At 42.1% G+C, this 68,868-nt stretch overlaps 1 protein-coding gene across 3 annotated transcripts; it reads right to left on the bottom strand.

Annotated features, from left to right (window-relative positions):
- Nucleotides 1-8,330: 8,330 nt before the first annotated feature.
- Nucleotides 8,331-63,972, bottom strand: MRAP2 (melanocortin 2 receptor accessory protein 2). 3 transcript variants are annotated; one of them, XM_025925750.2, is made up of 4 exons: nt 63,818-63,972; nt 40,331-40,464; nt 27,249-27,348; nt 8,331-9,869 (listed from the first exon to the last, which is right to left on the bottom strand). In XM_025925750.2, the coding sequence occupies exons 2-4, from the start codon at nt 40,455-40,457 to the stop codon at nt 9,476-9,478; spliced, it is 621 nt and encodes a 206-aa protein (XP_025781535.2). In that variant the 5' UTR covers nt 40,458-40,464; nt 63,818-63,972; the 3' UTR covers nt 8,331-9,475. The 3 variants fall into 3 exon arrangements, with proteins under 3 accessions (XP_025781535.2, XP_086563468.1, XP_086563469.1); XM_086707342.1 differs by lacking the exon at nt 40,331-40,464 and having other exon boundaries at nt 63,818-63,886; XM_086707343.1 differs by lacking the exons at nt 27,249-27,348; nt 63,818-63,972 and having other exon boundaries at nt 40,331-40,425.
- Between the last annotated feature and the right edge of the window lie 4,896 nt (nt 63,973-68,868).

Below are 68,868 nucleotides of genomic sequence, written 5' to 3'. Positions count from 1 at the left end.
TTGTTCCTAATAAGTATGGAACAGTTTAGACTCTGTAAAATCAGACTAAATATATCCCCATACTGCCAGATCACTGAGCTAAATCTCTCCCATAAGAAGGACATGACTATACTCCTAGAAAAAAATCTTCCTGAGAATAATAGTCTTTTAGAAGGTAGGGGCATTACTACAAGTTCCCCCCCAGTTGAGGACTAGAATACAGCTGAAGGGGACCAGTGGAAATTTAGTAGGTCTGAGTCGAGGTATCCCTGCCCTAGTAGACAAAGATATCATTGCTATCTTTAAAGATATGACATTCTCCCAAAAGTTTAATGAAGAGGGACTCTGTGAACAATAGATTGACACAGCTGCATAATTATCAACACAAGTCAATTAGAATATGTTTTGATATTTGGACAATGATTATCCTATTATTCTTTGAAAGTGCAGTATTAGCAACAAGTAATCAGGCCTGACAGAACATGGAGATAACAAACAATAAACCATTCTAAATCTGTTGGACTCCTTGACAATATGCAGGAGATGAGCTAGATATCTTTGCAGATCTCTCTTAATGCAGGGCTCACACCTGCAAAGGCTAAAGCTCTTTTTTCAGCAGAGGGAACAAATCAAGATTCCTGATCCAGTGAAGTTTACTAGATGGCAAGAAGATCAGAAAAGTACACAGAGCCAAGTATGAATAAATGCAGTTAAGTGTCATATGGAGTGTGAATGGAGCACATGAGAAAAAGAAGAAATCCCTTTCACCTGGGACCTGGAAAGCTTCTTTTGGAAAAATGTGGCTTTGGGGATGGATCTTAAGAAATGGGTGGAATTTGGGCAGAACAGGATATAAGGAAATTCCAAAAACTGATTCCAAAATTCAGACAGAAACACAAAGGACCCCAGATAGTCAAAACAATTTCAAACAAGAAGAACAAAGTCGGGGACTTACACTATCTGATTATAAAACTAACTATGAAGCTACAGCAGTCAAGAAGTATGATTTGGCATAATATAGGCAAATAGGACAATGCAACAGAATAGAATATCCAGAAATAAGCCAACACATGTACACACATACTGGAAAACTGATTTTTAGTAAAGGTGCAAAGGCAACTCAGTACGAAAGGTTCTTTTCAACAAATAGTGCTGAAACAATCAGATTCCTAATGCAAAAAATAAACTTTGATCATACATCACAATATATGTAAAGATTAACTCAAAATGGATCATAGACTTTAATATAAAACCTAAAACTATAAAACTTAAAGAAAAAAAGATTAAACATTTATGACCTTGAGTTTGGTGAAGATTTCTTTGACATGACACCAAAAATATGACCTATTTTAAAAAGAATTGATAAATTCAACTTCACCATAATAAGCAACTTCTGCTCTTCGAAGACACTATTAAGCAGACAAAAAGACAAGCTATAGGCTGACAGAAACTATTTGCAGATCATATATCTGATCAAAGATTTACACCTAAAATAAAGAACTCTCAAAAGTCAGTAATAAAACAAACACCCCAAATAAGACAATGAGCCAAAGACATGAAAAGCCACTTTACCAAAGATATCCAGATGCAAAATAAGCTTATGAAGAGATGCTGAATAGCATTGATTATTAGTGAAATGCAGTTGAAAACCATAATGAGATAGGACTAAACACATATATTAGAATGGCTAAATTTTTAAGATATTGATCTTACAAAGTGTTGGTAAGAAAGCAAAACAACCAGAATTTATACACTGTGAGGAATTTAAAACTATATAACCATTTTAGAAAATGTCCAGCAGTTTCTTAAAAAGAAACATCTATCTGCCATATGACCCAGATGTTCCTCTTCTAGGTGCTTAAGAAAATAAAAGCACATGCCAATATAAAGATTTGTAAGCAAATATTCATAGAAGTTTTATCTATAATAGCCAAAATTGTAAATAACCCAAACATCTATCAACAAGTAAATGGATAAAAAAAAATACAACATGGGTGATCTCAAAATAATTATGTAAGAAGCCAGACAAAACAAGAGTAGATACCACATGATTGCATTCATATAAATATCTTGAAAATACAAACCAATGTATAGTGACAGACAGCAGATCAATTGTTTCCCGGGGAAGAGGTGGGGAGGGAGGGATTACAAGTGGGTATGAGAAAACTTCTGTGGGTGATAAACATATTTATTATCTTGGTTGTGGTGATGGTTTCTTGGGTGTCAAAGTGTATTAAAAAGTACACTTTAAATACATAAAAATCATTCTGTCAAGTATACCTCAAAGTTGTTTTTGAAAAAGCAATTGAGCACTGACCTACCTCAATGGCTGACTGGAGCAAGATGATCACCCCAAACTCTACCTGCCTAACAGGAAGTAGGGAAGCTTCTCTCATGGAAGACAACATCATTTGTAGCATCAATCGATTTCATTCACAATGTCTGCCAAATAAGTAAACAATTTCCAGACATGCAAAGTGTCCAGGCTATATGTTTTAATAATACAAGAATAGGAAACATTAGCAAGTGCAAACACAAGTGGTCCAGGTATCAGGGTTAGCAAATGAAGACTTTTAAAATAATCACTTTCAATGTGTTCGATAAATTAGAGGAAATGGTGGACAAAACAGATAAAAGGATAAAGATTTGCACCTACAAAATATACTGAAATGTATTTTTTAAAAGAATCAAACTGAGGGGCGCCTGGGTGGCTCAGTTAAGCAACCAACTTCGGTTCAGGTCATGATCTCACGATTCTCCAAGCCTGAAGCCTGCTTTGGATTCTGTGTCTCCCTCTCTCTCTCTCTCTGCCCCTCCCCTGCTTGCTGGCTGTCTCTCAAAAATTAACATTAAAAAAAAAAAAAATCAAACTGATATTCCAGAACGGAAGCTTTTAGTTCTCAAAATACGGGAAACTGAGTTAATTTGGATCCCTTTACAAAGGAAAACGTTCAGTAATACTGGGTAAAATAAAACAACAAAAATAATATAGAGCTAACCATGAAGAAAAGAATTCTCAGATGACAAAAGTAAACAGGAAACTTTTAAAGCCAGAATGGTAAGCTTGTGAGCTGATGCCACAGCACCCCGGGGACAGGGTTTTAATCTGCATCCTCAAGTGGGTTAAAATACCCACTCAGAAAAAAGGGGTTCATACCAGGCATAGAAACTGTCTTGCTTTCCTGAGACCCTTCAGTGAAAGGGAGGCAAGGAACTCCATACACTGACATAGGTAAGGGATGAGGACATTGGTTGTACCAGGGTTCCTAAGAAAAACAAAACCTCCCTTAAAAAACATCTAAACTCCAAGCTCACGCTTCATGTGGAGGTGGGATCCAAATTTATACTCCTATTTATGAGACAGGAAGCCCCAGGCAAAAGTTTAAAAATAACATAATTCCAGATTGATCACTCAGGGAAATTTTTATTTTTTATTTTTTTTAAATAATTAAAAAAAGTTTAATGTTCATTTATTTTTGAGAGAGAGCAGGGAGAGTTAAAGAGAGAGAGAGAGAGAGACGCACATAGAATCCAAAGCAGGCTTCAGTCTCTGAGCTGTCAGCACAGAGCCCAACACGGGGCTTGAACCCATGAACAGAGAGATCATGACCTGAGCTGAAGTCAGAAACTTAACCAACTAAGCCACGCAGGCACCCCACTTAGAGAAATTTTTATAAAACCAGGATGCGTGAGACAATCATAGAAAAAAATACTGCTCACTGTAAAGAAGCTCATGCAACTACACACAGACACACACACACACACACACACACACCAGTTGGAAACAATTGACTATAAGAAGTAGCAAACCCAAAACCTCCCAAAATGATTAGTATTCCAGAGCCTAAAATTATGAAACAATCGGGGTCCCTGGGTGGCTCAGTCAGTTAAGCGACCCGCTTCGACTCAGGTCATGATCTCAAAGTTGGTGGGTTTGCAGGCTCTGTGCTGCTCAGAGCCTGGAGCCTGGAGCCTGCTTCAGATTCTGTGTCTCTTGCTCTCTTTCTACCACCGCCCTCCCCGCTCGCGCTCTCTCCTCTCTCTCTCTCTCTCAAATAAACATTAACAAGTTTCTTAAACTATGAAACAATAAAAGAGAGCATAACATGACTATGGCTAAATCCTCCTTTAAAAATATAAATCATAGAAAATTTAATGGAAAATATTAGGACCTCATGAGAAAAGAACAGGTGGGTTGTTTTAAGAGCCCAACAGAACTTATGGAAACAAAATATATACAACAATTGGTACATCAAATTCAACAAGTTAAACAACAGACTTGAACTTTCAGTATCCAGTATGTTTATTAAAATTCAAGAATAATCTCTCAAACAGTTGTTTAAAAAATAAATAGTTTAAAAAGAAAATAAAAACTACACTAGAATTAAATTTTAAAAAGAGAGAGAGAATAAAAACAAATGAGCCAAAATGGAGCATGTAGAATAGGTCAATCACTATTTTAAGTGCTTTATATGATTTATCACTTACTGCTCACTAACTTTTAGGTGGATGTTATCCCTTCTTGTTTACGAGGAAACAGTATCTAGGCACCCTGGTGAAGATGGCACAGTTAGCCAGTAATGAAACCCATCTCAAACAGACTATTTCCAGACCACATACTCTTGAGCACGGCTGCATGGTGTAAAGAAAAAGGAGAAAAGCAGAGCGAAGTAAATAGAAATCACAAAATAAGAGGCTAGAAAGCAAACATCATCAGTAATCACAATAGGGAACAAACCTGCAAGTTAAAAGATTTACAGATTGTTTGCCTGAAACAAAGCACAATTAAAATTTAAAACAGATGGAAAGTTACAAAGAATACATAAAGAGGTCAAAAGTTGGAGACAGAAAAAAAAAAATCAAGTAAATACTAACCAACAGCAAGGGACCCATTGAAGCCTTCACCAGGTTCTCCGTTTCTTGGAACCCAGTTTGATGTGCCGCCAGGCAACTCTGCACCTGAGCAACAGACCGAGTCTCCCAGAGCCTTAGTTCTCCCGCCTGTAAAATAAATATAAATACATATATGAAACAGTCCATCCCTCCCTCCAGCCAGTTTTTACCGGCTGCCTCCTGTGTTTCAGGCACCTGTCTGGCCCTGGCAGAGCTTACATTCTAGTAAGAGGGACACGAAGGAAACCGCAGACATCGTAATCATACAAATTGTACAGTATGGTAGGTGATAAGTGCAGTAGAGAAAGAAAAACAGAGTATGATCAGGGAGATAGGGTTCTGGCCAGGAATAAGGGGAAGGCAGTGCCCGGTTTGAAAGAATAGCCAGCGTAAGCCTCACTAAGAACATTGAGGAGGGGGCTGTTGCTACTCGGGATCCAACAAAGCACTAACTACAACGAGGTGATGTCAACGCCAGAGATTTGCTGTCTCTCAATTCTGAGGCTGAAAGTCTGAGATCAACGTGTCAGTCAGCAGGACTGCTTCCTTCTTAAGGCTGTTGAGGGGAAGTCTGCTCCAGGCATCTCTCCTTGGCTTATCTTCTCCAGACTTTTCTTCACGTGGACTTCGTCCTATGCGTGTCTCTGTGTCCAAATATTACCTTTTTATAAGGACACAAGTCATATTGGATGAGGGCCCACCCTCGTGACCTCTGCTCCAATCCTGTTTCCAGATAAGGTCACATTCTCGGCCTTTAGGGGATAGGACTTTAACATGTGATTTTGGCAGGTTGGGAGGGGGCACAATTTGACCCATAACGGGGCATTTGAGGAAAAAGCTAAAAGAGGTGAGAGAGTGGGCCAAGTGGACATCTAGAGGAAAAACATACCAGACAGAGAGACTGGCCACAGCAACAGCCCTTAGACAAATGTCTGATGTTTTCAAGGGATAGCAGGAAGGTCAGTGGGCTGGAGCAGGGTGAGCAGGGTGAGCCGGTGGGAGAACAGATGAGATCAGCTGGGGGACGGAGGGAGGAAAGCCTTGAGGTCAGTATAAGGACTCTAGCTTCTTTGCTGAGTGACACTGGAAGCCATTGCAGAGTTTTGAATGTTTATTTATTTTGAGAGAGAGAGAGAGAGCAAGCACAAGCAAGGAAGGCTCAGAGAGAGAGGAAGAGAGAGAATCCCAAGCAGGCTCCATGCTCAGCATGGAGCCCAACACAGGGCTCAGTCCCACGACCCCGGGATCAAGACCTGAGCCGAAATCAAGAGTCAGACACTTAACTGACTGAGCCACCCACGTGCCCCCATTGCAGCGTTTTGAGGAGAGAGGTAATTGCACTTAACTTATATTTAAAAGGATCATTTAAGCCTCTGTATTGAGAGTTCTCATAGTGGGGTTACAAAAATTAAGTTAGCACAGAGGCTGCTTGGTGCCCAATAAATGTCATCTGTTACTGTTTATAAGGGTGCTGGCGATGTCCCACCCAGATTCCTTTACTAGCCAGTTTGTCATTCCCAGCTTCGGGGGCAGTGTTGGTCCACTAGTTCTCCATTCTCTGGAGAATTGTCATTGATCAAAGCAAAAGCCACCTTCCCCTGACCAGCTTGGAGTTACAAAAGGTCATGCCCCAGCCTCAAGAGGGAATGATTCTGTGGTGCAATTTGTGCCTCTTGTCTAATGGAATGAATACATGTGACACAGTGAGAAGTCTCACAATGTTCTTGAGAATGTGACACCTGGAGAAACACTGCCAAATTGGGCTTTAAGGGACAGAGAGAGGACAAGATGAAAGTAGGCTGTGAGACCCCCCCCCCAAAGTTCTACATGCAGTAAACAGGTTGATAAACTACTCCATTACAAATACATTTAAGAAAAAGAAAGGATGATTGAAAGGGCAGAGCTGCAGGCCCAGAGGGCAAAGCCATGAGCCACAGAGGATTATTTCCAGGACAACTGAATGGAGTTAGCCCAAATGAATTTCAAAACTGCTTAGGACTGGTGAGTCCTTTTTTCCTTCCAGTTTCTCCCTTTTGGAACAGATGTCTATAACTGGTCTGATGTGCTTGTCCCACCATTGTATTTTGGGAACAAATTACTTGTTCTCTAGTTTCACAAGCCACAGATGGAGAATTTTTCCCAAGATGGATTGTACCCAGGGTCTCACCCATACCTGAGTTAGATAATTATGATGATGAAATTGGGACTTTTGAGCTAATAAGATTTAGACTATAAATTGGACTTTGAGTTGATGCTTTATAATTGAGACTTTGGAGGATGTTGGGTTGAGGTGAATATATTTTACATGTGAGGTGCTCATGAATCTTTGGGGCCAAAGGGAAGACTGTAGGCTAACACCCTCCCAAAACATGTCCAAGTCATAATCCTTGAATTTGTGAGTATGTTACCTTACATGACAAAAGGAATTTTGCATATGCAATTAAGAATCTCAAATTGGGAGATTATCATGGGTAATCTAATGCAATTGGATTATAAGGGTCCTAATGGGTCCTTATAGGAGAGAGGCAGGATGGTCAGAGACAGAGGTATAAAGTAGGAGCAGAGGATGGAGTGATACAAAGTCCTAAGCCAAAGAGTGTGAGTAGCCTCTGAAAGCCAGAAAAGGCAAGGAAGTGGATTTTTCTCTAGAGCTTTCAGATGGAATACGGCTCTGATGACACCTTGATTTTAGCCCACTGACACTGATTTTGGACTTCTGTGCTCTAGAACTATAAGAGAATAAACGTGTGTTGCTTTAAGCTAAATTTGTGGTACTTTGCTACAGTAGCAACAGGAAATGAATTTAGGATCCAACATGACCATGAAGAACATGTTGCCTGCTGTGCTGTAAGAAGTTCTTTGTCTCTGAGCCAGGAGTCTCATGTCTTCTGCCAGCATCCACAAAACTGGACCTGGCTTACGTTGATAGCTTGCAGGAGGTGTAAAATCTTATACCCTTCACAGTTTTTGACATTTAGTTAATAAGAATGATGGTATGGTCATAGGTATTTTTCCAACTTCTAGTAACACTCTTCTAATGAATCTATTTCTAAATAAGATACCACTTAAATAGCTTTGAATCTTAAGAAATAGCCTATGGTTTATATTTGGTTGTTTAAGTGATGAATAGTAATATTCATATTAGTAAAAGTTAATAAAACCAGCATTCTTTAATGAAAATAGCAAGTATCTATTTGCAAAAATGTGCTAATTACAAGAAATGTTCCATGCTTTGTTCTACTGTTTAATGTTAGAGTCTTAAAGAATAATATTTTCCTCAAAAGATATTATAGAAAAGGGATTTCTTCTGGTGGGATAACTCCCAAATGAAATCTGGTGCATGACTCAGACCAACTGGGCTCCTAGAGATGACAGAAATTAGGAAGCATTATAAACATGGAATAATTCTTAAAGGAAATGAAAAATTTGGATGTGTGAGAACAAAGAACCAGAGAAAATTCCTGTGCAAATGCATTTATTTTTTAGCTTTAGCAAGACAGGTGGTAAACAAACTCATGATGAAAATGCCACCCAGAGATTAGCAGTTGGCCATGCAAGCAACTGTGTGCACAAAACCAAGTTGTTTCCAATACCAGTGTGCAGACTGGATTCTTTCATGAAATTAACTCCGTGTTGCACCAGGCCACCCTGTATATCTGTTGGTGGGGATTTACAGCCCATTCACCATCTCAGCTCAAAGTCCATACACTAGTCACATGACCATCACCTACACATCTGCCAAGTAAATAGCATGGCAAGTACTCTTCTTGTGACGGACGCACACCAACACAGAGATACAAAAGGCACCTCCTCTCACTGAGCTGACAACCTTCTCTACATTTCTGGGAACAAGAGTGCCATGCGATGTACCATGAATCAGTACTGATTCTGGGAGAAGAGGGGCAGGGCTGGCCCTAGCTTTTAGCATGGGTGGCTGGAGGTTCTCAGAAGAGCAGTTTCAGTACAATCAAAGAAATGTTGGCCATGGTGACTGAGAGATGTGTCTTCTGACCTCCTCATAGATGCTTGGACCTCTGACAAAAGCTGGGCTCAGTTAAGGGCTGAGTGGAAGGTACCGACATAGGGCATCCTACAAGAGATAGGAGGCAGTGCCCTGGTTTATACTGCGTTATGTACATTCCAGCTTCTTCTGGATGCAAAGTCACAAATTCACAAAATATTAGAGCTGGGATGAGTCATCTACTTCAAACTCCTCATGTTACAATGAACAATGTGGTAGCCCAGAGAGGTAAAGCAACTTGCTAAAAATAGAGCGTGGTGGTGGCAGGGCCAGACTAGAATGCAGCATGCTAACCCCCATTCAAGAACACTGACCCTCTGTGCAGCCAAACTTTTCAACAACAAGGAAGATGAGACCATGCAAATACTTTATTCTCAAAAAAGCCTGAACTGTGTTTAAAGGCACAGAAACTCAGCTTCTTCAGCTCTTTTCTGAGGGGGCTCTCTTCTCTGTGTCTTTCTTTCTATCTCTGTCTCCCATGTCTCCCCCCAACACACACAAACAACTTTGGTCAGTGGAGATTTCTTGCTTTACAAAGACAGATCCAACATCTCCAGGAAGACACTTTACAGAGTACATTTCTCAATCCAGGTCTTTGTGTGACGTCTGGGAAACTGGCTTATTTTCAAGAACAATAGGTGGTTCTGAAATCAGAAGATCATCCTCCCCAAAGGAGGAGTTCTGGTCTGTGTTCACGAAGTTGGGGATGTCAAACTTCATGAGCCTGTTCAACTCCTCCTCTGGCCGCCCGTTGCTTCTAATGGCTTCCTGCAGTTGAACACAGCTGTCAAGGGCTGTGGTCTGGTGACAAGCTTTAGCCCTATCCAAGTGTTCCACTTCGTTGATGTAGCAGTGAAAGAGAGACCTGGATTCCTCATTGCCCTGTCGAGAAAACACCTTATCTGGCTCCAGTGGTCTTCCGAAGTCTGACACAAAGCTATTCATTCTGAATCTCTTCTCTGAAGACTCTGCATTGCTGTAGAGAGAAGGAAAATAAAAGAGTGCTTACATACCAGCTTGTTCACCTACAGAAATTGTGGATTTGGCATGTTGGGCAGACCAGCATGTTTCCACTGAGCCTCGAGCACGTGCCTCTGTACAGGACAGACAAATACCACAATGGAGAGATATCACTTCTGAACATGTAAATAAACCCAAGACAACTGGACCATCCCGAAAAGACACTTTGCTGAGGAATCCTCCAATATTCTGGATCAAACAGCCATGCTTCTCTGGGACTCTTGGATCACCTGCATCAGAATTAGTTGAAGTGCTTCTCAAAATGCAGAATCCTGCAGGGCAGGCACTTGGGTGGCTCAGTCGGCTGAGCGTCCAACTTTGACTCAGGTCATGATCTCACAGTTCATGAGTTGGAGCCCTGCATCGGGCTCTGTGCTGACAGCTCGGAGCCTGGAGCCTGCTTCAGATTCTGTGTCTCCCTCTCTCTCTGCCCCTCTCCCACTCATGCTCTGTCTCTCTATGCCTCTCAAAAATAAAGAAACGTAATTTAAAAAAAAATGCAGAATCCTGGGTCAAGACCTTCAGAATCTCCAGAGGTAGGGGCTGTGTTTTCATAGAATTGCCAGGGATCACCACTGATGGTCAAGTTTAGGTCCCTTGACCTACATCAGATCAACCTGAACAGCAGTGCTACCTTACAGGGTAAGTTTCATATTTGTCAAAGTGCTTTCATGTCCATGTATCTCACTTGATTCTCAAAACTGACCAGTGCAGTCACTTAGGGCTGGAATCATGATACCCATTTCACAAATACATGAGCTAAGGTAAAGAGCCATCAGATTGCCCCCCTGAGTCACAAAACCAGTTAGTAATGGCAGTAAGAATAAAACCCACTTTCCTAATTCCTTGTTTTATTTAATGTGGAACCAATTAGCAACTCAATGGTAATAAGTCAGTGAATGAATGAATAAAATAAGTATAGATTAACCCCATTAGAGCTTTGAATAACCTGACACCCATCTACTTTAATCACCATCCTTTCCAGGTTTCTACAAAGGTTGCTCACACACAGGTAAGTGATTCTTTAAGGGTAAGAATCATGACTGAACACATTTTCAAATCCAGAATAGAAGCTGACAAAAATTAGATTCTAGAGTCTGTTTAACAAGCATGTGAGCTCCACGATTTTAGTTCTAAATCTCTTCCTTCCCACCCTATCACTCAGGATAAAGTTCTTATGACCAAGCTCTCATGGGGCAGAGGGCATGGATGCAATTTTTTTAAGTTTATTTTTATTTATTTTGAGAGAGAGAACATGAGCAAGTGGGAGAGGGGCAGCGAGAGAGGAAGAGAGAGAGAATCCCAAGCAGACTCCACACTGTCAACACAGAGCCCAATGCAGGGCTCAAACTCACAAACTGTGAGATCATGACCTGAGCTGAAATCAAGAGTCAGATGTTTAACCAACGGAGCCACCCAGGGGTCGGTCCCTGGATGCAATTTACAGTCTGGAAAATCTGACTGTATGGACTCCATATATTACTTCCATATAGACCTCTGGATTTTGGAGGTCAGTTATCCTATAAGCTTTGCAATCCAGCAGCTGAGGGACTTTATACCAGCTCTCCAACCTGATTACCTGGGTGACATCAGACAAGGCATTCTTCTCAGAAGCCTGAGTTTTCCTTTTTTTTTTTTAATTTTTTTTAACATTTATTTATTTTTGAGACAGAGCATGAATGGGGGAGGGTCAGAGAGAGGGGGAGACACAGAATCTGAAACAGGCTCCAGGTTCTGAGCTGTCAGCACAAAGCCTGACGCGGGGCGAACTCACAGACCGGGAGATCATGACCTGAGCCAAAGTCAGACGCTTAACTGAATGAGCCACCCAGGCGCCCCGATCCTTTTTAATTAAAAAAAAAAAAAAATCAGGTGAACAAATATCATAGCCTACTGAGCAAATGTGATGTGAAGCTCAATGATTTATACAAGAGTACAATGTTCACCAAGTCACGTATTCAGAATTCAGAGAAAAATCACTTTAGAGGGACTGACAACTTCTGCTTTAATGCACATTTAAGAGGTCTTATCTTTCAGTAAGTGGTTTTCTTCCCCTAATTGTCACTTCACCCAGGTTTAAAAGATGTTTGAGAGTAGGAATGAGTGTGCTGGCAACCTGTGACCAAATAAGATAAAATGTCACCTAGGAAAGAAGGGCTTAACACATTTGGAAACGGCATGACTAAGATGCTGGGGCTTATGTCACTTTCCAAATCCAGGGCTAAGAAGCAGCTGAGGCTTCTCTGCCTGCCTGGAGCATCTACCAAGTATGAAAGCAGACCCAGAAACCCAGCTGTGGGCAGCAGCTCTTCCATAACCCAGGCTACATTTTCTCAGGATTAAGAAGTGGCTCCATTAATCATCCTTGCTGAGAAATTAGTCAGAGAACTCATATGACTTCACTCATATGAGGACTTTAAGAGACAAAACAGATGAACACAAGGGAAGGGAATCAAGAAGAAAAAACAGGGAGGGGGACAAAACAGAAGAGGCTCTTAAATATGCAGAACAAACAGAGGGTTGCTGGAGGGATTGTGGGAGGGGGGTGAGCTAAATGGGTAAGGGGCATTAAGGAATCTACTCCTGAAATCATTGTGGCCCTATATACTAACTTGGATGTAAATTAAAAAAATAAATTAAGAATTAAAAAAAAATCATCCTTGCTGAGCCAAGAGGAGACCAAAAGAGTTTTGTCTTCCTGCACGGCAGAGCCAGGAGGTGGACAGTCAGGCCCTGGAGGTGCCTTCTCTGCCCCACCCGGCTCTTCTGACCTTTCTCCTGATGATCTCTTGGTGTGATAACAGTGCAATTTGTCTGATTCTCCCTCCCTGAGAACAAGGCAAAAGTTCACCTTTGTACTCGTAGAATTTGGTAAATGTTAAATACTCAATAGATCATCCCTTTATTCTTTTCTTTCTTTGACTGGTAAACTAAAGAACCTATATGTGAAAAAATGTAATCACAGACACAGATTGCTTCAATTCCATTTATTCCATTATAGGGTAAAATTTACATATTGGAACTCATAGATCATAAAAGCAAAATCCCACATAAACATCCATATAACTCTCAGTGACCAAGATAGACAATGTTTCCTTTCTCCTAGAAAGTTTCCTTCCATTCAATTTCTACCCACTTTAGATAGCACTGCCTTGATCTGTCTAATGATAAGCTTTGCTTATTCTTGAATTTCTAGTCAATTTCCACCTCCTGTAGGTAAAGTGTGTGGATTTTTATCACCACAGATTAGTTTAGCCTGTTTTTAAAATTCATACAAATTCATATAATATATAACCTTCTGTGCCGGATTCTTTTGCTTAGCATAATGTTTTTTGAGAATCATCCATGTTGTTACATATAACAACAGTTTGTCCTTCTTGCTTAGTGATATTTCATCATATAGGTTTGTTACAATTTGTTTATTCATTCTCCTGTTAAAAGATATCTGGCTTGGGACACCTGGGTGGCTCAGTCAGGTAAGCCTCTGACTTCTGGTTTCGGCTCAGGTCATGATCTCATGGTTCATGGGTTTGAGCCCCGCATTGGGCTCTGTGCTGATGACTCGGGACCTTCTTCGGATACTTTCTCTCCCTCTCTCCCTGCCCCTCCCCCCACTCACCCTGTCTCTCTAAAAATGAAAACAAAAGACATCTGGCTTGTTGACAGCTTGGCACTGTTGTGAGTAGAGCTATGAACACTTTTTTTTTTAAATGTTTACTTATTTTTGAGAGAGACAGAGACAGAGCACAAGTGGGTTAGGGGCAGAGAGAGAGGGAGACACAGAACCCAAAGCAGTCTCCAGGCTCCGAGCGGTCAGCACAGAGCCCAACATGGGGCTTAAACTCACAGCTATGAGATCATGATCTGAGCTGAAGTCGGAAGGTCAGCGGACGGAGCCACCCAGGCACCCCACTATGAACACTCTTAAGTAGTCTCTTTGTAGATACATGTTTTTATTGCTCTTGAGTAAATACCTAAGAGTAGAATTCCTGGGTCACAGAGTAGACACGTGCTTAACATGATAAGAAACTGCACTTTTCCAACGTAGTTGTGCCATTTTACAACCTCACCACAAAGTATCAGAGTTCCAGTTACTCCCCATCCTTGTCGACATTTGGTGTTGTCGGTCTTTTCAATGTTAGTCATGCTAGTGGGAGGGAAATGGCATCTCGTTGTGATTTTAATGGGCATGTCTCTGATGTCTAGTCATGTTGAATACCTTTGCATGTGCTTATTGGTTATTGGTTTATCTTCTTTTGTGAAGTTTCTGTATGACTCTTTTGCACATTTTAAAAATTGGGTTATTTTTGTTATTGATTTGTGACAGTTTTGTAATATATTTTGAATACAAGCTGTTTGTCAAATGCATTGTAAACATTTTCTCTTGATCTGTGATATACATTTTCATTTTCTTAGGATGTCTTTTGAGGGGTGCCTGGGTGGCTCAGTCAGTTAAGCATCCAACTCTTGATTTCAGTTCAGGTCATGATCTCACATTTCGTGAGATCAAGCCCCATATCAGGCTCTGTGCTGACACCACAGATCCTGATTGGGATTCTCTCTCTCCCTCTCTCTCTGCCCATCCCATGGGTGTTTTCTCTCTCTCTCTCTCTCTTCCAAAATAAGTATTTTTGAAGGTGTCTTTTGATGAGTGGAAGCTTTAAATTTCAGTCAAGTTCAAGTTATCAACTTTTAAAATTTTACATTATGTTTTTTTATATCATCTCTAAGAAATAATTGCCTACCCTAAATTCATGAAAATATTCTCCCATGCTTTCTTCTAGAACTATGCTGTCCAATATAATAGCCATTAGCCACAGGTGGCTATTTAAATTTAAATTATGTAGAATTTAAAAAAAAAAATCAGAATCTCTGTTCTATTACTCCCATTTCAAGTGCTTAAGAGCTACTTATGGCCAGGGTTTATCTGCATGGACATCACAGAGAACAGTTGCATTATCACAAAACTGCTCTTGGACAGAGTTGTTCTAGGAGCTTTTACTGTGGGTATATGAACCATGTTGAAATAGGGGTCAAGATTCCTTTGTTTATCCTTTTTTTAAATTTTTTTTTAATGTTTATTTATTTTTGAGACACAGAGACAGAGCGTGAGTGGGAGAAGGGCAGAGAGACAGGGAGACACAGAATCCGAAACAGGCTCCAGGCTCTGGGCTGTCAGCACAGAGCCCGATGCGGGGCTCAAACCCACAAACCATGAGATCATGACCTGAGCTGAAGTCGGACGCTTAACCGACTAAGCCACCCAGGCACCCCTTTGTTTATCCTTTTGACCCAGCACTGTTAAGAGACCTTCCTTTCAGTCGACCTTAGACATAGTCATAGACAATAAGAAAAAAATCCATTCACAATAGCATCAAAAAAGTAGAATACAGGCATACTTCATTTTATTGCCCTTTGCTTTATTTGCAAGTTCATAGACACTGTGTTGTTTTTTTTTTTTAACAAATTGAAGGTTTATGGAACACCGTATCTGGTGAGTCCATTAGTGTCATTTTTCCAACAGCATTTGCCCACTTTGTGTCTCTGTGTCACATTTCAGTAATTCTCACAATAGTTCAAATGTTTGCATTATTATTATATTTGTTATGGTGATCTGCAACCATTAATCTTTAATGTCTATCTCTTAATTGTTTTGGCGGCACCACGAACTATGGCCTCACAGGACGGCAAACAATAAATGCTTTGTGTGTTCTGACTGCTTCACTGACCAGCCACTCCCCATCTCATCTCTCTTCCTCTCCTTGGGTCTCCCTATTTCCTGAGACATAGCAATATTGAAATTATGCCAGTTAATAACCCTACAATGGCCCTAAGTGTTCAAGTGAAAGGAAGAGTTACAAATCTCTCACTTTCAGTCAAAAGCTAGAAATGATTAAGCTTAGTCAGGAAGTGAGTGCCATTACTGGAACTGGAACCCACCTGTCTATCACCTCTTGGCTCTTCATGAATTATGTCTTGTGTCACCTCCTGCTAGAAGTCTTCCCTGAGTCCTCCAGTCTGAGTTAGAATGTTCTCCTGGAAGACTGGGTGCTTCTCTCCATCTGTCTTCTCACTCTGTATTATACTCTTTTCTTATCTGGCACCCTCATTAACATTATCATCCCTTGAAGGCAGGTATCATGTGTTTCTTGCCTATTTCCTAATACTTAGCACAGTACTGGGCATATAATAGCTGCTCAATAAATTTCTCTTAAATGACTTAATGATGAAGAGATCTTGAAACTAAACCCTTGGCTTGGCAGGCAGCCTCTTCTATAGTTTCTACAAGGTCAGAAATTAATTCAAGGGCAGCATACCCAAATAAGGTCAAAAAGTAAGAGCAAGAGAGCCATAATAAGGGATGGTCTATCGGCGGGCACCTGGGTGGCTCAGTCAGTTAAGTGTCTGACTTCAGCTCAGTTCATGATCCCATGGTTTGTGGGTTCAAGTCCGTGACGGGCTCTGTGCTGACTGCTGAGAGCCTGGAGCCTGCTTCAGATTCTGTGTCTCCCTCCCTTCTCTCTCTCTCTCTTTCTCTCTGTCTCTCTCTACCCTTTCCCCACTTGCTCTCTGTCTCTGTCTCTCTTTCTCTCAAAAAAATAAACATTTAGAAGAAAATTAAAAAAAAAATAATAAGGGATGGTCCATTAATAGATCCTGAGAGATACAGGAGGCCCAGCAAACTAGTATCCCCCAGGTCTGCCCTGCACCTACTTTCGGTACAAGGAAACAGCCTACCTCTGCCCCCCACAATGCTCTCCACATCCTCAAGCTCTGTTCCATACTCTTCCATGGTGCCTCTCACATAGGTCCTTGGAACTCATATACCGTAGAGTTACTAAAAGGGCATCTTGTACTTTCTACAACTGGCCAGCCTTGGAGGCTGCAGGGCTCAAGTTCCATGGGGAAGATTTCCTGCCACTTATTTGTAAGAATGGCTTCAAGGAAAGCCAGTGAAAATACTGCCCCTCAGTGGCTACCCATTTTTTAAAACAGCATAGCCCTAATGAGTAACAACCAAAAATACTTTTATTTATGTAATGCAGTGAATATCAAAGGATTCTCACCAATTAGGCATGGGAAGTTTGCAGCCAGATGTGGTCTTTTTAAAAATTTATTTATTTGAGGGGCGCCTGGGTGGCGCAGTTGGTTAAGCGTCCGACTTCAGCCAGGTCACGATCTCGCGGTCTGTGAGTTCGAGCCCCGCGTCGGGCTCTGGGCTGATGGCTCGGAGCCTGGAGCCTGCTTCCGATTCTGTGTCTCCCTCTCTCTGACCCTCCCCCGTTCATGCTCTGTCTCTCTCTGTCCCAAAAATAAAAATTAAAAAAAAAACGTTGAAAAAAAAATTTATTTATTTGAGAGAGAGAAGTAAGTGAGTGTGGGAGAGGGGCAGAAGGAGAGTGAGAGACTCTCAAGCAGGCTCCACGTTCAGCATGGAGCCTGAGGTGGGGCTCAATCTCATGATCCTGGGATCATGATCTGAGCTGAAATCAAGAGTTGGATGCTCAACCGACTGAGCCACCCAGGTGCCCTTGGATGTTGTCTTAATTTAGTTTTTAGGAAAGAAACACATGCCGTATTGTTAAGGATGCCTTTCCAGCCTGTAGATGGCCTGGGTACCGCTCTGTGGGTTGTTATGCTCCCATGAAAAAGAGAAGACAGCAAGTTTCAACTTTCTCATTCTCTCAAATTCAGCTGCATAGGGAAAAACAATGCTCAATGGCACCTTTTAGATCAGTTAAAAGAGTTTAAAGTCAACTTGTTCTTCTACAGCTTTGGTTACACTTGGGAAAATTAAAAACTACAGGGACCAAACATCTTAAATTCTACCTTGATTAAAATTACAGTTAAAGCCAGAAGCCAGAAGCTTCAAAAACTGAAACACTGAAAGAATGAGAAGCTTTGAGGTGTTGACTGGTCTGGCAATTAATACCATGTTATAAGTTATCATGAGGAAAGGAGAGAATACTGAAGAATATTGTGCTATAGGTTAATTGTCTGTGTCCCTCCAAAATTGCTGTGTTGAAATCTACTCCCTCTTGAGATGGTATTAGGAGGTGGGGCCTTTGGAAAAGGATGCTTAACCTTAATGAATGGGAATATGCCCTTATAAAAGAGGCCCCAGGAGGATCCCTTGCGCCCTCCTTCATATGAAGACACAGTGAAAAGTTTGCCATCTATGATTTACCAAATCTATGCCATCTATGATTTACCAAATCTATGATTTACCAAATTTACTAAGTTTACCAAATCTGCTAGCACCTGGATCTTCAACTTCTCAGCCTTCAAAAACTGTAGGAAATAGATTTCTATTATTTACAAGCTTTCTATCCTATGATACTCTGCTATAGCAGCCTGAACAAACGAAGACAGTTTGCCACAAAATTTAGAATCATCAATAATTTTAGCATTTTAAATTGTTTTTGTTACATTCTAGATCTTGTCATTATGAAATTGATGATCTAGCTACTGTGCTCAAGAGAAGGCCTCCTGTGTCATTCTAACTTTTTAAAAATTACAAGAGTTTGAGAGGAAATTGAACCTTGTAATCATTTATTTCATTTATTTGTTTTAAGAATTTGTATTCCAGTATGCCAGAGTGGCTCAGTCAGGTAAGTGTTTGACTCCCGGTTTCAGCTCAAGTCATGATCTCACAGTTTGTGAGTTTGAGTCCTACATAGTCAACACAGAGCCTGCTTGGGATTCTCTCTCCTTCTCTCTCTGCCCTTCCCCCGTTCGTGTGCGCTCTCTCTCTCTCTCTCTCTCACACACACACACACACACACAAAATAAACTTCAAAAAACCTTATATTCTTCATTTTCATCTTGTTTTAAGAAATGCAATTGGCTGGGGTGGGGGCGGGGCGGGGGGGCGCCTGGGTGGCTCCGTTGGTTAAGTATCTGATTTCAGCTGAGGTCATGATCTCACAGCTCTGGAGTTAGAGCCCCATGTCGGGTTCTGTGCTGACAGCTTGGAGCCTGGAACCTGCTTCAGATTCTGTTTCCCTCTCTCTCTGCCCCCCTCTCTCTCTGCCCCTAACCCACTCACATTCTGTCTCCGTCTCTCTCAAAAATAAATAAAACATTAAAAAAAATTTTTTTTAAAGAAATGCAATTGGGGGGTCGCCTGGATGGCTCCGTTGGTTAAGTGTCTGACTTCAGCTCAGGTCATAATCTGGTGGTTAGTGAGTTCGAACCCCACACTGGGCTCTGTGCTGACAGCTTGGAGCCTGGAGCCTGCTTCAGATTCTGTGTCTCCCTCTCTTTCTGTCCCTCCCCCACTTGTGCTCTGTTTCAAAAATAAATAAACATTTAAAAAAATTAAAAAATAAGAGAAATACAACTGGGACTTAATCTATTTGTTGCAACATTACTGAAATCCCCCAGTCAGAATAAAAAGACTGATCAGACTGTTCTTATTCCTGTTTTTTTTTTCTTCTTCTTACCATGGGTTGTGTCATGTATTTTCTGTACCTGTGGAATATTCTGTACCCGAACAGACAGCCTCTAACTTGCAGTCCTCTGGCACCTGCACTGATTGTCATTACTCCCATGACACTCCCCTGCTCACAAACCTTCACTGAATCCCCAGACTCTCTGCCTGATAGCTCAGACCCCCCACCCCTACATCAGCTGGGCATTCTGGTGTGCTCTCCCACCAGTCCCCTTGCTAATCCTATGGTCCAGCCACATGGCACCAAACGCACTCAGGACTGTCCCTCTCTTAGGCTTGTACTGTTCCTTCTTCCTGATGGGCCCTTCCATGCTTCTCTATCTGTCAAAGTCAAATACCTTCTTCACTGTCCAATGCAAATGTTACTGCCTCTAGGGAGACTGTCTGATCTTGCAATGAGAAGGAATCTATCCCTTCTCTGTTCTCCTGCTGTATTTCACTGACCTTTTCTTACAAGATGCATCCCTTCCTGCCTCGTGTCAGAGCTATTTGTGTATGGCCCGTTTCTTCCTATGCACTGTGGTGCTGGATTATGTTCATCCTTGCATCTCCCAAAGGGCCTTGCAGTCATCAGACCCTCAATGAGCGCACTGAACAGCTGTATCTGCTGGTGGTCCAAAGCCCTGGTTCCCATGAAAAGCTTAGCCACCCCCAGTGTATAGCATTGTTGATAGTGGTAGACCTCTCGAACCCTTCTTCTGTGACCCAAGAGACAAATCAGGTCAGGAGGACAGACCCCTCCCCCCTCCATTGGAGAAGGAAAACATCTGTAACTCTCTGGGTTATTCCTCCAGAGATTTTTCAGATTTATCACAATGTTTTGCAAACGAAGTGCCTGCTGGTGTGCTGAGTCTTAGTACGTCCACGATTGTCTTCAGGTTCGCCCTACTCATGAAAAGTGGTGGGCAGTTCAGCCTGTAGGCACCTGTACTTCTAGAAGTCATTTCCAGTGGTCCTTTAGAGATGTGTTAGGCTAAACAAAGACCCACTAAGAGTTAAACCTCTGTGACTACAACTACTGAGAAAATAATATAACCACTAATATTTATGGAGCCACAGCCTGTGCTAAAAGCTTCATGTCATGTAACAAGGCCTAGAGGTGGCAACCCCACCCTTCTGTCTGTTTGTGGCAGTGCCTTTGGTGGCTTTAGTTGCTAGTTCTCACTTACCAGGAAGGTGTCAGTGTCTCTGGGGTAAGAAGAGTTTACTACATTAGAACAACCCTCAGTGCAGTCCTGGGCAAGCCATGGCTTCACTGATGGGAAATTAAAAGTGACTCCTGGAAAAGGGGGGTATAAATTGAATCTGATACATAAAATAGTCATATTTTCTACCTGTTGATAGTGGTAGACCTCTCAAAATGTCAGCACTTCTTCAAGAACCACTCACTATGTCTGCAGTTTGCCAGCTAGTTTCTGTGGCCTTGGTCATTATCAGAAACCTTAAGCACTGACATTTCTTGCTATTAGCTTTTAGATGTACTATACCTATCCTTTAGTGAGCGCCATATTCAGGTAAATTGCAACTCAAAGTAAAATGTAATTTCCATTTTTATAAGGTCATGAGCAATTCTGCACTCAGGCCTAAAAGTACATCCCCACTCGGACAAGATGCACTTAGCCAAGGCTACAAAAGGAGGGTATTTGAGACATATGATACCTGGAGTTTGATAGTTTTGGGGGGAAGTTCAAAACATTCAACATAAAAATGTGATCCAAGGCTTTCCTGTTGCTCTCTCTCTGGCAGATTTATGATAATGGGGCTATAATGCTTTCACAAGACAGCCAGAGTAAATGGCTCCTTAGCTGAGAAAGCAGGGGGAAATGGTTCTTTTATCTTCATTGTCCATAAAGGATCCAGGTAAGAGGGTTTTTTCCCTACACACACAATAGCGAATATTCCAGGAGGAAAATAATCCCCATTAAAGCTGTTTCCTGGGCCTAAAAGCTTTTAGGAAAGGTGATGTCAGCTTTATAATAGTCTTTCTCCCTCTGCAGTATACTTTACTTGCGTTCGCCAGTATCTGGTTCTCTTCTTCTGGGCACACAGATTACCCTTCTCGGCCTGGGCAGTCAGGGGGTGTGGCTAGTTCTGGCCAATGAGCTGGGAGAGGAAGGGATGTGTGCCACTTCCTGGCTGAAGAACAGAAGGGCAGGCTTGAGATCTCCACAGGTGCTCTCCCCGTTACAGTAACCCAGAAGGCTGAGTGTTGGAGACAGTGCAGACATAAGAGGAGAAGCTTCTGTCCACCCACGTCAAACATGGAGCTTGAGTAAGAAATAAACTTGTGTTGTGTCATACTAAGATTTGAGGAGTTGTTCGTTACTGTCTCATAAACTCATCTGGTTATTACACGATCCCTCTCTTCACAAAAGCCATTGAAAGGTCAGTGACTCCAGAATTGAAGTTCTTAGGCTAATATCCCAGTTTGAAGTCTTCAGGGGGAAGAAACTTGCCCATTTTATTGTGATGTCACTGGCTCAGTGTAGTGAATGATCTCAACTCCTACCATCAAACATTGTTAAGTGAAGGTCCAGCCAGGGATGGCAATTACATATACTCTCTCGGCTAAATTGTGATCGATTCCTGATGGATGCCTAAAATAGTGTTTTGAAAACAATTCTGAGGCTAAGTCTTGGCTATGCAGGTAGATAGCACCGCCGATTCGTGATGTCTGTTGTGGGCATGGCACAAGGAGTAGAGCCGCGGGTTGTGGTATCTGCCATCTTTGTGTGTCTCTGCTTTCAGAGAGGCACATATGCTTTGCATGTGCCAGCAATAATGAGATCCTTCCCTGAAACACCTCCACGGAGAAAAAGATAGAATTAAGCAGTAGACTCAGCACTAGTGCATTATGAGCTCGCAGACTTGATCAGGTACCTTTGTTGCTGTTCTTGTTCTTGTTGTTTTTTATTTAGATTCAAGTTGGTTAACATACAGTGTAGTATTGGTTTCAGGAGTAGAATTTAGTTTTTCAACACTCACATATAACATCCTGTGCCTTCCTTAATGTCCATCATCCATTTAGCCCATGCCCCCACCCACATCCCCTCCAGCAGCCCTCAGTTTGTTCTCTGTATTTAAGAGTCTCTTATGGTTTGCCTCCCTCTCTGTTTTTATCTATTTTATTTTTCCTTTCCTTCCCCTATGTTCATCTGTTTTGTTTCTTAAATCCCACATATGAGTGAAATCACATATTTGTCTTTCTCTGACTGACTTATTTCACTTAGCATAATACACTCTAGTTCCATCCATGTCGTTGCAAATGGCAAGATGTCATTCTTTTTTTTTTTTTTAATTTTTTTTTTTTTTCAACGTTTATTTATTTTTGGGACAGAGAGAGACAGAGCATGAACGGGGGAGGGGCAGAGAGAGAGGGAGACACAGAATCGGAAACAGGCTCCAGGCTCTGAGCCATCAGCCCAGAGCCCGACGCAGGGCTCGAACTCACGGACCGCGAGATCGTGACCTGGCTGAAGTCGGACGCTTAACCGACTGCGCCACCCAGGCGCCCCAAGATGTCATTCTTTTTGATCGCCACGTAGTATTCCAATACATATATACACCACATCTTCTTTATTCATTCATCAGTTGATGGACATGTGGGCTCTTTCCCTAATTTGGCTATTGTTGATAGGCTGCTATAAACATTGGAGTGAATGTGCCCTTTCAAATCAGCATTTTTGTATCCTTTGGATAAGATCAGGTATCTTACCCAGAGTGACAGAGTCATATTCCAAAAGGATGTTGCCTGATACCTACTTGAGGAAATAACTGTTCTCTGTGACCAATTATCCAGAGAGCCTGCTATATAAAGCAGTCAGAATTCAGACATGTCAGTCCTTCCAACCCAACACCAAGATTCTCTACTTAGTCTCCTTTCTAAAATCATCTCACTGTTTGAGAGACATACTCAAAGTGAGGCTGGAGTGGAATATTGGCAAGTGCAAATAAAACGTGAATGCTTAGGGCCTGGATGTCCCATGGGAGGATGGGTTTCTTTTTCTTCTGCCTCCTACTGTTCACTTAGACTCCCAGCTCTCAGCAGGACCTCTACCAGCACCCCAGGGATGGAGTAAGAGTCACTGAGTACCACTGTGAATCCAGAAGTTCCATAGGCATTAGCTCATTTAATCTTTACAATAATGCTAGGAGACAGATACTATTTTATTTGTACAAATGAGGAACCTCAAGCAAAAAGAGGTTAAGAATTCAGCACAAAGTCTCAGTAGGTAAATCTGGAACTGTTTGACTCTAAAGCCCATGCATAGCCCAGTATGTGCTAGAAGAAAGCAAATCTGATTGCTAGTATCTTTGGTTCAATAGAAGGAAGAGATTAAAAATTACAGATATGAGATCATTTAATGTAGTGGTTAGTAACAGGAGCTTCAGAGTCAAAGAGGCTTTAGTTTGAGGCCAGGGCCAAGAGTTGTTTTTACCTGTAGGACCTCAGACAAATGATCCATTTCTCTCATCTGTACAGTTGGAACACTTACAGGATTTACTTCATCTTCCTGTGAGGACTTAGTGAAATTATACATATAAAGTGATTAGTAGACCCCAGCATATGGTAAACATTAAAAAAAAAAAAAGCTCTTATTATTTTCAATGATTTATCATTCTTTCCTCCATGCCTAATTATCACACAGGCAAGCTTAAATTGGTTGTTTTATATTAAAGTTGACTGGGTGGAAAAAATAATGTCTCCTTTAGAGAAGATTTCTGCCAAATAAACGTCAACATTACTAAGATCTAAAAGCCTTTTTAACTGATCAATTTAGGAATTTTTGCCCCATGTCTGCTTCTTTCAGTTTTCTATTATGATATACTGCAACCAAATGCCAGATCTTATACTACCTCAGACTCAAAAAAGCATTTCAAATGTGGCCCTGAGGGCTGGTCCATTATTTTATTAAAGCAAAAGTAGGTTAGACTTTCTCCTTAACCTCATTAAAAGCATAGAGTTACAATGACCCTTGTTCTTCGATTGAGATTATTCAGAACCACCATCAAAAGAAAAACCATGTAGCAATAGGACTGAACTGCCAACTGAAAGATTGGAAATGCAAGTCTCAGCTACCCAGGGTCACCACGACATATTAAGGAAATGTATCAGCCAGGACTCCAAAGAAAGAAAAACAACAGGCGCGTGCACGTGTGTGTGTGTGTGTGTGTGTGTGTGTGTGTGTGTGTGTGTGGCTAACTACTGAGAGAGAGAGATGTATTCTGTCTGTCTGCCGATCCAACTACTGAGAGAGAGACCGATTTATTTTAAGGAATTGGTTCATGTGACTGTGGTTCATGTGACTGTGACTTTAGCAAGTCTAAAATGTGAAGGGTAGGCTGACAGGCTGGAGCCCCAGGGAAGTTACAGTTTGAGTCAGAAGGCAGCCTTCTGCCAGGATTTCTTTCTGCTTGAGGGAGGTCATTCTCTTTCAAGGAAGGCCTTCCAATGATTGGATGAAGCCACTAATTTTATGGAGGATGATCTGCTTTGCTCAGAGTTTATGGACTTCAATGTTAACTCATTTAAAAAAATGGGATAAAATGTTATCTCATTAAACACACACACACAAACACACACAACTTAGAATAACATTTGACCAAATATCTAGGTATCACGGCCTTGACACATAAAATTAATCATTACATGAAGTCATGTTTTATTTGGGGTTAGGGTGTTCTCAACCATAAAGATCACCTGCATCCTATATTAAACAAACACATCCCAATAGTCCTTCGAAAAGGAAGGACTCGGGGCGCCTGGGTGGCGCAGTCGGTTAAGCGTCCAACTTCAGCCAGGTCACGATCTCGCGGTCCGTGAGTTCGAGCCCCGCGTCAGGCTCTGGGCTGATGGCTCAGAGCCTGGAGCCTGTTTCTGATTCTGTGTCTCCCTCTCTCTCTGCCCCTCCCCCGTTCATGCTCTGTCTCTCTCTGTCCCCCCCCCCCCAAAAAAAATAAATAAACGTTGAAAAGGAAGGACTCTGAAGAAAAGGAAGATAATAGCGTTGTTATTCCCTGACCACTCTATGAGATGTTCCCTAATCTGAATTAATCCTCAGCTTTTCTTACTACTGTTGCAACCTGCACTATATCTTCAAATTCCTTGGACCAATATAATAGAAGCAAAGGCATGTACAGATTTTTATAAGGACATGGAAGAAAGCAAAGATCCAGGTCTTTTTATTTAATTTTTTTAAGTAGGCTTCATGCCCAACACAGAGCCCAACATGGAGCCTGAACTCACGACCCTGAGATCAAGATCCAAGCTGAGATCAAGAATCAGACTCTTAACCAACTGAGCCACCCTAGCACCCCAAAGTTCCATGTCTTTTTAATGGCTGTTAAAGAGATTTTCAACCATATGTCTCCATATGCTTCAATAAAATGGTATTTTCCTTTCATTTAAACACTGTTTAATTTTTTTCTACACCTTAATGTCTGAAAATAGCTAAGTGAAGGGCAGAACTGTTCTCTTTAGCCAGGCATTTGTTACAGTGCAAGTGCAGGCTGAAGAGTGAACAGACGCTGGAGAGTGTGTAATGAAATATAACAATGAGAATCCTGTTACCAGGCTATGAGGATGAAGTGAGCTACCAAATGTGAAATGTTCAGATTTGTGCTAAATTTCTTCGATTTATTCTCCCAGGTGGCTCTCCATCATTCCCCATGCTGCTCTGTGCTCTGTGCCCTAGAAAGCTGACCTCTGATGGAGACTGGCTGCTGGTTGTGCTACTGTGATCATCCAATGGAGATCTGGTGCGAGGTGGGAAGGAGAGAGGAAAATAGGGTCTTGGTATTTAATTTGAGGCTCCCTCCCTGAGAGGTCACATGGGCTAGTTGTGTCCCTCAACTCAAAGTCACAGCTCCTTTTGGCCACAGGACTCCTGGGTCCCCTTCAGATCTAGGGTGGAAACTACTCCTCAGTGTTACTAGCCTGGAGGTCCTGTAATATCCTGTAGGATTATCCTCCCATCTGGCCACAACCTGTGGATAGTCCCTTCATCAAAAGCACATCTAATTACCTAATTTGAGTGTGCTATTTCTGCTGGCTGGGACTAACTAAAAAGGGATTCAACATGTTATTTTTCCTTTTGTTTGAAGAGTTGGGACAACAAAAATCCTCTAAAACATTTCTGAGTTTTTTGCAATCTATAACTGAGAAAATACCTTCTGATGTTACTCAGTGTTCTTTAACCACCGTGTCATAATTTCCTCCATAAATCCAAAGCCCAACTCAAATGTTCTTTATCCTGCCATGAGAATTACATAATCCTTAGGGTTTCTCTTTTTATCCTAGTTTCAAGGAAGCTCAGTGTTGAACTCAGTGTTTATTGTCAATAATTAATTCATTTAAGTACCCAGTAATAACTATTTCTATGCTCCATGATACACTTTTAAAACTGGTTTTCATCTGATTTTGCTATTTTCTTTCTTTCTTTCTTTCTTTCTTTCTTTCTTTCTTTCTTTCTTTCTTTCTTTCTTTCTTTCTCTCTCTCTCTCTTTCTTTCTTTCTTTCTTTCTTTCTTTCTTCACTGTCTTTGGTCTCGCAAGACATCTAAATTCTTTTGGGAGTAAGGAGAAAATACATCCTAATTAGTAAATATTTCAAAATAAAAATCAGGCCTGGAAGCAGCTTTAATGCTTTAAGAAAGGACCATGAAACCTAGGTTCACGAGGGTCCACTTGAAAACCACAGAGGCAAGAGGCAAAGTGCCAGGAGGAAGATGGGTCTCACCCAAAGGCAACTGAGTTCAGGCAGCAAATCCATAACTAGCCTCTTTTTTTCCACCACTGGAAGCAACCCCAGCCCCAGATATCACATCCATCTATTTAGTTCCCCATGGGGCTTAGTGACATTTAGGAATGGCCCAAACTTACTCTTGGTGTGGAGCTCCCGTCTTGGTCAGCAAAGTCAGCACAAAAAACATGAAAATCACGAAGACAGCAAGACCAACCCAAAATCCAATCACAATGGAATCTGTAAACAGTTAATACTGGGATTAGTATTTCACAGCAGCTTAAAACTTGACCATTTGAGGAAACTGAGCTTTCTGGTACATGAAACAAGAGAGGAAGTCAACAATCTGATAAGATAATCTTGACCCATTAGTCAACTGGGGACAAATAAGATACAGAGAATGAGGGAGAGGGAAGAGTCCACATGCCCCTGGGTTTCTGTCTCAGATAACACTAAGAGACTTTGGCCTTACTGACTCTTGGTTTCCAGATCTTAGTGAAGGAATCCAGGCCAGAAGGTGAACCATCTAGGTCCTTATGATTCCACTAAAGTGTCCTGAGTTAGAAAATATTGCTTTTAGCAGAGACTGCAATATGAAATTTCAAATGAATTCTGATTCAAACCAACCCATTTTGTATTTTCACTTACATTCATGTTGGAATAATTCAAGTCCTTATTACTTCTTGAGGAGAACATACGAATTGCCTCCCAATTGTTCTCCCTGTCTTCTACCTTTCCTTCTGCCTCATCTCTGTAAGAATCTACTTTACGACAGCTCTGATAATATTTCCCTTTTATAAAAAAACTCTTCGGCAAAAATGGATCTGACCTTTTCCAAATTAAAAGAGATTCCATGTATACAGCACTTTATATGGTATCTGACATCTGAGAAAAAGGTACCCCATATTTGTCAGCTATTATTGTTAAAATTATCATCAATTTTTTCATTTACCCCTACTTTAAACCCCATGTTTCCAATTAGACTAGGGGACATTGTGTCCCTGTATTTACCTTAACTCTTAGCCATAACTTCTGAAGACACACACCTTTTCAGGAGCTCTTACCATCACCTGGCTGGAACAACTGTCCCCAACATAGAGCTAATGAAAATGTATCCATCCTTTGAGGCCCATTCCTTACATCATCCCCTTCACAAAGTCTGGACTAACTTCCCTAACTGATGTATTTTCTCCCTCCTTTGAACCCTGTGACATTTGTGCTTCTATACAGTGGGCCCTTGCTTGATCCTATCTTGGGTAATAGTCACAAGTATCTTTAGGACAAGGATGAGACTGGATTGTCTACACAAACTGACATACACATAATAGAGTCTCAAATCTGGGGGAAGCACCAGAGTTAAGTTATTTTTCATTTTCTGACCTATTCTAAGAAGTTTACCTACGTGAGATTATGGTAAGGATGCTTAGAAATATTTTTTTAAATAAATGATTGAGGGGGGCCTGGGTGGTGCAGTCGGTTAAGCGTCCGACTTCAGCCGGGTCACGATCTCGCGGTCCGTGAGTTCGAGCCCCGCGTCAGGCTCTGGGCTGATGGCTCAGAGCCTGGAGCCTGTTTCCGATTCTGTTTCTCCCTCTCTCTCTGCTCCTCCCCCGTTCATACTCTGTCTCTCTCTGTCCCAAAAATAAATAAACGTGGGAAAAAAAAATTTTTTAAATAAAAAAATAAATAAATGATTGAGGGGGGTGCCTGAGTGGCTCAGTGGGTTAAGCATCTGACTTCGGTGCAGGTCATGATCTCACAGTCTGTGAGTTTGAGCCCCACGTTGGGCTCTGTGCTGACAATCAGAGCCTGGAGCCTGCTTTGGATTCTGTGTCACCTTCTCTCTCTGCCCCTCCACTGCTCGCACTCTATCTGTCTGTCTCTCTCTCTCAAAAATAAACAAAAAAAATTTTAAATAAATGGTTGGCACTTATACATTAAATGTGTTTAAATGTAAACCATCATTCTAATTAAATTATGTGGGAGCGCCTGGGTGGCTCAGTCGGTTAAGCGTCCGACTTCGGCTCAGGTCATGATCTCACAGTTCGTGAGTTTGAGCCCCGCATCAGGCTCTGTACTGACAGCTTAGAGCCTGGAGCCTGCTTCAGATTCTGTGTGTTCCTTTTTCTCTGGCCCTTCCCCTCTCTCTCTCTCTCTCTCCCTCTCTCTCTCTCTCTCTCAAAAATAAACATTAAAAAAACTAATTAAATTATGTGTATAACCCTTTTTCTAAAGTGAAGAAATCAGATTAGCAATTTACTCCGAATAATTCATATTTCATTCCATGTATAGGATTGCTGAGAGGTTAACTTTTGTTCAACAATGTTTATTCAACACTCTGGATGCAAAACTAATATAATCTTTCCTTGAATTAAGAGTGCCAAAGAAATAGAAATTGTAGACTTTGCCTTATAATGTAGTGGAAATGAAGTCTAAAAAAGACAAAAGGACAAGTACCAAAAAATACATGTATGCAAGTACAACCAAATGCAACAATAATGTATCAATTGTGGGGGCACAGCCTACGAAGCACCACCGTACAGGTAATGACGGTTCAGCATGCTGTACCTCATCAATTGCCTGGATACCAAAGGCAAATTCTAAAAGGTCACACCAGAGTTATGTTGAAGTTCTCAGTTAAGAGTTTAACCTAGTCATGCTGATTCACATTGGAAGGTGTTCTCATTAGGACAGCTTTCACATTGGAAACAATGGCTGGATCCCCATCAGTAAGTACTTCACTTCTCTAGCCCAGGGTGGGCAGAGGTGGAGGAGTGCCTTCAACCCAGCCTAGTTCCTTCTCTCTGCCCTTCTAGTGGCCCAGTGAGTTGATCAAAAAGCAGCAATAATGTGGGACATGAGAAGGTCATGGCCCTCCCTTGAAGTCCTGAGGGAGCAGACTAGGGAGGAGCAGGGCTGTGGCTGGAAATTGAGAATCCTAGTGATGAAACAGCATTTCCAAACACTTCCTTAATAACATGCCATCTACATTTCCTATCACAATATGCTTTAAATGGTTCTGTTTATTCACATTCCCCTTCAAATGGAATTTTGCTTCCTCTAATTATTCCCATTAATTTTCCTTTACCTTGTTCTCTGTCACATGACTTGACCCTACGGTACTTTCTTACCCTGAACCCCTTTCAGAGGACATCAGAGATCCCCATATCATTCTAGGAATATCCAAACTCTCTTACAGTTTTATTTATATGCCAAGTTTCATGGGCATGGGCATGGCAGGGAAAACAGAGCCTCTGGCCTTCTCCAGAGCACCCTTTTCTAAAAAGGATTCAAAATAAAGGTTTATATAGAGTAAAGCTCCAATGCAGCCAGTTGGTTAAAGAAGCCAAGAGAAACCTTCCAAAGGTGTTTTCAACAGAGCCCAGCAGTCACTTTTGTCCTGTCTAGAACCAGAACTATTTAGAGATCATTACAGTAAAAGGGTAGAGAAAATTGCCAAGGGAAATTCTAAACGGAATGTGTCATAATAAAATAACTTCCCTTCAACCTGACCATTAATGAATGGAATGAAACAGAGCTGAAGGCTGATGATGACATGTTTTTCACTGGTGTGATCATTTTTCTCCATGATTATCTTTTCTACTCCCGGGTAGGACTAGAACAACTACCCCATCCCAATACCCTCCTCTCCACCACCTAAGAATAAACTGTGACCTTTCCAACTCATGGTTGTATGAAAAACAAGGATTCATACTTAATTTGAAAGAGAGTGTTCAGGATATGAGAGCCAGCACTGTCCTCATGCTGCTTCTGGCTTTAATGCATTAGGGTCAATTTTCTGTTGGGAATTCCTGGAAAGGAGTCCACAGTGGTGTTCCACAACTTGCTTTGTGCTCCCAATGACAAGTTGTAGCCTAAGCATTCACAAGCTCTAGCTCTGCTTCTCATCTTGATGACCTGGCTTCTTGCTAACTCATCCATGCACATGGCTGGCATTATCTGCAAGTTGGCATTGAAAAAAAGCATGGAATATGGTCTCCACTGATGGCTCAGAATAAGAGGATGCTCCTTCAGTTGTTGCTCAACACAACAGCTCAAATGGTCCACTTAAATGGGTCCTAGGAGCCTACTGACTCATAGGCTTTTTTTCTGTCTTACCTATCCAGGGCCTTCCTAAATGTCCTATTTCTCTCCTTCCCTTTATAGCAAAATTCTTAAGAGATTTGTCTGTACATATGATTTCCAGTTCTTCTCCTCTCATTTTTTTTTTCTTGAACCAATTCCATCAGCCTTTCACTCCCACCCACTCCACTAAGACTGCTTTAAAATCATTGCCAATAACTTCTATACTATAAATCCAACAGTCAAATCACAGCCCTCAATTTACTTGACCTAGAAGCATCATTTGACACAAACCACTGTCTCATCCTTGAAGCTCTTTCTTTCTTTTCTTTTCTCTTCTTTTCTTTTGAGAGATAGAGAGCAAGTGGGGAGGGGCAGAGAGAGAGGGAGACAGAATCCCTAGCAGTCTCTGCACCATCAGTACAGAGCCCAATGTGGGGTTTGATCTCACGAACCATGAGATCATGACCCAAGCTGAAACCAAGAGTGAGATGCTTAACCAATTGAGACACCCAGGTGCCCCCCACTTGAAACTTTTTTAAAAAAATTTTTTAATGTTTATTTATTTGTGAGAGAGAGACAGAGTGTGAGTGGGGGAGAAGCAGAGAGAGGGAAACACAGAATCCGAAGCAGGCTCCAGTCTCTGAGCTGTCAGCACAGAGCCCGATGCAGAGCCGGAACTCACAAACCACGAGATCATGACCTGAGCCTGAGCTGAAGTCAGACGCTTACCGACTGAGCCACCCAGGCGCCCCTCTTGAAACTCTTTCTTAATTTGGCTTTCAGGAAACACACCTGCCCTGTTTTCTTCCTACCTTTCTGTATGTTCCATTTAGCCTCCTCTGCTATTTTCCTCCCAACATCTCCAACTTTCAAATGTTAGCATGCCACAGGGCTCATTCCTTATACCTCTTCAGTTTTCTATCTATACTCATTCATCCAGCCTCTTAACTTTGAGTACCATTTATATGCTGTGACTCTCAAATTCATACTTTCATAGCACCTCCCCCACCATCTCCTATTGGATGTCTGACAGGTCTCAATTTAACAAGTCCAAAGCTGAGCTCCTCATGTCCCTACTTCTCCCACATCTTCTCCATCTCAATTAACAGCAATTCATCCTGCCAATTAGATCACAAAACTTCAAACCAGCCTTGGCTCTTCACTTTCTATTTTGCTCTATGGCCAGTCCATTGACAAACCCTATCAGATCTATCTTTAAGAAATATCCACAATTTATGCACCTCTCACCACTCCACTGTCCCCACCATGGCCAAGCTACCATCAACAGCTGGACTATTGAAATAGCTCCCCTGAATGGCATTCTGCTTCCAGTCTCATCCTCTTCCTTCCCCAGCTTCAGAGTGGTCTTATTAAAACCTAAGACAGGGGCGCCTGGGTGGCTCAGTCGGTTAAGCGTCCGACTTCAGCTCAGGTCACGATCTCGTGGTCTGTGAGTTAGAACCCCGCGTCGGGCTCTGGGCTGATGGCTCAGAGCCTGGAGCCTGCTTCCGATTCTGTGTCTCCCTCTCTCTCTGCCCCTCCCCCATTCATGCTCTGTCTCTCTCTGTCTCAAAAATAAATAAACGTTAAAAAAAAAAAATTAAAAAAAACCAAAAAACCTAAGACAGATTCTACTCCTCTTCTCCAAATTACACCTCAGAAAAAGCCTAAGTCCTTAGCATGACATCAGAGGCTCTTCTACCTCTTTCCTCTTCTCTATTCCCTGACTTCTCTTGCTGCTCTGCCTCTTAATCACTCCCCTGGCACCATGCTGGTCTCCTTGTTGTTCCTCGAGTGTTCCATTTCATTCTTGCTATGGAGAATTTTCTGGAATGCTCTTCCCCAGATACCTTATAATTCAACCTCTCACTCCCTTCAGGTCTTTTCTCAAATTTTTCCTTCTCAATAAGACCTTCCATGGCTGGTCTACATATAATTTCACCTCCATACCCAACATCTCCTTTCTCTAATTTATTATTTTTTTCTATCACCATCTGGCATGGTTTGTTTATGTCACTTATTTATTACCTGTCTCTCTCACTAGACAGCAAGATCTATAAGATGAAGTATTTTTGTCTTTTCTGTTCACTGTTGTATCTCTAATGCTTAAAACAGTGCTGCATATAACCAGTGCTCAATAAATATTTGCTGAAAGAAAGAGTAAATGAATGAATGTCCATTCTGCTGGTTCCAAATATATGTCAGACATAGGTCCACTTCTGATACATTTCAAGGTTTAATACCAGATGCAAAACTGAGGGCAAAAGGAGAATTCACAATAACCATCAGAGATTGTCCCTCAGATGAAAGACCCTTTGAAGGTAGGAATCTTTATGTCAGCAGGTAGAAGAACCTAGTCTAACTAAAGATGGAGCTACTATTGCAGAGTATGATCCGTTACAGGTATCGTGACAGTCATTCATATCCTTAATAAATGCTTTCCCTTGAAAGGTCTTGCTTCCCTTTTTCTGAAACTGCACCTAAATGGCTTTGAATTTTGCTCTGCAAAAGAAGGAGACACACTTGAAGGTCAGAATCACGGCATATTAAAATGGAAGAGAGTACACCAAAATACACAGGATGACAGGTGGCTTCATCTTTTCTATTTTCCTGTATGGCTGTGTTTTTTGTTTGCCTCTTATTCTTCTCTAGGTGTCTCAGATATTGTCAGGTTGCTGAAGCTAAAGACCCCCACTTTGATCAGATCTCTCATATCAGAATAGTAAGAACTCACCCAGGCATTTTGGTTTTTTCCTGATGTGAATGTTAAAACTAACAAAAGCACTTCTTATTAATAGTATAGTAGGTAAAGTAAGTATGTGATGTGTCACACTTCTGACTACATGGTGCAAGAATTCTTGCCAGCTATAATCAGTTTTAGAATGTAATACCCTCAAAAAAGATTTTCAATTGTCTCTAGAAATGTACCAACCAAAATAATAGCAGCAGGCCTGTCTTCTTGGCCCCATAAACTAAGGAAAAGAGAAAGGAGAAAACAGACAGAAAAATAAAATTTGTGCCACCAGGCTGTAAAAGCATATATTGTAGGGAAATATATGGCAGTTTGCCCCGTCATTTTGATTTCCACTAACATTCTTAACAAACAAGTAGCCTTACCTAAAGATTGTCCCAGAAAAGTAACAGATTAAAGAATTAAAATAGGGGCGCCTGGGTGGCTCAGTGGGTTAAGCGGCCGACTTCGGCTCAGGTCATGATCTCGCGGTCCGTGAGTTCGAGCCCCGTGTCGGGCTCTGTGCTGACCGCTCAGAGCCTGGAGCCTGCTTCAGATTCTGTGTCTCCCTCTCTCTGACCCTCCCCCGTTCATGCTCTGTCTCTCTCTGTCTCAAAAAAAATAAATAAACGTTAAAAAAAAAAAGAATTAAAATAAATGCAGGAGGATGATTTCATACCCTTACAGCAACAGCCTTCCACCAGGTAATCAATGACAGCATATCCTAATGGATTTCATGCACTTTTTGAAATTTCCACAAAGAAATACTGAGTAGACAGCAAAAAAGGAAGGAGTGAAAGCATTTAATTATCACTATTCACTTTAGGGATGAAGGATATATGGCTTAGTTAACGACTTTTCAAGGAACAAATACAGAAAGGCCTTGATTGAGTAAATGAGTCACTCTGAAGCTCTTTGCAGCCCCACTGGTGGAGACAGGAACATGGGAGCCACGGATCACTGCCCCCTAATTGCCCCACTGGGAGCCCTGCCACAGCCACCAGCCACCAGTGGCTTCCAGGCCCCAGGGACTCACTCATGAAGCCTGGGGTCTTGCACTCCTTCCTGCAGCAGGGGAGTGAGGACATGGGCTAGGTCAGCTGGAGGGGGCAGCTGACCAGGATAGAGATTTAGGAGGCTCCTGAGCTCCCCTCCTTCCATGAACACACTGAATATACAGCTACATATGGAGGCGTTCCCTCTGAAAGACATCTGGAAACTAAGCCACTCCTACACCTGTGGCAAATGAGGAAAATACATACATAAAAATGGGTAGAAAAGGCTGAAACACAATCTTGCCATAACCCCCCCCCCACACACACACAGCTACATACAGTTGGAAGGAAACCCCCAACTTCCAGCTTCTCCCTAAGAAGGGAAGAGTTTGGACAGGATATCTAGAGCCCCACTTTTAAGACTCCCGCTACAGAAATGCACCCCTAAAATGTCTAGCTCTGACAGCCAACAGGGCTGACATCCATGAGAACCCACAGACTACAGCAAACAAAGAAGCAGTAATTCCTGGGCTTGCAAGCCTTCACCACAGCCACCTCCCCCAGGCTCAGTGCAGAGGAAGCAGACAAAAACACCCATTTCCCATTCTTTCCCTGAAAGGGGTTTATCTGCATACTTTAAAAGATGTTGCCTCAGGGCCAAGCTTCTAATTTAGCACACATCTAGTGGCACCCACCGCCATCTTCTCCAAAGGGCAGGGAAGCTGGCAAACACCTCCCCTGCCTTCTCCCTCCAGCCTGCTCCAGTAATAAAACCAAGTCACTAGTATCTCCCTGGAAAGAGCTTGTATACAAGTCTGACATCCTAGCTTTTGTGGCTACAGCCCGAGGCACAGGTCCCCAGTCACCTGGCTCTGATACCAATGGTGTCCACATTCAGGAGTCCCACAGGACTATAGTGAACAACGAAGCAGTTCTTAACAAGCACAGGAGTACTTTCACAGCTATGCACTTGGTCTAAAAGAGAGGAAACAGGCAAAAACTGAAAGAGGACTTTCACTACGTCCATTTTGACCTCCAACTTTCTAATTAATTAAGTATTTCTTTCCAGCTTTTCTCTTAATTCAGGCAAAAGATCCTGGGGCAAAGCGTCCCCTGATGGAAACTGAAACTACCCCATTCTGCAATAAGGACTTCCCTGAGCCAGCAAGAGCCTGCCCATGATTGACTCCAAACCAATGATAACCTGACTCTACTGCCCACATTTGTCCCCATTTTTCTTATATAAACCTGGAAGTATTTTCAGCACTTTGGAGACAGTCTTTGAGATGCTAGTCAGCTGTTTTCCTGATGATGGCCTCACTGATATAACTGCTTTCTTGTTTTACTATTACTCATTTCTCTGCCTTTGGATTTTGTCAGCTGCAAGTGGCCAAACCTGGTCTACTCAGCCCCCCCCCCCCCCCCCCAGAGCCAGGTGCTCTTACACCCCTGTGCCCCTGTTACAAAACTTCTATCTCCCAATTTCTCCCTGGGAGGGGTTTAATTGCATACTTTCCCAGCTGCTGCCTAAGGGTCTGGCTCGTAATCAGGTTACATGTAAGTGCAGATCACGATTTTTCCCTTGAGGACACAAGCAAGTCTTGACATGCCCTCAACTACTAGAAGCCTAAGAACAAAGAAGTTTGCTCTGACAATCATAAACGTTTGAGAGGCAACTGGGAGCTTAGTTGATCTCCCACGCAAGACCATTCAAAACTGGGGTAGGTAGCTGTTTTATCTAAGGCACAGAAACAAGCCCAGAGAGTCAAGAAAAATGAAGAAAAAGAATATGTTCCAAACTAATGAACAAGATAAATGTCCAAAAACAGATCTTAATGAAATGGAAATAAGAGATTTACCCAATAGAGAGTGCAAAATAATGGTCATGAACATTGGGGGCAGGCTCCATGACATTGGTCGGGACAATGATTTTTTAGGATTTGATACCAAAAGCAAAGGCAACAAAGGCAAAATTAAGTAAGTGGGACTACATCAAACTAAAAAGCTTCTGCACAGCAAAGGAAATCACCAACAAAAGGAAAAGGTAACCTATGGAATGGGAGAAAATATTTGCAAACCGAATATCTGATAAGGGGTTAATATCTAAAATATATAAGGAACCCATACAGTTCAATGCCAAAGAGCAACCCAATTAAAAAGTGGGCAAAGGACCTGAATATATATTTTCTGAAGACATCCAAATGGCCAATAGGTACGTGAAAATGTGCTCAACATCACTAATCATCAGGGAAATGCAAATCAAAACCTCAATGAGATACTACCTTATCCCTGTTTGAATGTCTATTATCAAAAAAGACAAGAGATAACCAGTGTTGGTGAAGGTGTGGAGAAAAGGGAATACTTGCACACTCTTGGTGGAAATGTAAACTGGTACGGCCACTATGATAAATAGTATGGAGTTTCCTCAAAAAATTAAAAATAAAACTACCTATGATCCAGACTTCTCACTTCCGGATATATATCCAAAGGAAATGAAACCATTATCTTGAAGAGATATCTACATTTCTACATTCCCATGTTCACTGCAGCATTATTCACAATAGTCAAAATATAGAAAAAACCTAAGTGTCCATCACTTACATAGGTGCGCACACACACACACACACACACACACACACACACACACACACTAAAATATTAGTTGTCCTTCAGAAGAAGGAAATCTTGCGGCACCTGGGTAGCTCAGTCGGTTAAGCATCACACTTCACTCTCAGGTCATGATCTTGTGGTTCATGAGTCTGAGCCCCGCTCAGGCTGTGTGCTGACAGCTCAGAGCCTGGAGTCTGCTTTGGATTCTGTGTCTCCTTCTCTCTCTCTGCCCCTCCCCCACTCATGCTCTGTCTCTCTGTCTCTCTCTCTCAAAAATAAATAAACATTAAAAAAGAAAGAAAGAAAGAAAGAGAGTAGAAAAGTGGTTGCCAAGAGCTTGGTGTGGAGGAAACAGGGAGAAGTTGATAAAAGGTTATAAACTTTCAGTTATAAAAGGGATAAGGTCTGAGGATTTAACATATAACAAGATCAGTATAGTTGACAACATGTATTGCATAATTAAAATTTGTAACAGAGTAGAACTTAAATGTTCTCACCAAAAAATAAATAAATAAAAAGGGAAATATCTGAGGTGACGAGTGTGTCAATTAACTTGAAGGATGGAATCCGTTCACAATGTGTGTGTACACTAAATCATCATTTGGTACCTTTTAAATATATTATAATTTTATTTGTCAAGTATACCTCAATAAAGCTGAAAGAACAAGTAAAAAGCCTTCCTTGCAAGGGAGGATCAGGTGAAAGTGAAGGATCATGAACACCAAGACAGGTCAGAATAGCAGCATCTAGGAAATCCGAACAGAGCAAAAGCATTCCCTTTACCACATTTGCATCTCCATTTCTAGTCTTTCTTACAGTTCCTAATGTGCCCCATGAAACTGAACTGGTTAAGAACCTAAAATTTGTATAGTGCTATGGATATTCATTCTGAAACAACCTAACATCTCTGGAATATTTAGGGAGTAAACACAACAGGACCTGGGAGTTGGCAGCAGTTCTTAGCCAACAAAGAAGCTTTGTGTTGGTCAGTCAACATGCAGTATGACTGGAGTTGGACAGTAACCTTCCACAGAATTGTATTTCCTTGCTCTGTGCTGGCTCATTAATCGCTCCAATCACATGAAGCACAATTCATGCCTATCACACAGAGTTAGGAATTGTCACAGGCGATTCTAGTCGGTCATTATGAACACACACACAGAATGCTCTCTACAGCCTCAGAAAACCAGCAGGGATGAAAGGATGCCATTGACCATGCGTTAGAAAAGAAGGTTCTTCAAAATAGTTCCAGACTACTTTTTGATGGCCCAAATGTTCACACAGCTTGGGAGAGCTGGAAACATCAATACTTTGAAAAGAATCTCAATTTGTAGGTGAAAGCAGGCAAAAACCTCTTTGACCTCGGCCACAGCAACTTCTTACTCAACACATCTCCAGTGGCAAGGGAAACAAAAGCAAAAATGAACTACTGGGACCTCATCAAAATAAAAAGCTTCTGCTCAGCAAAGGAAACAATCAGCAAAACTAAAAGGCAACCTATGGAATGGGAGAAGATATTTGCAAATGACATATCAGATAAAGGGGTAGGATCCAAAAGCTATAAAGAACTTATCAAACTCAACACCTAAAAAACAAGTAATCCAATGAGGAAATGGGAAAAACACATGAATTGACACTTCTCCAAAGAAGACATCCAGATGGCCAGCCAACACATGAAAAAATGCTCAACATCACTCATCATCAGGGAAATACAAATCAAAACCACAATGAGATACTACCTCACACCTGTCAGAATGGCTAAAATGAACAAATCAGGAGACTATAGATGCTGGTGAGAATGTAGAGAAATGGGAACCCTCTTGCACTGTTAGTGGGAATGCAAACTGGTGCAGCCACTCTGGGAAACAGTATGGAGGCTCCTCAAAAAATTAAAAATAGAAGTACCCTATGACCCAGCAATTGCACTACTAGATTTTTATCCAGGGGATACAGGTATGCTGTTTCAAAGGGGCACTTGCACCCCAATGTTTATAGCAGCACTACCACAATAGCCAAAGTATGGGAAGAGGCCAAATGTCCATCGATGGATGAATGGATAAAGATGTGATACACACACACACACACACACACACACACACACACACACACACACACTGGAGTATTATTAGGCAATCAAAAAGAATGAAATCTTGCCATTTGCAACTACATGGATGGAACTAGAGGGTATTATGCTAAGTGAAATTAGTCAGTTAGAGAAAGACAAATATCACATGATTTCACTCATATAAGGACTTTAAGAGAAAACAGAGGAACATAAAGGAAGGGAAGCAAAAAGAATATAAACACAGGGAGGGGGACAAAACATAAAAGGCTCTTAAATATAGAGAACAAACAGGGTTGCTGGAGGGGTTTCGGGAGTGGGGGGGATGGTCTAAATGCATAAGGGGCATTAAGGAATCTACTCCTGAAATTATTGTTGCACCATATGCTAACTAACTTGGATGTAAATTAAACAATAAATAAAATAAAATAAAATAAAATAAAATAAAATAAAATAAAATAAAATAAAATAAAATAAAATAAAATAAAATAAAATAGAATAGAATCTCAGTTTGAGAATGACACTGATTCATGTTCCTCCATTAAGGGAAACTTTCAAGTTCTTTGTCCCTCATGTAATACCATCTCTGAGCAACCAGGCTGTTTGGAAGGGGGTGCTTTCTGGGGTTTGGGGGAACAGAGTTGTGTAAAAAGAATGTTCAGGAAAATTCATCACTGGGAATTTCACAAGTTAAGACAAATACATTACGTTTACAATGGGGAATTATATAAGACTTACATTTATGAGCCTTCAGTCCTTCAAAGGAAACTGGTCCAATCTCATAATATTCATATTCCCAGGTGTAATCAGAATTAGATGCAGATTGCTGGGATGTTCTGTTAGAAATTAACCTCTGGGCAGACATCTCTACCCTGCAAAAATGGAGAAAGGCAAGTGTAGAACCTGTTAATTCATCCTCAACTGCACAGTTACTCTCATTGCTCTTGACCTACATTCAAAAGTTCAGAAGGGAAAGGCCTCAGGGAGGTCCCATCCATGAGGTCAGGGAGAGGTCCTTACTGGCTGCCTATACTTCATACCAAATAGCCATTGTTTCCTTTTATCTCTACTAGATTGGAATGTATTTGAAATCAGACACCATGTCTTCTGTTGTTGTCTCCCAGAACTTAACTCAATGCCTGGCACATAACCAACTTTCAATAACTGATAATTTTTTTTAATGTTTATTTATTTTTGAGAGAGAGAGAGAGACAGAGCATGAATGGGGGAGGGTCTGTGAGAGGGAGACACAGAATCTGAAACAGGCTCCAGGCTCTGAGCTGTCAGCACAGAGCCCGACGAGGGGCTCGAACTCATGGACCGCGAGATCATGACCTGAGCCGAAGTCGGCCGCTCAAACGACTGAGCCACCCAAGTGCCCCTTTCAATAACTGATAAAAGAAGGAAGAGAAGGAAGGAGACAGTATACCAAAGTCTCCAAGCTTACAACTTCAGCCCCATCACCTACCTACACCTACATGAGTACATAAAGAACCTACAGAGAATAAATAAAATCAGTACCAGAAGTGAACTAGCACAGTATACATATACTGAGCACCTGCTATGCAAAAATAAAGACAAGAAACCGATGTCTAATGAAATTGGGGGTGGGAGAGGGGAGAAAAGAGAAGTGGTCAACCAAAAGTCCCATAATGGGAAAAGATCCTCAGTGGTAGCCCAAATCTTGCCTACTGCTTACTCCTGAAATTTGTCCTGTCCTCAGGATGTCCTGAGTGTCTTTGTGATGATTTTAGATTCAAAAACTCTGACTTCACTGAGACAAGAAGTTGCACTGTGCAGCATGGATGCCAAAGTTGACAAGTCAACAGAGCCGGTATTCAATACGGAGCACCTACTGTGTACAAGACAGTACTCATTATGGGATGGGAGGAGATGCTTGAGATACAGACCCAGATCCCACAGACCTTGCTTTATATTGAAGAAATAATACAAAGTGACAAATAGCAGTAATATAAGGGAAAATTTGAATGAAAGATCAGCCAAAACTAAGATTCACGGAGAAGTTATAACCACAGGGTCTCACCCCCAAGATCTTTCTGATGTTCCCCTTCTCCTACCCACCTTGGGTCAATATCACCCACTGCTGCCTCTAGGACACAACCCCCAGAGAAGCTGAGGCAAAATCACCACCAGCCCTCTGCCCCAAGGCATGAGTCTCATCTTTCCCTTTTCCTTTCTTCCTCATTCCCCGGTCCTGGACCCCATAGAAATAGACTCTCACCCCTCAGCATCATATTGTTCAAAGGATGGTGTGCTCTGATCCAGAGATACATGCCAGTATCAGAACTGAGTGCCCAGTCAAACAAATCATTCTTTCAAAGGCAGATGAGAATGTACCATTTCTCATTTGGGAAAGAAAGCTACACAAATTTTAAGAAAAGCTGACCTTTAAGTAAGTATTCAGTAACCTTTCTAGCACCAGCACAAAATTACATAAAACCATTACCACAGTATTATCTTTGGTCTTTGTATCGTTTGAACAAGAGATTATTTCTCTCAATAAATTTCCTCAGGAAATGAAAATTGGCAACTCAAACATAAGAAACACTATCCTCACTTAGGAGTCCTTCTTCCAGAGGAAAAGAATTGTGTGAGAGAGTAGCTCTTCAGTCGTAGGGTTCAGAGATAAATGGTAGATCGGATAAACATCATGTCCATTTCAGAATGTAGAGAGGGGCCCCCGGGTGGCTCAGTCGGTTGAGGGTTCAACTTCAGCTCAGGTCATGATCTCACAGCTTGTGAGTTCCAGCCCCACGTCAAGCTCTGTGCTGACAGCTCAGAGCCTGGAGCCTGCTTCGGATTCTGTGTCTCCCTCTCTCTCTGCCCCTAACCCACTTGCATTCTGTCTCTGTCTCTCTCAAAAATAAACAAACATTTAAAAAAAAAATTAAAAAAAAAATAATGTGGAGAATTTCACACCATGCAGGAAATGACACTAGATTTGAAGCTGGGAGACCTGGGTCTTCATATTTGCTCTACCACCATTCCATATGTTGCCCGGAAATGGTTCTGGCTACAGTCAAGAAGACACCATCATCACCCACCTGGTTCCCTTCTTGAGCTGCCTAACTGGTTTTTCTGCTTCTACTCTTACTGACCCTTTGTGATCTACTCTTCACTTATCAGCCAGTAATCTTTGTAAAAAAACAAATTGCCCCTGTCACTCCTTTGCTTAATACTTTTAATGGCTTCCCATTGCCCTAAGGACAAAGCCCAAAATCCTTGAAAGTTCCTACAAGGTCATGACTCGGGTCTTGGTGTCCAATTATCTTGCCTCATACCCTACCAAACTGCACTTGTATTTCCTGCAGTTCCTCAAAGACTTCATGCTGTCTGTCCCTGCACACATGCTATTCCCTCTGGTAAGAATGTGCTTCCTACCAGCCCATCCTAACTCATTCCTCCTTCCCTCCCTGCAAACTCTCATCTACACTGGAGTCAGCAAATCTGGCCCACCAACTGTTTTTGTACAGCTTCCAAGTGAAGAATGTTTTTATATTTTTTAGTGGTTGAAAATAATTCTTAAATAATATTTTGTGATGTAAGAAAATTCAAATTCAAATATCAGAGTCCCTAAATAAAGTTTTACTGGAACACAGCAGCCATCCTTGTTGCGTTTTATATTTTTTTAATGGTTTCTCTAGCATGACAACAGCAGAGATGAGTAGTGGCAACAGACATAGCATGGCCCAAAAAGCCTAAAATATTTACTTTCTGCTATTTTATAGAAAAAGTTTTCTAACCCTCCTTTATAGCAATGGGGAAAAAAAGATCTAAGCTTCAATTTTCCCATCAGGAATATGATGATGATAACAGTACCTACTTCATGCAGTTGCTGTAAAGATTATGATGAGGGAGCATGAGGCAGACAGAGGGGAAAAGCACAAGGTAACATTCCCCCCCCCCCCACACACACACACACCCCAGGTAGAATACCTGTGATATTCCTCGGACACTCCTGGCTACCCAAGAACAAAGGAAAGGGGTATAAGTGCTTACCATGGTAATATGGGAAACTAAGGCAAATGAAAAATTAAATTCCCTTACTGCCTACAGTCCATTGATAAGCCCTTGAGACTGGCAGAGTGAACACCCTCTAGGAGCTCAGGTGCCTCAAAGATGACATTTTGCCAGGGGCAAAAGAGAACCTTAGTTTAACATTATCCCAAACTCCAGGATCCCGTAAGCCAGCTTCCTTTATCTCAACTGCTCCCAAGATATATGCTGGCAAACATAACCCAAGCTTATGCACCACCCCCCATGTACATCTGAAGGGTCTCATGACTGAGGTTTTATTAAATGGTAATAAATGGTGTTTCCCTAACAACTGCTAGCCCCTCAATGTCCTGGAAATCTTGCTTCCAAAAATTCCTTAGAGACTTACTCTATCCCTGACCCTCTCCCAACCTGAGGGTATATAATGTGTTACCCAACAGGACCCCAGTACAGCTCTTCCTGTCCATGGGTCCTGTCCCCATGCTTTAATAAAGTCACATTTTTGCAACAAAGACGTCTTCAAGAATTCTTTCTTGGTCATCAGCTCCGGACCCCATGAACCCCCATCCCCCCAAAACTTCATCAGATTATATGTGATGTTGCATGAAGTATGGGTAGCCAGGACCCAGTTAAGATTAATACATAGCAGCCAGCACTATTATTATAAGCTAAGAAGTGCAAGTCTGAGATAGAAAAGCTAGACTTCTTCAAGCATCACCAACTCCCCTGTCAGCCAATTCTTATCCAATTCACTATGTGGTTCATTGATCTGTGTGCCCTACACAAATGAACACAATTACAATAAAAGTAACTCAAAAGGCATTCACTTAGATCCTTTAAAAGTTTTAATGAGAAATAGGGACATCATGGGATTCACGCTATTCCATCAAGTCAAAAATATGGTAACAACCTCTCCAATTTTTTAAGCAAAATAGTATGAAGTCTGGTTTGATCATCTCATTTTTATTGGTAATCAGGCATTATAGCCAATGTATTAAGCGGAGCAAAGAAAGGCAGTAGGCTTCATCTAGTGTCAAAATGGATAACAGAAAAATAGCAAAAGTACATAAAACAATGAAGGAAATAAAAGCGAGTGTTTTCCATCCTCTGTGTCAGCTGCTGTCCCCATCTGCACAGCAGTGACCCCCATCTGTGGCTACCCAGGCCCACAGACCCAGCAGGTCTTCCTGCTACTCTCTCAAGTCAGAAAGAAGCATTACCACCACCCTCACAGGGCTGGCCAGGAACTAGCAAACAGGCTATATCTGTACAAAAAGGCAGATATCTAGAAATCTCAAGCCCTTACCCACCACAGAGAAAGTGTTTTCCCATTCCTTCTTTTCTCTCCCTTACACTATTCCTGTTCATCTAAAAGAACTATTTAGGGATGGATAGAGACCAAAGCGTAATGAAAGTCACATGTGCAAAGATCCTGAAAGAGGAAAGGCCGTCCTTTAAGAGAGGAGTAGAGCGCTGAAAGACACCTGGAGACAAGAAGGAGTGAAAAGCAGAGCCAGCCTATCAGAGGTTCTCCAGGGAAGCAGAAAGACAAGCCGGACAACCTCTCCCAGAGCAGCCACCATTTTAGGCTTTAGATAAAAGGGGGCAGGGGTGAGGCTTCTGTTTTCACAAGCTATTTCATCTTGGTTCTTAAACCCCACAGTTAGATTTGGAGGACCGTGTCTCTGGCCTCTCCTCTCAAGCAGTCACCAAGCACCCTTGAAAAAGCCCAGAAGGCAACATTTTTCATCCACGTCCCAAATTAATCAGCCTGGGCCACCAAATCCCCAAGGACATGAAAGAAACAGAAGACTGCAGTCTGGCAGTATTTTGTATAATGTCCATTTTCAAAGCCTGGGGTTGCTTATCTGAGCTTTGCAGAAACACGAGCTGGCACCGTTTCCCCATTTGGGAAATGCCAGCATGTCAGCCTCCAGAGTCTGATATTTTCACATGGTGAGGAACCCGGTGTCTGGGCCCTAACACCCCGTGTGGGAGACAGCACCGCGGCGAGCTCACAGGGGAGCTGACAAGCAGGCAGCTGCTGTCTCCGGAACACAGCAAACACAGCTGCCTTCGGTGCCTCTGCTGCTCCTGACAACCCCCTCCCCAAATTCCCTGAATGTCAGATTTCTTCATAATATTAGCATCACCAGAAACAACTTCTTGAGAGGAAATGAATCCTAAGTGAGCTTCCTGGGGCAGCAGGGAGACCAATTGCTCTTTTGAGCAGCTGAAAGCACTCCTGCCAATAACAGCAACCGTGACGAATTGTGAGGGCACCTCAAAGCCACACCTGAAAAGGAAGTTACCTTCTCCAGGTGCACACGTGGTAGTTTAGGCCAATTCATAGCATTGGAGGAGGGAGAAAGATCTCAAACCCAAACACAGACAGAATGGTTAGCAGGCGTCAGACACTCTCACGGCCGTGTCAACATCACCCCTTCTCCCATACACATTCCCAACACTTTCATCCCTTCTTCCAATTATCTCATCTTTCCTCCTCCAACCCAGCTTCCCACACCACTCCTGGGCACACTCTGTCCTTCGTAAAGACAGGTCAAGCAATTCTCTCCACCTCTTTCAAATTGGGAAGATGCATGTAGACATGGACCTTTCTATGGAGTGAATAAAGGCTCTTCATCGATACCTTTGCAGGGCCATGATGGGTTCACATGCCCATGGGGGCTGTTTCCTTGAAGTTGGACCTTGATTTCCATATTAAGGTGTAAACATCAACAGATGTGTTTTCCAAGTGACCACCAACTCAGCCACAGGACTGGAACATTAAGGAAAGATCCAAAAGATGCTTATAAACCCTGAAAAATGAGCGTGCATGTGCATGCACACACACACACACACACACACACACACACACACACACACACACACTTGACAGCATGGCCAGAAAGTCACTCCAAGAAGCTGCTGGCCAATGTCACAGATCTAAAGCCCCACAGTAACCAGCATGTGTGGAGGAAGACCTAACAACCCATTCAGATCTGAGATCAAAATTCCCAACTGCAGCCACACTATCTTCTTACCCATCAACCCCCAAACTCCAGTAGTGGGCATGTCACCCAGGATGCCAATCTCCATTCCGGTCTGGGCCATAAATTTCTAATTAGTTATGTGTTCTTTCTTCCTTCTATTCCTAGGAACAACCGTTCCCAGCGAAACACAGAGAAGTCACTCTCTTCACCCATCACCCCTTCTCTCTCCAAGCAAAGGCATTTGAGAAACCAAAGGTAAAGCCTGGGTAGGCCGATTCTGGTGGCTGGGGAGCCTAAGGTCGGAACTTCTGAATCACAGCTTTAGAAGCTTAATTCCCTTATTGCACAGAGATGTGACTAGGCCCCCAGGTCAAGACTAATGGTGCACCCACCTTGCCCACACCTGAGTGGGTAGGACCACACAGAGATCAGATGAGAGTCTACAAAGTTATGAGTCAGGCTCATGATAGACCAGAGTCCCTGGGTATTCCTAAAGCACTTCTAAAAGCAACATATCCCAGCAAGAAATTATGCCCTAACTTCCAAAATCAGAGTCTCTGTAGTGTCCTCCCAGGACAGTGCTTTAAAAAAATGCAGACATGGTCTTGTTCTCCAGTTTACTTTTCCTTTTTATAGATTCTGTGTGACCCACTACCTTCTACTTGTACTCATCACTTTATTTATTTATTTTTTTCAACGTTTATTTATCTTGGGGACAGAGAGAGACAGAGCATGAACGGGGGAGGGGCAGAGAGAGAGGGAGACACAGAATCGGAAACAGGCTCCAGGCTCTGAGCCATCAGCCCAGAGCCCGACGCGGGGATCGAACTCACGGACGGCGAGATCGTGACCTGGCTGAAGTCGGACGCTCAACCGACTGCGCCACCCAGGCGCCCCTGTACTCATCACTTTAAATCTCAAGTTTGCAGATTTCTTTTCTGTGAATCCATTTTCAGTAAACAACTTCTTTCACATGCTGTGGATTTTTATTTCTTCCAATTAAAGAGATCTTGCTTCTGGGACCTTGAAGTATTCTCTTCCTACTATCTTTTGACTTGAGTGTGCATCTTACTTTTGAAGTCTGAATCTAGCCACTCAGTTCAGCCTAGAGATATCACACACACACACACGCACACACATGCACACACCTCTTTCCTTCTGAAATGGACATATTCCCAAATTTCTCTACATTATCAAGTTTTATGCAGTTCTTGGGTACTTCCTAGAAAGTACTCAGCTACCCATCAGACCTCAAAAATGTGGTGACTGACAGCTGGCAGAGAAATTCTGGGTGCATCTTCTTCCTGTCTATCCCCATGTCTCTGCTGCACAGCAGTAACTTGTTTCCAGGAGCAAAACATGGAGCAGGTTTCTCAAGCCTGGGGTCTACCTCGGTCTTAAAATCAGAATCAATGCCAATAGAAGAACAACTTCCAAAACCAGAAACAGGACTTAAGATTTTGTGCAGATAAACTTCAGCCAATACCTGAAATGGAGAGATGCTTCATTAACTAGTGGGCATCCCTTTTCCACCAGCTGGTGCCTCAGAGAGGACAGTGGTTTGGATTCCTAAATCCACCTCCTCCCCTTAATGCTCTGGGAAGCCACATAGTAGTAAATAGACTAGAAAGTAATTTTTAAAGTTAGCATTTCCTGACTCTGTCAGTCTCCCTAGTTCAATCCAGCAAATGCTTACTGCATGACTACTAGGTACCAGGACACAATGACTATCCCTGAGCCCTTTGGAGAATCTTTGGAGATGGTAATAGATCTTTGCATTGCACCACAGCACAGACTAAGATAGGACTGCATGGACCAGGCCCCCAGTGCCCTCCTCTTCCCTCTTGTCTCTTTTCCATAAGCACCAACAGGGCAGGGCCTCCTCCGCTTTGCTCACTGTTGTATTTCCAGCAACCCACACAAGGCCTCACTCATAGCAGAAATGCAATACTTGTTGAATTAGTTTCTCCTATGGTGGAGACGCCCCCAAATTATCTTTCATTCTCTTAGTCGACCCTGAACTTGAGAGCAGAGTTCTCCCATCCTAACAGAAACTTTGGCTGGACATCGAGAAGAGAAACATACCCACACAGGGGAAAACACACTCCAGAGAGAAGCCATGAAGCCTCCATCTGGAAAGGATTTCCAGAGAAGAGACGAGTCATAGCTCTGAGGTAGGTGTGGGGGCGGCAGGCACACTGCTCCCAGCAACCGGGCTTCAGCCCCAGCTCTGAAGATTTAGGAAGCTAGGTTTTCACAATCCTCCAGGGCTGAGAAAGGTAATGAACTGGGACACACTAACCAAGTGGAGGAGAATGATTTATAACCATGGCATCAATTCGGTGAATTACAATAAGGAATAAAATGGCCAAGCAGACCAGAGAACATGCTTTACATGGTCTAGGAAACAAACTTTAAGACCCAAAGATTAACTGATACTGTGGAATAGAGCAAAGGAGTTATGCAATATAATAAAACAGGGCTCTACTCTACCCCACTACACAAGTGCCAGGATGCCGTGCTATTTGTTCTATATCCCAACACGGACGTCCTACTGTAGCCACAAATGAGGCCACTCCCATGGTGGGCTGGGGTCCCCACCACAGAAATGCCATAAGTTTAACTCCTACCTCTTTCTGGACTTCACTTTCCTTGGTCTGGACTTCAAGAAATTCTAGGCATATTGAACAAAACAGTAGAATCCCAAGTTGACCACTCTGTTATAGTTAAGGTTTTCTGGGTCCCCAATACTATTTTTGCTCTACTCCTAAGCTTTCAGAAAAAGTATGTTTTTTATTTGTTATTTGTTTTTTTTTTTTTAAGTTTATTTATTTTTGAGAGAGAGAGAGCAAGAGCAGGGGAGGGGCGGAGAGAGAGAGACAGAGAGAGTCCCAAGCAGGCTCTGTACTGTCAGCATGGAGCCCAAAGCGGGGCTCGAACTCACTAACCATGAGATCGTGATGTGAGCCAAAACCAAGAGTCTGACACTTAACCGACTGAGCCACCCAGGTGCTCCCAGAAAAAGTATGTTTAAAAGTACTAGAGTCAAATCAAAACACCAGCTATCACAAAGCAGTATTTCACAATGAGTTTTCGCTTCACACCCATTAGGATAGCTGTTATAAAACAAAAACAGAAACAAAACCAGAAAAAAACCAGTGTTAGCAAGGATAGAGAGAAACTGGAACACTTGTGCGTTGCTGACGGAAAGGTAAAATGGTGCTGCTGCTAGCTCCTCAAAAATTTAAACATGGAATACTTTATAATCCCTCAATTCCAGCTCTGGAATTATACCCCAAAGAGTCAAAAGCAGAGACTCCAACAGCTATTTGTACACCAGTGTCCTCAACAGCATTATTCACAATAACTATAAGCGGGGGGCAGTACAAATGCAGACTGGCAGTTGAATGAATAAACAAAACACAGTATATCCATGCAATGGGTATTATTCAGCCTTAAAAAGAAATTCTGACATATGCGACAACATGGATGAGCCTTGAAGACATTATGTTAATAAAATAAGCCAGACACATGAGGACAAATACTGCAGGATTCTTTACGCGAGGAACCTAGAGTACTCAATTCACAGAGGCGGAAAGTAGAATGGTGGTTGCTGAGGTCTGGGAGAAGCAGGAATGGGAAGTTATCATTTAGTGGATACAGAGTTTCAGTTTGGGATGATGAAAATGTTCCGGAGGCAGATAGTGGTGATGGTTGCACAACAATGTGAATTTTATGTTATACATATTTTGCCAAAACTGTTGAAAGTTCTAAAAAATTTTTCTAATAAGAAAATAATAAAAATCAGCACTTCCCAACCAATGTCCTTGGGGAAAGCATGATTGAGAGCTCCTGAAGCAAAAGACCACCCTGGGGGACATCCAGGCATCCCTCCCGGTGTGGGTCCTTCTGCTATGGCCAGCTTTCAAGGATTCAGCTTTGTTCTTTTCCAGAGCCCTTGTGGTGAGTCCTTTCCATGTAAAAGGAATATTCTATCCAGGATGTGAGGAATCTTCCTCCTGCATACCAGAGAGAGCTGTGGGCAGCGGGGGGGAAAATACTGGTGCAGCCCTGGCTCCGGTCCCCTTACCTCCACCAGTCCTGGAGACACACTGGTTGCTTCACAAGCTCTCCTTTTGACCAGCTTCACCTTCTGTTGTCCCTGTCATTAGCCAACCTCATTTCAGCAGAAGTCCATTACAAGTTACTATTCCCAAGCTTCCAGAGCCTTCTTGTGGATTGCATTTAAAGTCACAAAGAGGAAACACCATAATCTTCTAAAACGGGCTCCAGTCTCTGGGGAATGTTTTCTGGAGACCAGCTAGAATTTATGGATCTGCAAGACAGGACTGCCAATATTTTTATTTTGCCAAATAAGGACATTTTTTGAAAACGACTATTAGTAATAATTATCATCCCATAAGCAAAAAGTCATTTTAAGCACCTTCCAAGCGACAAAGAGATAATCTCACAGTAAAGGCAGTCCTCTGCAAGAAAGGAAAGCTGACAGTGACATCAACATGTTCACAGGAGGCAGATACTTTTACGTGGGTCTGTATTACACTGCCTCGGTCCATTGCATTCGCATGAAAGCTGCCCGAAATGGCTTAGACATCCATCCTCTCTGAAAGCAAAGGAAAGGACTCGGAGGGATGTGGTGAGATTTTCTTCTACAGAATCTATGATTCTGTAACTGAATAAAATATCAAGTGTTTTCCATTTGTATCACGAACTCAATGATGTGTGTCTATTTGTAAAAATTGTGTGTGTGTACACGTGTGTGTGTGTGTGTGTGTGTGTATACAGTGCAGTATGGATATAGTACTGTCACAGGCTGAACTGTGTCCCCCTAAAATTTGTATGTTGTAGCCCTAACCACCCCCAAACCTTAGAATGTGGCTACATTTGAAGACAGGGCCTTTACAAAAGGAACGAAGTTAAAATGAGGCCTTTAGGGTGAGCCCTAATCCAATCTGGTGTTCTTACAAAAAGTAATAAGGACACAGGGAGGGATGCCAGGGCCACTTGTGCACATAGGGACAGCGAGAGGATGGCCACCTACAAACCAGAGAGAGAGAGGCCTGGAACACATCCTTCCCTCAGCCCTCAGAGGAAACCAGCCCCTGATGACACCTTGATCTTGGACTTCAAGTCTCCAGAACTGTGAGGAAATAAATTTCTATTGTTTTAGCCACTCAATCTTTGATATTTTGTTATGAGAGCCCTAGCAAACTAATACAGTTTTGATTATTTAAACTGTCATAGGGGCGCCTGGGTGGCTGAGTCAGTTAAGCGTCTGACTTCAACTCAGGTCATGATCTCATGGTTCGTGGGTTTGAACTCCACACTGGGCTCTGCACTGACAGCTTGGAGTCTGCTTCAGATCCTCTCTTTACCTCTTTCTCTACCCCTCCCCTGCTCTCATGCTGTCTCTCAAAAATAAATAAACATTAAAAAACATAAATAAAAATGAAAAATAAATAAATAATAAACTGTCCTAGAAAGTCCGTGAAAATTGACTTACTAAACCAACCACTTTTACTGTAACTAAACAACAAAAAATTTCTGGAAAGAAAACCCTTTTTGAAATGTCATTAACCTACCCCACTATATGCCATCTTCAACAATTTGTGATGTTCTCATCAACGTGTCCTTCAAGAAGAACATGTTAAAATGAGTATGGGTCCATTCAGCCCAACGAGGATATTTTAAACACTATGAGTTCCACTATGAAAGATTTTGTGGGGTTTCAAAAGTCAAGGCCTATGCCCTGAAAGAATTCAGACTTCTATTTGAAACCAAACTCTCCTCTGTTAAATATCACCCCTTCAAATGCACACACAGAGACATTAAGGTGCAATGCAAAAGCCTGATGACACAGGCAGACAATACGTGAATGGGATTATGATGAAAGAGAGGCTCATTACAGCAAGGGGCCAGGTGGGGGAGGGTTCAAAGACAGTCCTCTGAGCTTTGCCTACTCTATTCCACCTGCCAGCCTGGACTGCCATCTACCCCCTACTCTGGATTCCTGCCAACCTTTGAGAATAATGCTCAGTCACCACTTCCCCCCGACCAGAGTCCTGCCCAAGCCCATGAGGATTGTCTCCCTTCATTCAAATCCTGTCATGTGGATTACCTGACTCTCTCACTTTAATAATGAGTATATAAGTCAGATTCCCTCAGGATCAGACTTCGCCTCTCCCTGAACTCTCATGCTGATTTATAGAGCTGTTATTATAAAACATCATGGCCAGGTGAATTACCATTTTAACAATACTAGGAAAACAACCACCCTTTCCATTTTAATTAGTGGAGTTTGTGAAACATTCGTCATAATAGGGCTAAGGAGAATGAGACTGGCCATATCTTAAATCACTTTGAGGACGATCTGGCAAACGAGCCTACTTTGTATTTACTGCTCATGCTATCTGTCTCCAAACAGCACACACTGTTCTTTACAGCCCTGAGCTGAATCATTCTTTTGACAAATAAGCCAAAAGGAGAAGGACCAGGTATTCCAATCTCTGTTCCACAGAAAAGGAAATTTAAACCAAAGCAGTGGTTTATTTAAGAGCTCCAGACCGAACCATAGGAAGGCTACACTTTCTCATGATCATCATATCCTCCTTTGTCTGGGATTCTTAAACTAAGGTGTATGTCTTTGTCTTTTCTAGTTTTTCCACCTACCGTACCCACTGCCAACCTAGTACAGTCCCTAATTACAAGCAGACAGAGTCTGGCAGAGCAAGGCCAGCCAGGCTCCAGGCTCCCCCGGGCCTTCTCAACTGCAAGGAAGGACTGGCCAGAAGACAGCCAGACAGAGCCTTGCACAGCAAGAGTCAGAAATGCCAGTTCCTTGCTCTGCCTGCCGAGGACTGGGGATATCAACCCCCCAAGTCTCAGGACATACCTGGCTCATCCTCCCGGTTCAATGTTCCTACATCCAAGTCTGGAGTACATGTAAGTAACATCAAGCAAACAGACTGTTACTCTTTACTGTTTCAACCTAAGCATATATAATCCATACTCTGAGCTGGTGCAGCTGTGGGGCCTGATCAAATGTCAATCCTATTTTTCTCTTCCAGTGCCCCTTAAAATGCATTCAAAAGAATGCATTTAAAAGACTTAGAAGGTTATATTTTCAAATTAAATAAGTACAGACATGTTATAAACTGCAAATATCAAAAGAATGTTCAAGAGAAATACATATTTGCTTCTGGTGGCCTTGGCCTATGCTTCAGACTCCCAGAAACATGGGTTAACTATCCTCTCCTACTAAGGTAATTTAATGGAGACTTCAGAGGAGCGCTGGTTGGAATATATGTCGGTTTACATGATAGAGCATCCCGATCTTCAGATTCACCTGTTGCTTTGTTTTTTTCTTTTTTCTTCCACACAAGAGAATTATATTGGGGGAGGGGGTATCTACACAAATATTCATAGAAATACAGGTGCTGTTTACACCCACATATCCTCACTTATCTCTAATTTTTCTTTCTTGATCAACTAGGCAACTGTAAAGCTGACCTGTAGGAAGCAGCCCCCTCAGCCTGCCCCACCTCTGCCTTTAATTGTTGTTTTTGCTGTTACCAAGGACATGAAGAAAACAAAGGCACCTTTGAGGAGAGTGATTATTTGAAGCTTATAAATTATTTTCACTTGAAGGGTTACAAAATTTACTAATGTTCTCCAGTCAGGTGAAAATCGCATAGATCTTGGTAACAGAGGCACAAGCAACAATTCAACTCAGACTTTAACTAAAATCCATAATTTTAGTATTTCATAAAAAGATGCTCAACTTCTGGTTTTTTACTTCACATCTCAGCAACACCATAATGGATTGAAGAATCATGTTTGCAAGGAAGGAGAAGCAAAAATGCATACTTGCCCCTCTTTCTAATAGGACTAAGCAGTTCTTATTTTCTAGTCAAGAAGAAAAATCACTTTGCACCCTGACATAAGCTAAAAATAACATGACCATCCTGTCTGAAAGTTGGTCCCCCAGATAACAAAACCTTGAACATGTCCCATAAGCCTGGGCTCCCTAAGGGAAACCATTTTTTTCTCCTGATTGTTTGTTATGGGGTGTCTGAAGATAAGTCATAACTTTGGGGAATACAGTAATCATGTGCGAAAGTTGCTTTCAACCATGAACAAAAGACTAATGGACACTTGAGAACTCTGAAAATCTTATGGGGTATTTTCTTTCAAGTATTCATTGTATTTTTATTTGATGAGTCAATCTTCTGAAGCCTAACACCCCTGCACTCTGGGCAAGTAAATATTTTCTTTCCTTTTCTAAACGCTCCTACCTCCAAGTCTGGAGTACATGTAACATCAAGCGAATAGACCGTTACTCTTTACTGTTTCGACCTAAGCATATATAATCCATACTCTGAGCTGGTGCAGCTGTGGGACCTGATCAAACGTCAATTTTATTTTTCTCTTCTGTTGCCCCTTAAAATGCATTCAGTGGATTCATCCTCCCTGTCTTCAGATGAACACTTGAGTAGATCCTTGGGTAGACCTTTCTGCTCAAGCAACCACTTCAAAGTCCCAAAAGAATTCAAGTTTGCAGTCTGGAAATAAAAGAAACCACAACCTGGTTATAACATTAAATCTCCTTCCCTATGCCAGCTAGGTCCTGCTGCCCGCTAGTCTCTGCAGGGATTGGGGGAATGTTGATCTCTTTTCTTATTCTCCACTTTATGTGCAACTGCTGGTCAGTTTATCACCCCGCCAAAATCAAAGTAGGGGCCGGGACTATATGGCCCCTCTGTTTATGGGTACTTTAATGATACTCACTCTCCTTCAGCTGACTGCTCACTCTTCCTTAGTCTCTGGATTTCTGGAAACTCTAGCTGCTGGGGTGCCCTCACTCCTGGGCTGAATTTAGAGTGGCTCCAGGTCAGCCCTCTTTCCTACATGGTCCCACTTGGTCCCACAGGAAGGTCTATGATATCTTTTGCCCTAACAAACTCTGTGAAGGCAGGTGATCCTACTGCCCAGGCCACCACATGAGCCCCAAATGCAAGAAACACCTGTACAGTTCAACTAGTGTTTCTTCAAAAGTCCCCCTTGCTGGATTTGGGATGAAGGAAATGATCTTTCTGAATAAATCTCTTTAATAAAGCCTCCTCTCATAATCCTCATATTCTTTTTAAAATTTTTTTTTCAACGTTTTTTATTTATTTTTGGGACAGAGAGAGACAGAGCATGAACGGGGGAGGGGCAGAGAGAGAGAGGGAGACACAGAATCGGAAACAGGCTCCAGGGTCTGAGCCGTCAGCCCACAGCCTGACGCGGGGCTCGAACTCACGGACCGCGAGATCGTGACCTGGCTGAAGTCGGACGCTTAACCGACTGCGCCACCCAGGAACCCCTCATAATCCTCATATTCTTGAAGCAGCCAGTGGGGTATGTTATGCAAAAGTTCTCAAATATATACACTAAAATTTCTACTTGGTGGTCTAGCACTGTCTTTTGGAATTTCACATAATTTGAATGTGTGGCTCAGTCAAAACTTTACTTCAGTACCCTACTTACATACCTATACATACAAATGCATAGACTATAATTTCCAATTATTTTTAAAGTTTATTTACTTGTATGTATCTAGTAAAGTTGAGGAATTTGAGCATTGAAAGGGGCAGAGACATGGAAGTCAATACTCTCTCACTGGGGGGGAATACTCTCTCAGTCCTGACAGAAAATCACCTAAAATTGGCTTGATCTGATACTGGGAACAAACCTACTTCCTCTTCTCCAGATATCTGAGGACTGGTCTCATAACTGGCCAAGGCTCCTCTCTGCCAGGCTACATACTTATTGTTCCTCACATGGCCTAGTCTTCAGATCCTCATCACCTAGGTCACTTTGCTCTGGATGCTGCAAAGTTAGTTTCTGTCCTCCATTAAGGGGCCACCAGAAGGGGATGCTGTGTGGAGGGAGCCTAGGCTCCCATGATCCAGTCATCACAGGTTTGAGGTAGATGGTAGTAGTTAAGGGCCCAGGTTCTAATCCCAGCTCTATTGTTTACTGGCTATGTAATCTTAAACAAATTATTTAATCTTTCTGTGCTTCAGCCTTCTCATCTGTTACCGGAGAATGGTGATAATTATATTCCCTACTTCATGAAGTTGTTACAGGGATTGAGATAAAATTGTGAAACACTCATAATTATGCCTGGCACATAATAAGCTCCACACAAATGTCTGTTTAAAAAAAAAAAAACACCTGTCATTGTCATTGCAACCCAAGTTTGCGACTGAGTAGCTACTTCACATTATGGTCCTTTCAGGGCTTGGTGAGCCACTGAAATCCTTGGGTTTTTTTTTCTTTTACGTGAATTATGAATTGCTTCTCACTGGGATCACTCCATCTTTTACTTTTTAAATTGACTGTGAACCTAAATGCAAGACTAGGCCTTCAGCCTTCTAGTATTATTATCTCTTGTCCAGATATAAAATGTGTCTCATGGAGTATCCTGCCAGATTTGTACTTGCCACATCTCTGATAAATGTCTCCTCTCTGTCTTTCTCCTGATAAATAATACCAAGGAGGTGCAGGGACAGGGAGAGAGCCTTGTTGTACATCCTCTATTCCCTTATTTTATCCTTAGGGATAGTATGAGACTTTGCAAAATGCTTCTGCAAAGGCAGGACACTCTTTGGGCCATCTGTAATGAGGAGCAGGGACCAATGACTAAATTATTTGTATGTCTCTAGCTTTGGGAAGCCCCATTTGTAAAATGTAAATAGCAACATCCACCTAGCTGTGAGAAGTAAAGGATATTGTGCCCAAAAGTGGGCACTAGGGCACTAGGAAGCAGCTTGCTAAGTCACTGCCATACTGAAAACATTAAAAGGTCAAAAATAAACATTCTCCAGAAGACATAGCATATTGGGCCACAAAATCAGTCTCAACAAATACAAGAAGATCCAAGTCATATCATGTACCTGTTCTGACCACAACACTATGAAACTAGAAGTCAACCACAGAAAAAAATCTAGAAAGACCAGAAAGACATGGAGGTTATATAGCATTCTACTAAACAATGAATGAGTCAACCAGGAAATAAAAGAAGAAATAAAAAGATATATGGAAACAAATGAAAATGAACATAATGGTCCAAAATATTTGGGCTTCAGCAAAAGTGGTCCTAAGAGGGAAGTATATAGCAATACAGGCCTACCTTATGAGCAAGAAAAATCTCAAGTAAAAACCTAACCTTACACCTACAGGAGCTAGAAAATGAACAACAAATGAAGCCTAAAGCCAGCTGAAGGAAGGAAATAATAAAGATTAGAGCAGAAATAAATGATATAGAGACAAAACAAAAACAAAAACAATAGAACATTAGAACAAATCAATTAAACCAGAAACTGGTTCTTTGAAAAAAATCAACAAAATTGATAAACCTCTATCCAGACTTACCTAGAAAAAGTGAAAAGAACTCAGATAAATAAAATCACAAATTAGAGAGAAGAAATAATATCCAACACCACAGAAATACAAACAATTATAGGAGAATACTATGAAAACTATATGCCAACAAATTGGACAACCTAGAGGAAATGGACAATTTCCTAAAAGCATATAACTACCAAAACTGAAACAGGAAGAAATAGAAAATTTGAACAGACTGATACCTAGCAAAGAAATCAAATCAGTAATCAAAAAACTCCCAAAACAACAGTCCAGGACCAGATGGCTTTACAGGTGAATTCTATCCAACATTTAAAGAAGAGTTAATACTTATTATTCTCTGGGAATGCAAGCTGGTGCAGCCACTCTGGGAAACAGTATGGAGGTTCCTCAAAAAACTAAAAATAAAACTACCCTACAACCTGGCAATTGCACTACTAGGTATTTATCCGAGGGATACAGGTGTGCTGTTTCAAAGGGACACATGCACCCCCATGTTTATAGCAGCACTATCAACAATAGCCAAAGTATGGAAAGAGCCTGAATGTCCAACAACATTCAATTCAATATATTCAATATACAATATACAATATACAATATTCAATATACAATACAGTATTACTCAGCAATCAAAAAGAATGAAATCTGCCATGTGCAACTACGTGGATGGAACTGGAGGGTATTATGCTAAGTGAAATTAGTCAGAGAAAGACAAATAACATATGACTTCACTGACATGAGGACTTTAAGAGACAAAACAGATGAACATAAGGGAAGGGAAACAAAAACAATATAAAAACAGGGAGGGGGACAAAACAGAAGAGACTCATAAATATGGAGAACAAACTGAGGGTTATGGGAGGGATTGTGGGAGGGGGGATGGGCTAAATGGGTAAGGGGCACTAAGGAATCTACTCCTGAAATCATTTTTGTACTATATGCTAACTAATTTGGATGTAAATTAAAAAAAAAATAAAAAGTAAAACAAGTTTAAATAAATAAATAAATAAATACTTATTCTTCTCAAACTATTCCATAAAATAGAAAAGGAAGGAAAACCTCCAAAATCATTTTATGAAGTCAACATTACCCTGATGCCAAAACCTGAGAAAGAAAGCACAAACAAAGAGAACTATAGGCCAATCAATATTTCTGATGAACACAAATGCAAAAATCCTCAACAAAATAGTAGCAAACCAAATCCAACAGTACATTAAAAAAATAATCCACCATAATCAACTTGGATTTATTCCTGGGTTGCAAGTGTGGTTCATATTTGCAAATCAATCAATGAGATACATCACATTAATATAAGAAAGGATAAGAACCCTATGGTTATTTCAATAGATGCAGAAAAGCACTTGACAAAGAACAACATCCATTTGTGATAAAAACTCTCAACACAGTAGATTTAGAGGGAGCATACTTCAACATAGTAAAGGCCATATATAGCTAATATCATCTTAAATGGAGGAAAAGTGAGAACTTTTCTTCTATGATCAGGAACAAGACAAGGATGTCCATTTTCTCCACTTTTGTTCAATATAGTACTGGAAGTCCTAACCACAACAATCATACAACAAAAATAAATAAAAGTCATCTAAATCAGCATGGAAGAAGTAAAATTTTCACTATTTGCAGATGACATGATACTATATAAAGAAAACCTGAAAGACTCCACCAAAAACTGCTAGAACTGATTAATGAATTTAATAAAGTTGCAGGATACAAAATCAATGTACAGAAATCTGTTGCATTTTTATACACTAATAATTAAGTAGCAGAGAAAGAAATTAAGAAAACCATCCCACTTACAACTGCACGAAAACCAATAAGATACCTAGGAATAAACCTAACCAAAGAGGTGAAAGACCATACTCTGAAAATTATAAAACACTGATGAAATAAATTGAAGATGACGAAATAAGTGAAAAGACATTCCATGCTCATGGATTGGAAGAACCAATATTATTAAAATGCTTATACTACCCCAAATAATCTATACATTTAATGCAATCCCTATCAAAATACCAACAGCATTTTTCACAGAACTAGAATAAAAATCCTAAAATTGTATGGAACCACAAAAGACCTCGAATAGCCAAAGCAATCTTGAAAAAGAAATACAAAGCTGGAGGCATCATAGTTCTATACTTCAAATTATATTACAAAGCTGTAGTAATCAAAACAGATGATACTGACACAAAAATAGACACACAGATCAATAGAACAGAAAACCCAGAAATGAACCCACAATTACATGATCAATTAATCTTCAACAAAGCAGAGAAGAATATCCAATGGAAAAAAGACAGTCTCTTCAACAAATGGTGTTGGGAAAACTGGACAGCCACATGCAAAAGAATGAAACTGGACCATTCTCCTTCACCATATACAAAAATAAACTCAAACTGGATGAAAGACTAAATGTGAGACCTGAAACCATAAAAATCATTGAAGAAATAACAGGCAGTCATTTCTCTGACATCAGCTGTAGCAACTTTTTCTAGATAAGTCTCCTGAGGGAAGGTAAACAAAAGCAAAAATAAACTATTGAGCTATGTCAAAATAAAAAGCTTCTGCACAGCAAAAGAAACAATCAACAAAAGTAAAAGGCAACCTACAGAATGGGAGAAGATGTTTGCAAATGACATATCCAATAAAGAATTAGTATCCAAAGTTTATGAAGAACTTATAAAACTCAACACCCAAAAAACAAATAATACAATTTAAAAATGGGCAGATGACATGAATAGACATTTTTCCAAAGAAGACACAGATGGCCAACAGACACATGAAAAGATGCTCAACATCACTGATCACCAGGGAAATGCAAATCAAAACTTCAATGAGATATCACCCCACACCTATCAGAATGACTAAAATCAACAACACAAAAAAAACAAAACAGGCTTTGCCAGGATGTGGGGATAGGGGAGCCCTCTTGTACTATTGGTGGGTATGCAAACTGGTGCAGCCATTCTGGAAAACAGTATGGAGTTTCCTCAAAAAGTTAAAAATAGAACTACCCTACAATCTAGTAATTTCACTACTAGGTGTTTGCCCAATGAACACAAAAACATTAACTCAAAGGGATACATGCACCCTAATGTTTATAGCAGCATTATATACAATAGCCAAATTATAGAGCCCAAGTGTCCATCGACTGATGAATGGATGAATGGATAAAGAAGATGTGGTATATATCAGCAATGGAATATTACTCGGCCATAAAAGAAGAATGAAATCTTGCCATTTGCAATGACATGGATAGAGCTAGAGAGAATTGTGCCAAGCAAAATAAGTCAATCAGGGAAAGACAAATACCATATAATTTCACTCATGTGTAGAATTTGAGAAACAAAACAAATGAGCAAAGGGGGGAAAAGAGAGAGAGAGAGGCAAATCAAGAAACAAACTCTTAACTATAGAGAACTGATGGTTACCAGAGGGGAGGCAGGTGGGGGGAATAGGTGAAATAGGTGATGGGGATTAAGGAGGGCACTTGTGATGAGCACGGGGTGTTGTATGGAAGTGTGGAATCATTATACTTTACACCTGAAACTAGTATTACACTGTATGTTAACTATCTGGAATTTAAATAAAAACTCTAAAAAAATAAATAAAAGGTTAAAAATAAGGAATTTATAGAGGAATTCTGATTGGCAAAATATCAGGCCTAGAGAAATGGGGAAGAGGAAGGCTACATTTTCCAGAATGTGCAGATGATACAATTTGCAAAGTGAAACCCCACCATGAGCAGAGTGGGGGTAGCCTAGAAGGATGAAGAGGGACATCCAGGGATAGGTATGGACACCCCTACAGAGGCAGCAGGATGGACAACACAGAACAATATACACACACATTTGATAAAACAATACTCTCCCTTGCACATAGAATGCACTTGATGTTTTCTCTCCCCTGCTATTTACTTTCACGTTAAAAAAAAAAAAAAATGCTGATGATGGAGCACCTGGGCGGCTCAGCTGGTTAAGCATCCAACTCTTGATTTTGGCTCAAGTCATGATCTCACATTTCACGGGACTGACTCTGCATCAGGCTCCATGCTGACAGTGCAGAGCCTGCTTAGGATTCTCTCTCTCTCTCTCTCTCTCTCTCTCTCTCTCTCTCTCTCTCTCTCTCTCTCTCCCCTAGTCTCTTTTCCTCTCTCTCAAAATAAATAAAATAAACTTTTTTTAAAATGCTGGTGCAACTCACTACATTCATATCATTGCCCTATATGAGTTATAACCCACATTTGAAAAACAACGGGGTATGGCATGCCCCAATCTACAAACGGGTAAGTCTCTAGAAAAGAGAAATCGTTTGACATAAATTGTCTTTGGAAATCCTTTCCTGGGTGGTCTTTAGCTTTCTCCTTTAAAAATTTGTTCTGAACACTGCCAGGATTCAATGTTTCTCTCTTTTGAAAAGTCTGGTTGGGGTTCTCCTCTCTCAAGCCTGCTTTAGGGCGATGGTGAATGCTTTCACCGCTCTAGGATGCCTGTTTTTTGGCCTTGAGCAATCCAGCCCAGTCTTGGGTTTCAAGACCTCTTAAAGGGGTCTTATTTCTTTGCTCCCAGAAAGAAACAAACTGGGAACAACTCTGCCTTCTCCTGCACCTGCTGGTATCCTGTCATCTTCCATAAACATTGGATGATCAGGGCATAACCCCTTGATGTGGACACTCCAATTCATGGTGGCCTCTCCCATCCTGGACCTTACCGGTGGCAGGCCCAGGCCACTTTCCTACCTGTGTTCTTAGTAAGGAACCCTTGTGATGTACCTAAGGGACACTAGCCTCACAGTCCTAGTTTCCAGGCCTCTACTCCCACTATTAACTGGAGGATTCCGTTGGAAAACTTGTATCTCAACCTAAGTATTTTTCACGTGCAAACTGGAAATACTATCACTTACCTTTGGGGTTTTCATAAGGATTTATAGATGGAAGTTCCCCTCTCTTCCCTGGAATAGCATTGGCAATTTCTCCCAACCTCCCTTTGCTTTCAGGACACCATTAAATGTTTCCTTATGTCATGAGATTAAATCCAGAGTAATAGCTGGGATTCCTCGAGTCTTCTAAACTGCTTAGGAAACCACAAAGCCTCAAAACAACTTTCTAACGAGGCGATCTTTTGTCTTCCTCAATTAATTATGCGGCAAGGATGGAAAAGGAAGAAAAACGAAACCGGCATTTCCCTCTAATCAGTAAAATGACCTGCGGGCAGGCTCCCTAGCGCAAACGAAATGAATTAACTGTCAAGCCAGGGTTGATTCCGAGAACCCTGCCCACCGCAGGGGGCGTGCACCCCGGGCCAGCGGACAGCGCACTTCCCCTGGATGCGTAGGGTCCCCGCGCCCAGAAGGGCTCTCAGCTGTAGGGCACAAAGGTGGCAGGCAGACCAGGGCGTGGAAAGTTTTCTCACGGGCGGGGGAAGGTGTTCCACGGCCTTCCCAGTGGAGCGGAGGAAACCCACCCAAGCCGAAGCCCAAGCCCCGAGCGCCACCGCTCCCAGCCTTTTCGGACGGCCTCCGGCGGGACGCTCACATCAGCGGGCTGCGAGGAAGGTTATAAACTTGGGTGCTCTCCACGGGGTCTCACTCTTCTCCTGCGCACCTCCAAAGCCTCAATTTTCCCCTTCCCACTCCCATCCTCCCAAACATCCCCCAACTAAAGTCCACCCCCAAACCCAACGGAGCCCGACTGCCTGCCTTCTCTCGAGCCTCCCGCACCCAGTGCCTCGGCTCTGCGTGGTCCCGGGCGCCCCGTCCCGCCCGCGGTTACCGGCTGGCGCTCCCCGGCCCGCGGGCGCCGCTCCTCCGAGGTGCGTGAGCTTCGCCACCGCCTCCACCTCCTTCCGCGGCCCCGGGCTTGGCGAGTCGCTCCTGGCGCCGCGGTGCGGCGGGGACGCGCGCTCCCGACCTGCAGGCGAACTGGCCCGGGGATGCCGAGGCCCAGAGGAGGCGAGCTTTGCCGAACCCTGCCCCTCGCTGTCTGGATAAGCGCTTTCCGCCAAGAAAGGGAAAAGGGATCCGAGAACGCTTTACCCTCCCCAGCTCTGCAGTGGGTCCCTCAGGCCGATTTTGACTAATGAGCTGAGCAAGGAGAGGGCAGCATGAATGAGATTTGTGAGAAATCCTCAGCGTTGGATTCAAGTTCAGTAAGGCCGGGCTCCTCTAGCACGAGCTGCTAGAATTACCTCAATTTCAGTTTCTTCTCTTGCTTCCAGGTACCGGTGCCAACGGACAGTCTAAATGTCCCCCAAACAGGGCCTCAAAAGGATAGGACTGGACCAAGAAAGAGTAGTTTCAAGTTAGCAGAAGTGGCTGTCTCCTCCCTTCCCGTAAATCTTTACTGGATTCCTATTCCATGCCAGACGCTGATCTGGGTGCTGTGGATACTATCTCCTGGAGCTTGTCTTCTATCTAGTAAAGAGACACTCAATAAACATAAATAAAATATGCAGTATGCGCCATGGCAATAAATGCTACCGAGAAAGAATAACTCAGGGAGCGCTTAAAGAATGTTGATGGCTGTGGTCGGAGGTGGCCCCAAGTGAAGGTGGCTCTTGAGTATGTAAGAGATGGACCACGGGAATCTACCCCAAAAACCAAGAGCACACTGTACACACTTTATGTTAGCCAATTTTGACAATAAATTATATTTTTAAAATATTGAAAAAAAAAAAAAAAGAACTGAGATAAGAGCAAATCCTGCTGGCATCTGGGAGAAAGCCCTTGCTGCGTTCCTCTCACTGAGATGTTCTTTATTGTGGGAGGCATTTCCTTTACTATGCATAGGTGCCCTATCAGGCAGTATTATTACCATTTTACAAATGAGGAAAGTGTAGTTTAGGGAGGTTAAATGAATTGCCTGAGGTCACAGATTATGGTAAATGGAAGAGCTTCCCTTCAAACTCAGGAAGCCTGGTACCCCAGAACCATGGTTTAACCAGAACCACAGGGCAGTGGGGAAAATGCAACATTAGCAGCACGCAGGCAGGCAGGCAGGCAGGCAGGCTGGCGGCAGTGTGATTAACTTCATCTCAGTGTCAGAAAAAGATTCCCCGTGTCACTGACTTTTTTGAAAAAGCTAGTTCCATTATTACGTGTCATATGAAACATCTTGCAAACATCTTTACAGCTGTGTGTGTGTGTATAATCCTCACCCTCATCCTCGGGCAGTGTAATTCTCAATGACATAATCTGACCATCTGTGATGAGATTCTCGAGTCCTTCCCTAACTCTGTGCATCGCTCGTGCTCCTGTTTATGCAGACGCAATCTGTCACCCATGCAGTGGAGCCTGCACAGCACGACATCAGAAAGCAGAGCCGCAAAATTGGGGGCACTGAGAGGCAAAGGGGCAAACCAGTCTCCGCCTCAGAATCAGAATCTGATGGCCGCTTTGGGGCAGAGTGCCAATGGCTCCTGAGGCAGAGAACAGGGGCACATTGCACTATGTGGCAGAGGCCACTGAACATCAGTTTCAGAGGCTAGAACTGCCACATCCGGTGGGAACAGCACCGTCAGTAGGATGGTCGAACTCCTGTTTCTCTGCTAAGTATTTCTGCCCTCCCACGGCTACACCCATTCCCTTCTCCTCTCCCCCAGTGCCAGCAACATCTTCCTACCTGGAGTTTGGCTCTAAAATAGTCTCCTCTTATTCCTCCATAGCCACCCCCCCCTCTCTATAGATATAGATGATACAGATATATGTAAAGTTTATTTATTTTGAGAGACAGAGCACGAGTGGGGGGAAGGGCAGAGAGAGAGAGAAGAGAGAGAGAGAATCCCAAGCAGGTTCTGAGTAGAACCCAGCACCGGGCTCCAACTCACAAAGCTGTGAGATCATGATCTGAGCTGAAACCAAGAGTCAGACGATTAACTGACTGAGCCAGCCAGGTGCCCCTGGCCTGATTTATATTTAATTTTTCCACAAGTCTTAGCATAGTACCTTGCAGTCAGTGGACCTTTAGTGAGTATTTTGTGAATTAATCTATAAGAATGCAACTTCAGTGTCTCTTACTTTTGTCTTTTCATTCCAAAATAGCTTTCAAGATCATGGTAATTTAGTGACAGGACTGAGTTACATGTAGCTATAGCTGTTGCTTGTCCATAGAAATTGACAACAGTTTACTTTGAGGTGAATTCTATTTGCCCCATCCTGGAATTTGAAAACTGAGATTTAGGAGTCATTGCTCCAAGGTCATAATACGAATCATTGCCAGAGCCAAGATTTAAACCCAGGGCTCTGACTCCAAAGTGCATGCTCTTCGCCACAAGCTCATGTTGCTCCTTCTTGGGTCATTTATTCACACATACATTCATTGAGCTTTCGATCAATATTTGTATTTATTGTCTCTATTCTGCACCAGGCATTGTCAAAATAGCAATGATTAAAACTCAGTTCTTGGGGAATTGATGGAAGGTGGCCCAAAGGTACAAAACCTCCAGTTATAAGATGAATAGGCACTACGGATGGAACCTACAACGTGATGACTGTGCTGTAGGATACACAGGAATGTTGCCACAAGAGTAGATCCTAAGGGCTCTCATCACAAGGAAAGTTTTTTTCTGTTTTTGCTTGTTCTTTTTACTGTATCCATATGAGAGGATAGATGGTAACTAAACTTACTGAGGTAATCACTTTGCAATACATGTGAGTCAAACCATTATGGTGGTTTATATATACAGTGATTCTGTCATTACTTAACTTATACAGTGATGTATGTCACTTATATCTCAATAAAACTGGAGGAACAAAGACAAGGAACAATAACAGAGTTATTGCACTCAAAGTTGCTTGCAATCTAGTAGAAGGGACAGACAAATTGGAAAATACTCAGACTTCAGTGTTATAAAGCTTATAAAAGAGATGCATAGAGGTCCTAAAGGGACACTTTGTTTTAGCTTTGATAATGACAATAAGGATTCACTGAAAAGATAGAATATAATTTTAATTTTGAAGGATATAGTTTTTTATAATGAAGAAAAGCATATGGTAGACAAAGGGCATCTGCAAAAATATGGAAGCACGAAAAAATACTGTACATTCAGGGAATGACTGCAATGATTCGGGGTGGGGGGGTGCATCATGGTGAGAGCAGTACTGAGGGCAAGCTGGAAAGGTAAGCACAGCCAAAACACAAGGGGTCCATGGAGTCCACTACTCTCTTAAAATGTACAAAATCATGGATGTCTACGTACATGCATTTTCCAGGGAAGAGGTTTGATAGCTTTAGTCAAATTACCAAAGGGGTTGACTGACCCAGAGCCAGGAGGTGGCCTGCTGCACAATCCACAGAACACAGGTAACCCCCAGGAGGTTGCAACATCACGATTGGGGGTGGGCACAAGGCTCACCCCGCCAAATCACCTCCAAACATGGAGTGCATTGCCAGCCCTGGGCAAAGATGGCTGAACCCTTACCCTTCAGCACCTGCACCCAGATCCCCTCCAAGGGCAGAAGGAAGGCAGAGCTGGGCAGCCAACATACCAGAAGGAGGGAGCTGACAGCTCAGAACTTTTACCAGACAGCAGGACCACAGTGAACCAAGATTCTAAGCCCTCGGTGCATTGCCCCACCAGACTTTTGCCCCTACCCTACCTTCCTATGTTGAAGTCCTAACCCCCAATACCTCAGAATATGACTATATTTGGAGATAGGGCCTTTAAAGACGTAATTGAGGTCAAATGAGGTCATGTGAATGGGCCTTAATCCTATCTGACTTGTGTCCTTATAAGAAGAAGAGGTAAGGACACACAGACACTTGTGTACACAAAGGGATGACCATGGCAAGAGGCACCAAGAGGGAAGCCACATGCCAGCCAAAGAGGGAGGCCTTAGAGGAAATTAACCCTGCTGGCACCTTGATCTTGGACTGCCAGTCTCCAAAACAATGAAACAATAAATTTCTGTTGTTTAAGCCATCAAGTCTGTGGTATTTTGTTTGGCAGCCCTAAACATCTAATAGATTTACAAAACATAGATTCAAATTCAAAGATGAAAATTTTAAGAAATTCAGTATAGTGGCCACAGAGCATTAAATCTCAAATGAGGGCTTTCCTAAGCATGGAATGTCGTGCTGCTACACTGGTCACATCCCCCTGAAGCCAGGTCTTAGAAATAGGGGAGTGACAATCTGCAGACAATTTGGGATCTGGGAGTGGAGAGGTGTGGCTAAAGCAGTGGGAACGGATGAGACTGCCTCCCAGAAACATGAAGTGAAAAGACAAGAGAAGAGAAAGAGTTGATATCAGAAACATGGAACACAAACCTGGAAGGAAGACAGAGAAAGAACGATTAGGGAAATAAGGGATGAACAAGAGAAGGTGGAACCTGATGGAGAAATGGGCACTAGTGTCAAAGACCCAAGGTTAGGTGATTAAGAACTTGAGCCCATTGGTCTTTGCACAGAGGTCATGTGGTGGAAACAGGTCAGATTACTGTTGGTTAAAGAGTAAGGACGGCAATTATAGGCTACTCCTCTAAGGAGGCTGGGGAGGGGCTGGAAGTGGGACTGCTGGGGACCTCTGTGCAAGCACAGGAGGAGTTCAGGAGACTGAAATCCAGCCCCACATTCTGTCACCCCATCAGCCTTCAGGTCAATGGGAGGTATTCCAGCAGAGGCACCAAACTGCCTAGCCTTGAATAACAAAGCTGTAGCTGGAGCTTCTCTTTTTATCTGTTTATTCTTGGGGCCCCCTCTCTTGTTTCTTGAGAGCAGGAACTGTTCTGTCTCTACCAGGGACTAGCTGCAGCACCTGGCACCCAGGAAGCACAGTAACGTATGCTGAATAAATTAATGGGATGCAGAGTCAAGTGACAGGTTGT

This window comes from Puma concolor, chromosome B2, assembly GCF_028749965.1.
Source record: "Puma concolor isolate L17-30 chromosome B2, mPumCon1.1.hap2, whole genome shotgun sequence".
Taxonomy (NCBI): Eukaryota; Metazoa; Chordata; class Mammalia; order Carnivora; family Felidae; genus Puma; species Puma concolor.
This window is presented reverse-complemented; position numbering and strand designations above follow the sequence as displayed.

Excerpts from the sequence above, each read along its gene's own strand:
- MRAP2 (XM_025925750.2), bottom strand. The coding sequence starts at position 40,457 with ATGTCTGCCCAGAGGTTAATTTCTAACAGAACATCCCAGCAATCTGCA. Across the intron at positions 27,349-40,330 it reads AGGACTGAAGGCTCATAAAT|ATTCCATTGTGATTGGATTT; the intron begins GTAAGTCTTATA and ends AACTGTTTACAG. Across the intron at positions 9,870-27,248 it reads ACGGGAGCTCCACACCAAGA|CAATGCAGAGTCTTCAGAGA; the intron begins GTAAGTTTGGGC and ends TTCTCTCTACAG.